This window comes from Panthera onca, chromosome F2 (assembly GCF_046562875.1).
Source record: "Panthera onca isolate mPanOnc1 chromosome F2, mPanOnc1 haplotype 2, whole genome shotgun sequence".
Taxonomy (NCBI): domain Eukaryota; kingdom Metazoa; phylum Chordata; class Mammalia; order Carnivora; family Felidae; genus Panthera; species Panthera onca.
This window is the reverse complement of record NC_138356.1, coordinates 81,845,053-81,912,531: the sequence shown is the minus strand read 5'-3', so window position 1 is coordinate 81,912,531 and position 67,479 is coordinate 81,845,053. Positions and strand designations below refer to the sequence as shown.

The window sequence follows — 67,479 nt, the reverse complement described above, 5'->3', positions numbered from 1 at the left end:
AGGCAAAAGAGCCCTATGAGGGCAAAGGGCCAGTGTCCAGGAGGGCGTGGGGCCATCAGATAGGACGGGGTGGAGTCCGCACGGAGGAGGAGGCCCAGATCCCTTCTGAAGTGCTCTCTTTTCCTCCCTCCCCTGCCCCCACCCCCATGGGCGGCGTGCCTGCAGCCTGACCGACAACCAGTGAGGAGCTGAGGCCTCCTGCCAGCAGCCACATGGGAACTGAGGGCCAGATGTGTCCTGGGTCCCTCCCTCTAATGATGCAGGTAGCCAGCTTCCGGGGGGCCCTAAGCAGAGCCCCGAGGGAGCCCAGGGCCTCCAAGTTCCTGCTCCTTCGACGAGAATACGATGATTGCTCCGGGCAGCTCGTGGATAGCAAACATCCCTAACACGCCCCGTCCCGTGGGCACCCCCAGACCCCTTCGCTCGGGTGGCACCCCTGGCTCCTGTGAACACTGGCCGGGAACAATTCGCAGGGCTCCTTCCTCTGGAGAACAGCCCTTGTCAGTGAGGGACCACCGCTGGGCAGATGGAGGTCACCGACTGGCACAGGGTGACAGGGGGGCAGGGTGGCCCCAGGGAGCCCCAGGGCCCCAGGGAGCCAGGCTCAGCCTCTGGAGCACCAGTGGGGTCGCCGGAGCTGGTCTTCAGCTGAGTACAGCCCTTCCTCAGCGCTGCCCCCCGTCCTGCCTCTCCTGAGAGCCCCCCTCAGCGAACCACTGGAGCGGACGTCTTCACGCTAGGCCCTGCTTCTAGGGAGCTGACTGGGGGTCATGGCCACCCTCAGCCATTGCAAAAGGCTAGCCCTTGGGGTCCAAGCCCGTGGATGATGGGAGGGCCTTGCCTTTGAAGTGCTGTTGGGGGACAACTCACAGCTGGGCACATGGTCAAATTTGTTCTGCCCAGGGCTTGGCTGAACGCCCCCTCACACGGAGGGGAGCAGGGGGCAGGTGAGAAGGAAAAAACTTGGCCAACATGCTTGAAGGCCCCGGTTCAGCCTCCTTTTCCTGCTGGCGCTGGGCCAGGCCTCTCTGGGGAGGAGCTCAGAGAGGGAGAGAGAGAGAGAGAGAGAGAGAGAGAGAGAGCACACACGGGTTGGTGGAGGCAGGGGTTTCGCCCCGCAGCCCAGACTGCAGCTGGGTGCCAGGGCTCGGTGACATCTCTGCGCCGCGGTGATTCAGCAGATGACCACCCCCAAGGCACTCCTCTGTGCTGGCAGCCCCCCTGCGTGGGGAGCACTATGCCAGCACGGGCGGGGCCCACAATTCTGGGTGCTGGAGCTGGCCTGGTAGAGCAGAGTCGCACTGCGGGGGCGCCGTCAGGCCAGGCAGAGGCTGCTCGGGCTGATGGGGGCTCTGCCTGCCTTGGGGCACCTGCCAGACCCAGTCCTCCCTGTGAGGTGGCTGGGGTGGTCTCTACCCAGCCTGGCCTCCCGGAGATCCCTCTTCTTGGATGTGTGCCCTCCCCGGAGCTGAGCCATCTGAACCCCTGGACCTCCACAGCCCTCAGCACCCCCACCCTGAGTGAGAGCCCCCCGTGAATGAGCCCAAACGCCTCCAGGGCAGATATGATGAGTCACTCTTGCACTCCCCCGTGTGGCCAAAGCAAATCACCAATGAAGATTCGCTGAACACGAAGGTGAATCTGTGCCTGCGACTGAGGACGGGGCAAATTAGCTTTTGCCCTGTGAACCTCAACCCTGCAAGGTCCGGGGCTCCCTTCAGAGCCTCTTGACCCTTGTCTGGATGGAGGGGAAGGCCCGGCAGGACGGACGCTCGCAGGCTCACGTAGCTGCCCATGCACGGCCACACTCACCATCTGCCCACTCTTTAGTAGCTGCTCTGGGACCTGTCCCTAGGACACCAGAAGACCAGTGGTTCCTCTTCCAGTCCCTGGAGCCCTGACGCACACTTTTAGAACACTCCGTGGGCTGTGCCTCAGAGGTCTGCCTACGTTCGACTCTGTGAGGGCTGTGGTTTGATCATAATCCATCCTTAGACTCCAAAGCTTGAACGGATGGCTGGGCAGAAACTGGGCGGGGAAGGTCTTGCTAGATGGAAGAATGGAAGGCCAGGTGGGAGAGGGAAACATGGAGAAGGGTGGGAGAAGGATTAACTGTGATTGTGGGGTTCGTGGTTGTACAGACGATAAGGGTGGTCCAAATGGGGATGGCTGTTGGGGATCAAGAGTGTTGATGATGGAAGTGGTGATGGTGTCGGTGGTTATAATAAAGACATCAGCAACAAGGATGGTGTTATTGACCGCAATGATGGGAAAGGTGACCACAGAATGGTGGTGATGATCACATCATCATGATGGGAAGGATGTGGCCAGGGAGGGAAAAAAAGGATGTGACCATAATATGGAAGGGGTATTAGTGATCACGATGAGGTTGCTAGTGTAGGGATGATAGTGATAATCATGATAGTGGTGTTGAAGGCATTAAGGATGATGGTTTTGATGGGATGATGATGATGGAGATGGGGATGGGAATATGATGATGATGCTGGTGATGGTGATGCTGGTGATTATGGTGATGGTGGTGATGATGGAGATGATGACGATGGTGGGATGGTAATGGTGTTGATGGTGATAATAGTGATGGTGGTGATTATGGTGATGGTGGTGATGGAGATGATGACAATGGTGGTGATGGTGATGGTGATGATGGTGATGATGGTGATGGTGGTGATGGTAGTGATGGAGATGATGACAATGGTGATGATGTTGATGGTGATAATAGTGATGATGGTGGTGATTATGGTGATGGTGATGGTGTTGATGGTGATAATAGTGATGATGGTGATTATGGTGATGGTGGTGATGGTGATGGTGGTGATTATGGTGATGGTGGTGATGGAGATGATGACGATGGTAATGGTGTTGATGGTGATAATAGTGATGATGATGGTGATGATGGTGATGGTGGTGATGGTAGTGATGGAGATGATGACGATGGTGATGGCGTTGATGGTGATAATAGTGATGATGATGGTGATGATGGAGATGATGACAATGGTGGTGATGGTGATGGTGATGATGGTGATGATGGTGATGGTGATGGTGGTGATGGAGATGATGACAATGGTAATGGTGTTGATGGTGATAATAGTGATGATGATGGTGATGGTGGTGGTGATGGTGATGATGGTAATCATTGTGGTGTCCAGGGTGATGTGGTGAAGGAGGAGATGACGTTGTTGGTGTCAGTGCTGGAATTGGTGATGGTGGTGATGACGATGGTGGTGATGGTGATGACGGTGATTATGGTGATGGTGGTGATGATGGAGATGATGATGATGGTGATGGTGGTGATTATGGTGATGGAGATGATGACGATGGTGATTATGGTGATTATGGTGATGGTGGTGATGGTGATGATGGTGATGATGGTGATGGTGGTGATGGTAGTGATGGAGATGATGACGATGGTAATGGTGTTGATGGTGATAATAGTGATGATGATGGTGATTATGGTGATTATGGTGATGGTGATGGTGATAGTGGTGATGGAAATGATGACGATGGTGGTGATGACGATGGTGATGATGGTGATGGTGGTGATGGTGATGCTGGTGATTATGGTGATGGAGATGATGACGATGGTGATGGTGGTGATTATGGTGATGATGGTGATGATGGTGATGATGGTGATGGTGGTGGTGATGTGATGATGGTAATCATTGTGGTGTCCAGGGTGATGTGGTGAAGGAGGAGATGACGTTGTTGGTGTCAGTGCTGGAATTGGTGATGGTGGTACTGATAACTGGCACTTGGTTTTGGTGTGAGTGATGAAGACGTTGGCCAGGTGAAGGCCATGGGTGATGATAGGGGTGATAATGGTGGTACCAGGCTCTGAGTGGATTGAGAACTTTTTCCAGGACCGGCTTAGACAGCCGTCCACAGGTTTAACTGCCTGCCGCCCAACCTCCTGCCCCAGATGTGGGCTGGCAGGGGAAGTCACTCTCATTCTCTTACGTTTGTCCTCCAGGGAGGCTGTGGCACGGCCCTGGGCCTCTCCCCAGTGGCAGTGGGTCTTGTGGGAGTGCCTCTTACTGAGGGTGGGATCGGGTCACGGCCACACTGTTCCTAGCACAGGCAGCCTGAGCCTGCAGGTCTATGGGACGGCCCTCCAGACGCCTCCTCCCGCCTCTCGGGGCTCACTCTCAACTTGACACTGAGGCCCTCGTGGGCTCCTGTCACGGCATTTTATTTTTATGGAGAAAAAGGCAGCATCCACTCGGTTCAGGGAACGTGGTTTCATTGTGTGGCGCTTAGGCTATAAATCGAGGGCTCGTTTCCAGCTGGGGCGTGCAGGGGACTGGCGGCTCCCCGAGCAGCTCCTGCTATGGAAACAGGGCCGTGTGCCACGAATCCCTCAGTTGAGGCCTCTGCTCCGGCGATGGGCCCACCTCGGCTGTCTCTGGCCTGGGTGGGGTCCGTGGCTGGGGCCGGTGGGCTGGGTGGCGCCTAGGGAGGGGAACCCCTTGTCTGCCTGGCTCGCAGTGTCATTCTGTCTGCCTCAGGCACGGAAATCTGACTTCCCACGGCTGAGGCCAGTGTCTGGGGGTGTCCCTAGGTTCCCGGGATTCCCAGACCCTGCCCAGACCAGGTCTAAAGGAGCCCAGACTCCAAGCCCCACCTGTGGGGGACCCACAGGGCCCTGGGGATAGCCCGAGGGCTCTGGGGTCAGTGGGTGAATATCCCTTAGTGGAGGTGCGGGCAAGGGCCTGGTTTATACCTCCCATGACCTCAGTGCGCCCCGCCATCACCCCTGGGCAGGAGGAGGCCAAAAGAGCAGGCCCCGGAGGCCGTGGCGTTAGCGGAGATTTTGGAAGTGAAGTGGGGAGGGGGGTGTTCCGGGCCCTTGCAGGAGTGGATCTGGGGGCGTGCCGGGCAGAAGGGCCCCTGTTTCCCAGCTCAGAGCAAGCATGTTTATGGGTGTGGGTGCGGTGAGCTGAAGCTGTGGTAGGCGGGGGGCATCCCCAAGGGGCCCTCCATTCTCACGCTGACCTCCAGGGTTGGGGGTCAGACAACAGCCCCCGGGGCCACAGCCAGGGCCCTCCTCCTGGCCTGCTCTTTCTCTCGCCTAGTGGTTTGGCCCCAGCCCCAGCCCCAGCCCCCACAGGGAGGGCCTGGTCTCCTTCTGGGGTGGACCGAGGGAAGTGGTAACGGTGACTGCCCTCTGCAGGGAGGTCTGAGGGGTCAGGCCAGTAGGCATCAGGCCTGCAGCCGAGAAACTGGAGCGCAGCAGAGGGAGAGGGCATGGTGGGGAGAGGGGAGGAGGGGAGGAGGGGAGGAGGGGAGGCCAGAGAGCGTGCTAGGCAGGCACGCAGCCGGCAGGTGGCGCCCAGGACTTGGATGGGCCTTGGATGCAGGCTGCCGGGTCAGGGACACAGGAGGACGGAGCAGAGGCAGGGGCGGCCGTGGGGCTGGGAGAGTGGGCTGCGTGGGAAGACCCTGGAACCCGCCCCGCCTCCACTCAAGGCCCCAGAGCCTCCCCACCCCCAGGTAAGGGACAAGCACAGCACCTCCCAGGGGGACCCCTGCCCACAGGGCGGTCTTCAGGGGGCGCTGACCCCGCCCCCGATGGCTGGCTCCGCCTCTTCCTCACTCTGTGGCCCAACCCAGCCTGAGCCCGCAGGCAGCCTGCCCTCCGCGCCCTGGCCCTTGTCTTAGGGGCCGGGGCCCCCCCTCTGAAATGCTGCCCTTCCAACACCCCCACTCTGGCCAGGGCTCCGCAAGTGTGCCTGCGGGCCGGCGCTCTGTGCTGGGGAGAGATCTAAACGAACCCATGAAGGGGAAGAGACTCGGGCAGCGGTTGGGGGTGTGGACATCCATCGTGGTCTGTGCTGTGCACCAATTTCTCAGCAACCTTGGACATTTCCTGACTCCCGGGACACTGGACGGCAGCCTGGAGCTGGGCCAGGGAGAGGAAGGAAGGGACAGAGGCCGGGTCCTGTCCGGCAAGGGTGGGAGAAGCCCACTGGCCCCACCCGGCCTTCCCAATCAAGCTCCGCAGCCCACAGTGGCCTGCAGCGAACAGACAGGTGGCCCGAAGCCAGGAGGGGGCACGGTGCCCGCAGACGTTAGAGGGGTCATCTCCCACCTCAGAGCACCCCCCCCCCAGCCCCTCTGTACGGCGTCCCCCCGACCCTAGGGGTGGCTCCAGAGGTTGCTGCCACCCTTCCCAACCCCCCCCCCCCCCCTCCCCCGCTCAGGCACCTGTCCGGGACATGGAGCTTAAGACCAAGAACAAGAACTTAGATCAGGGCTGTGGGTTGTGAACCAGACGTGCCGGCCAGGTGTCCTGACCCACCTTGGGGTCGGTCACCACCATGAGCCTCTGCAGAGTGACACCACCTTCGGCTAAGGAGGCCGAGGCTCAGAGGGCATCTGGGGTTGCTCAGTCCACCTGCACAGTGACAGATGGGCAGCGACGAGTCGTACGGGGGCCGCTGGCTCCCCGGCAGGGTCCCCGGGGCCCCACCCCACACCGCCACCCATCCCAAGGCTGCGTGAGACGCTCAGCGTGCGGCGTGGGTCCCCTTCTCCCACGTGATCTCTGCCGACCATCTTTCCAGAGAGATTGCAGAACAGTGGACCCCCACCCCCAGGATGGCGGGTGGGGCTGGCCACATAATTGGCCACATAATTGGTGGGGGCCACAGCCAGATGGAAATTAGGGACTTTTGCTCCAAGTTAGTAGGAGCTGCAAGACAGCTACGGCAGAGCACGGCCTGGGGCCGAGAGACAGGTGCCGTCAAGGCACCCCTGTGCGGCAGCCCCTCGCAGCTGGGGACACAACAAGTTCGCATCTGGGAGCCCAGGAGGCTTTGGCCCGGCAGACACTGGGCCCCCGAAGGCCAAGGATCATCACGGCCCACGCCTGGCACCCACAGGCCTGCGGCAGACGGGGAGGGGCCCACGCCCACAAAGTGAGAACGGGGGAAGGCGCCGGCGTGACGCAGCAGTGGGGCCTACAGCCGAGCAGGGTGGCCAGGCCGGCGACTGGGGGACATCCAGATCAGGACCCCCGGAGAGAGGCCTCACCTGGACAAGGTGTGCCCGGGGAGAGGTGACAGCTGTGAAGGGCAGGGGCCCAGGCCCCAGCCGCAAGGAAGGAGAGTGAGTAGCTTGCAGACAGAAGGCAGAAGGGGACCCCAAGCCACTGTCCCATTTCCGGCAGGGGGGTGGCGCCGGGCAGGGGTCCCTCCAGGGCGGCCCCTCTGTGGCGCGGAGCCTGCCTGCGTGGGGAAGCTCCTCGCTGCGTCACGCTGAGCTATTCTCAGCCCGTCTCCTTCTATGGCTCCGGAAGTGTGCTTGGAGGCCGGTGCTCTATGCTGGGGAGAAATCTAAATGGAGACGCAGGGAACGGCAGGAAAGTTGGCCACCACCCCCTCCCTGGCCATCCTGAACCCCCAGCTCCGGGGGCGTCTGGCCAGGACCAGCTGGCAGCACTACCCCCCATCCTGGCTGGGCCGGCCACGCTCGGGACTCCTGCCGCATGATCCGGTCTGAGTTCCCTGGGCGTCCACGGGGGCGGTGCGGGAGGCACAGCCTGGCTGGGGGCCCAGTAGGGCAGAGAGGAGGGGGCGGCCGCGGGCTCCAACCCCCACAGCTGGGCCCCCAGCTGCTCCTGCCGAGTCCCCACAGGGCTTCCACCCCGGACTGCCAGGACACCGGGCCCCTGGCTCTCCCCATCCCTGAGACCCTCCTAACAGCCCTCAAACAGTCCCTGCCCACCCATAGCTTGGCTCTCCAGCACCTGCCCCTGCTCGGCCTGACGTCCCCCCTGCGGGCCACAGACTCAGGTCGGCGGCCTTGGTCCCCACCTTCACCCACGGCCCATCTAGTCCCGCTCTCCTCCAGCTCTGCCCCTGGAGAGGGACAGAACCCAGCAGGGCCCCCTGCTCCCCCCTGCCCTGCCGGCGCACCTGTACCCGGCCCACCCCTGCTCACCCTCCGGCTCTCCCCACCCTCCAGGGCGCCTCTGGGCTGCTGGCCCCAAAACATCTGGGGTGCTGGGGAACTTGACCGGAGTCTCCTCAGGGTGGGACCCAGGTGGGTCTCGTCCACCCATGTGCCCAGAGCAAGCTGAGAGCCTGATGCAGTCAGCGAGCAAGAACATGGCTTCGTTGGACAGAAGACCAGGAAGGCGCAGTCGCACACACGTACACACTTACACGCCGCACACAAATGTGCACGCGCGCACACACGCGCACACACATTCAACTGACACACCTCGAGGACGACATTGTGCTCGGGGGCTCTGAGGCGGGCATGAACAAGGCGGGGCAAGGTCACAAAAGACTCCGTTAACACAGCGCTAAGAGGCCAGGAAGACTTCCTGGAGGCGGTGACAGTGGGCTCAGAAGTAGACAACACGTAAAACCATGATGAGTTTTTATGCTTAGGTTTTAAAACCCGAGAGGCCTCTGTCATTTGAACCGGGGGTGATGTGTGCTCGGCTGGATGGGGCACTCCCGGTGGAGGGGACAGACTGGCCACAGGTCCAGCCTCCTCCCTGCCACCCACCCTTGCCGTCAGCCTCCGAGCCGCCCAAGCCGAGAACCTCGGCCACCGTTTAGTACGGTCTGCCTGTTGTGTGACGAGGACACCGCTGGGGCCAGAGGGGTTGAGTGATGCGCAGGAAGCCACACAGCGCCCCCAGGAGAAGTGGTGCGAGGAGGCAGGTGGCCCGTGGAATCTCAGACCCAGCCAGAGGCACCTGCTGGGCCAAGGGGACATTTTAGATCCAGACACCGCGTGGGTGGCCCCACGGTGGGCAGCGTGTATGGAGTGTGTTCTGGGCCCAGCTCCCTGTCCGGGGCTCCCACCCCGCACGCCTGCCTCCTGGAGTGGGGACGCCGAGGACCCCCCACCCTCGATGCCACAATGGCCTCCCTCCTGTCCTGTCGTGGGTCACGGTGGGGGGCCAGCCGGACTCCCTGGAGGCCACGGGCTGCTCCTTGAAGGGCAGAGTCATGACCTACGGTGCCTGCAGTTCGCACGGGCCACACGCAGCCCGTGTCCTCCGGGGCCTGTGGGGGTCGTGACGACACCCCGTTTTAGGGGCAATCTGCACCTCCTGTGCCCCACCTTGCTTGGCGCCTCCCTTGTCGGGCTCAGGAACTGTTCTGAATGGATTACTGACTCGCCCCATGGCTGGAAGGGCAAAGGTTCTTTGCAGGGGAGAGTACTGATGCCAGGAAGGGGCAGGGCCGGGAGGACTTCAGAGGACTTACCCGCGGTTGCACAGGGCGCAGACTGAGCTCGCAGACGCCTCCAGGAGCCTGCAGCCTGTCCTCGCACGCCCTCACCACGGTGCCCTGGCTCTGCCTCCCTCGCTGTGGAGCTTGGACAAGTCCCTGGCCTTCTCTGGGCCTCGTCTTCCCCGTTCTGGAGGGCGGTGGTGAGGCGGGCCGCGGGCTCTGGGGCCTGACCTCCTGGCCCGGAGGGGATGCCTGCAGGACCCGAGGTGCGGCTGGCTGAGCCACCTCGGTGCCAGCATCTTGGAAAAATACAAAACTTTCCTTGGAGGCTGGATGGGGAGGGAGGCGCGAGGCAGGAGGCAGGAAGGAGGGAGGGGGGAGAGGGTCTGGTGTGTGGGGGCCCAGAACGAACAGGCTGCCTGTTCCAGGGACAGGACGCAGCACACACACCCTGCCAAACCGCAGGGAAGAGGAAGTTTGGAAGGGGAGGATCGGAAGGAAAATGTTCCCTGGGCTCTGAGTGCTCGCTCACATACCTCTGCCTCCCGTGGGCCACCCCCCACCCCTGCCAGCGCTCGGCCCCCCAGCTCAGGTCTCTCAACAAGACGCGTGCCTGCACTGCGGGGTCTCCTGACACCCCTGCCCCCAGCCGCCCTGGCCTCCCGGGGTCTCTCGGAGGCTGCTCTGGCTGTGGCAGGTGCATCAGGCAGGTGTGCCTGAGGGACCCCCCCCACTCTCATTAGCAGGTCCCCCCACCTCTTGAAACCTCTGTGAAAACAGGGCAAGAAAGTCTTGAGAAGTGAAACGGAGCCCTTGTCTCTTCCGCTATCCTGGCGCCCCCAGCTCTCTGCCCCTCCACCCACCACCCTTTCTTCCTCTTTGACCTTGGCCCAATCTCACCTCTAACATGCTGTGTCGCCCCCCCCCCCCCGCCCCCGGCCTCTGCCTCTCCAGGCCTCCTCTGTGCCCCTGCTCCCTGTGCCCAGGTGTTGGGCTCAGACCCCAGGCCTTTCTTCCAGCTGCTCCCCCACCCCCCATGCCGCCCCACATCACTGGGGCCTGTGCAGCCGCCCCAGTGCCGCCTCCGAAGCAAGGAAGCAGCGAGGCGGAGCGCCCCCTCCCGAGGAGATGATGGAGGCGCTGGGCCGCCAGAGGGCCCAGGGGAACCAAGATGGGCCTCGCCCTTCCCTCCAGGCTCCACTGGCTGCGGCTGTGGCGGCAAGTGCAATGAGGCCACGCGAGCCAGGAGGGACCACAGGCCAAGGCTGGGCGGGAAGGGCCAGGGGACCCCGGGCAGCCCAGCTCCCCCTTTCTCCTGCACAAGGATGGGGCCACAGAGCTGGCGGCTGGAGTGAGAGCGGGTGCGGGAGTGTCCCAAAGGAGCCTGTGCTCATAGCCTGGGTGCTAAGTGGTGTTAGCGGCTGTCGCCCCAGGAGATCAGCTGGGAGGGCCCGGTGCAAACACGGGAAAGCCTGAGGCCTGTGAGTCCCCGGGGCACAGGCAGCCTGGCGCCTGGATGAGGATTACCCGCCGGGCCAGCACAGCGGGGGCAGGGGACCTGCACTCAGGGGTCCCTAGAGGAGAGGACTGGGTCACAGAGCAGCCAGAGGAAGGCAGGTCCAGCGGAGGCCACAGGCTCTGCTTGGGGTGCAGTGGGGGATATGGCTCCCCGAGGCCGTGACTTTGGGAGGGAGACCTCACCGTGAAATAGGCATCTTAGCATCACAGACCAGCACCCGGGGTCTGGGAGCCTCGAGCCCCAGCGGAAGACCGGACCCCAGAGGGGACTGAATGGGGGGCGGGGTGGGGGGTGTTGCTGCCTGGATCCAGTGTTGGGCAGACCCCCCTGGCCCACGGAGCCCCTCCTTCTAAAGTAGGTTCAAGGAGCAGCTGGCCACCTTGGGTCCGGCGGTGGGGGTGGGGTTCCCCAGGCCCTCCCTCCCTCCCTCCCCGTGCAGCTTACCCCTCCCCCCTCCCTGTCCCCAACCCGCAGCCCCCGAGCGGTCCTGCTCTGGGTGAGGCCCAGGGCTGGAGGCCCTCACTCTGTGCCTTCACCCCTGCTTGAGGGGGAGAGGGGCACCGCGGAGCAGGGCAGGGCAGACCCCCCATCCCACTCCCCTCGCGGCAGCGGGGAGCCAGCAGCGAAGAATGGAGCCCAGGGCCCCAGTGCGGGGGTTTGCTGAGGGCTTCTGGGGCGATAATTGGGCGGCGATTAAGTGTTCCGAGCAGAGGCTGTCGCCTGTCACCTGTGCTGGCCAGCACTGCGCAGCCTCCCTGCAGGTCCCTGGCCGTCTCCACGTGACCCGCCAGCACCCCCTTCCCTGGACTGTGCCTCCTCACGCCCACGGCAGGCCGGTGTGACCGCGGCAGAGGGGGCACCGAGAGACCCCCCCCCCCCGACACAGAGGTGGTGCTCGCCCAGCCCCTGGCCCCCCACCCTCTGGGCCCTGACTGAGCTCCCCTCTCCCGGGAGCCCTGCTGCTGTGTTGTGGGGTGCAGCCGGGGCTGGAGGTCACTGTGGGGCTGAGACCCAGAGAGCTGTGCCTGGCCGGGGCCACCCAGCTGGTCGGGAGACCTGGGCCCGAGTGTCACAGGGGCCACACGCGGTCTTTGTGGGCCGCTGGCCATTCAGGTGCTGGCTCTCTGGCACTCCCACGGGCACACGCGGCGGGCACACACACACGTGTGAGTGTGGCCTCTGCCCAGCTGGCTCATCAGGTGTCCCCCTGACAACGGCCCTGAGACACAAGCCCCGGCTCACCCCAGACACGCACAGACTCACGGCTACATGCGGCCCCCGTGGTGACCAGCCAGCCACACGTGTGGGCCGGGCCACACTCCCCACCACCGCACAGACACCTCACACAAGGCCACACGCAGGCCTGCGGCCTCCTGCCGCTCCCAGGAACCCAGCCGCCAGGGCTGCGCCGCCAGGGCTGGGCAGCTCGGGGATTCCTGTTCTCACAGCTTCTCTGCCCGGCTTCCCCTCCCTACTCTGCGCTGCCCCGCCACCCTCCCTCTCTGCCCACCCACTCGCCTTTAATTAGAAATGCCAGGAGAGCGATTTTGGGCAAGCTTTTGCCAGAAAGACATCCCCCCCCCCCCCCAACCAGGGGTGGGAGCTCAGAAGGGGAAAGGAGACAGATTGGCTGGGGTGGGGGGAGGGCTTCCAGGAGAGCAGGGGGAAGGGGCTGGGGGGGCAGGAGTGGGGATTCCAGAGAGTGTGTGAGTCAGATGAGGGGACAGGTGGGGGTATGAGTGTGTCTGTGGGGAGGTGGGTGGGGGTATGAGTGTGACTGGGGGGCGAGTGGGGGGTATGAGTGTGACTGGGGTGGGTGGGGGTATGAGTGTGACTGGGGGGCGAGTGGGGGGTATGAGTGTGACTGGGGTGGGTGGGGGTATGAGTGTGTCTGGGGGATGGGTGAATAGTGGGTATGGGTGTGTGTGAGGGGTGGGCGGGCGGGGGCATGCGCCAGTGTGCGCCCTGTGTCTGAGGGAGGGTGGGAAGCTGGCCGCAAGGGGCTACGGTCTCTTGACTCCCTGGCCGTGTGTCTGCGGGCCTCTGGCCGTGAGCAACGAGTGCTACCTGTGCCCGCAGAACATCGCAGGGCCTGGGACCCGGAACCATCCATCCTGGGGTAACCCAGAAAGGGTGTCCCTCCCCCACCACTGTTGCCAGGGAGGCAGAAGGGGCCTCCCTCCCGAGGGAATCTCAGCTTCCGGAGCCCCATTCCTTATATGGTGTTTACTTCTCTCTGCCTCTCCTGACTGCTAGGCTGCCGGCACCCCTTCTCCTCCACCCCCGCCTCCTCCTTCCTTCCCTCCCCTCCTTCTCCTCCTTCCTTCCCCCTCCTCCCTCTCCCTCCTCCTTCTCCCTTCCCCCTCCTCCTTCTCCCTTCCCTCCTCCCCCTCCTCCCTTCCTTCCTCCTTCTCCTCCCTTCCCTCCTCCCCCTCCTCCTTCTCCTCCCTTCCCTCCTTTCCTTCCCCTCCTTCCTTCCCCTCCCCCCCTCCTCCTTCTCCTCCCTTCCCTCCTTTCCTTCCCCTCCTTCCTTCCCCCTCCCCCCCTCCTCCTTCTCCTCCCTTCCCTCCTCCCCCTAACCCCTTCCATCCTCTCAGAAGTCTTGGAGCTTCTGACCAGGTTCCCTCTGTGTCTTGGGGGCTTCAGGGAGCAGTACCCCTTCATCTCCTCCACTGCCCTCACAACCCCCCCCCCCCAGCCCCCCTCCCGCCTCCCCGCAGGGATTGGCGTCCAGACTTCCCCCGGAGGCACCACAGGGACAAGTCTTGGGCCTCCCCAAAGGCGTGGGAGTGGGGGCAGCGGGCGGTCCAGTCCAGCCATTGCCACGCTGGTGTCACACATCCACACCACTGTCAGGGGCCCGGGCAGCGCCCAGGCCTGGGTGCGCGACCCTCCCACGTGGGATGCAGGACCAGCCCAGCCCCCCCCCTCCCGCCCCCCGCCCTCCGCCCCCGGACTCGACAGCACCCCAGGGAACGGATAGGCAGGAGCTGGAGGCCACACCAGGGAACTCACCCCTGGCGCCTGGGAGCGCGTCCAGGAAAGCTAGGAGCCTTGGGCTCCAGCAAAGGAGGGGGGTCTGGGTGTCTGTCGGGGTCGCTGCCGGGACTCATCCGCGGCTCAGCACCCCGCGACCCCGGGCCGGGCCGAGGCAGGGGTGGGGGCGCTGAGGCCCCGGGAGAGCGGAGTCGAGCACCACCCCGCCCCCCTAGGAAGGACCGACACCAGAGAGGGGGCGGCGGACCCTGAATCCCTGGGGGAGGGGCTTCCTCCTAACCTTTGGGCGCGTGGGGGCAGCAACCGACCCGCCCCGAGCCCCCTGGGGGCACACACCTGCGCTTCCCCGCCGGTCGCGGGCAGGGGCGTGTCGCCGGGTCCGGCCACCTTCCCTCGCCCCGCAGGCTGAATGAGCCGGGGAGGGGGCGCAGGGAGCCAGCCGGCGGATTAGTCACCCCGGCCGATGGCGCGTGCAGGGGGTGGGTGCTCCCTCGGCGCCGGGAGCGCGGGCGGGCGTGGGGGGCGGGGCGCGCGGGGCGGGGCGCCTCGCCGGGGCCAATGGGAGCGGGGGCTCGGCGACGGGGCCGCCCACGGCCGCGCCAGCCGCATAAAGAGCCCGCGCCGGCGGCCGGCCGCAGAGCTCGGCGCCGCCGCTCCGGCCGCTCTCCGCCGCTCTCCCTGCGCTGCCCGCGCGCTCCCCGCCGCTCTCCCTGCGCTCCGCCGCGCCCGCGCCGAGGACGCCGAGGACCCGGCTCCACCGCGCCGCCGGCCCAGGGGCACTTCGCAGCCCGCCGCCTCCCGCCCGTCCGAGCGCCGCGGCCACCTGCTCACTCCCTCCGATGGAGCTGGACCACATGACGAGCGGCGGCCTCCACGCCTACCCCGGGCCGCGGGGCGGGCCGGCCGCCAAGCCCAACGTGATCCTGCAGATCGGTAAGTGCCGGGCCGAGATGCTGGAGCACGTGCGGAGGACCCACCGGCACCTGCTGACCGAGGTGTCCAAGCAGGTGGAGCGGGAGCTGAAGGGGCTGCACAGGTCGGTGGGCAAGCTGGAGAGCAACCTGGACGGCTACGTGCCCACCGGCGACTCGCAGCGCTGGAAGAAGTCCATCAAGGCCTGCCTGTGCCGCTGCCAGGAGACCATCGCCAACCTGGAGCGCTGGGTCAAGCGCGAGATGCACGTGTGGCGGGAGGTCTTCTACCGGCTGGAGAGGTGGGCCGACCGCCTGGAGTCCATGGGCGGCAAGTACCCCGTGGGCGGCGAGCCGGCCCGCCGCACCGTGTCCGTGGGCGTCGGGGGTCCCGAGACCTACTGCCACGACGCGGATGGGTACGACTACACGGTCAGCCCCTACGCCATCACCCCGCCCCCCGCCGCCGGCGAGCTGCCCGGGCAGGAGCCCGCCGAGGCCCAGCAGTACCCGCCCTGGGCGCCCGGCGAGGACGGGCAGCCCGGCCCCGGCGTGGACACGCAGATCTTCGAGGACCCGAGGGAGTTCCTCAGCCACCTGGAGGAGTACCTGCGGCAGGTGGGCGGCTCCGAGGAGTACTGGCTGTCCCAAATCCAGAACCACATGAACGGGCCGGCCAAGAAGTGGTGGGAGTTCAAGCAGGGCTCCGTGAAGAACTGGGTGGAGTTCAAGAAGGAATTCCTGCAGTACAGCGAGGGCACGCTGTCCCGCGAGGCCATCCAGCGCGAGCTGGACCTGCCGCAGAAGCAGGGCGAGCCGCTGGACCAGTTCCTGTGGCGCAAGCGGGACCTGTACCAGACGCTGTACGTGGACGCCGACGAGGAGGAGATCATCCAGTACGTGGTGGGCACCCTGCAGCCCAAGCTGAAGCGCTTCCTGCGGCACCCGCTGCCCAAGACCCTGGAGCAGCTCATCCAGAGGGGCAAGGAGGTGCAGGATGGCCTGGAGCAGGCCTCCGAGCCCGCCGGCCCCCAGCGGCCCGCCGAGGAGGAGGCCGAGGCCCTCACGCCGGCCCTCACCAGCGAGTCTGTGGCCAGCGACCGGACCCAGCCCGAATAGAGGGCGGCCCAGGCCGCAGCCGGCCCGCCACCCCCCCGCCCGTGGCCTTTGCCGACCAGGACTGTCCGAGCCAGGCCGAGCCCCGTGCGGGGGAGCCCTCGTCCCCCCGCCCGCTGGCCACCCCACCTCCGCCTCCCGGCCGGACTCGCACAAACACGCGTCATCCAGACGTGGACACTCTCCCCCCACCCCCCCAGCAGCAAAGGAGCCCCCCCCCCCCCCCCCGTCCTGCGGGGCCCCTGCCTCGTCACCTGCCTTTCTCCCGTCTGTCTTTCCCGGCCCCCATCCGCACCCTGCACACTCTCAGGCCGTGACCCGACTTCCAGGCTCCCTTATTCCGCCCCGCGCCTGGGCCCTCCGGGCATTCAGAGGTCAAGTGTCCGGGCGGCACAGGCCAGTGCGCACCAAGCTCAAGGGACACCCCGGAACGGACGCGAAGACAGACCGGCGCCACCGGAACCCTGGCTTCGGCGCGCTGCCTTCTCCTGGCAGTCGCTGCGCGGCCGGCTGGCACTCTTGTCGCCGCCTCGGGCGGCCGGCCAGCCTCGGGCCACGCGGCCCCTCCTCCTGGAGGAGAGCTGAAGCGTAAGACGCAGCGGCGGCAGCAGCAGACCTGGCGTCCTGGTGCCTCCTGGCCCCTCAGGTGAGCCCCTGCCCCCACGGCACCACCCCCGGGGGGGGGGGGGTTGGCGCTGTAGAGTAGGGAGGACCCAGGGCCGTCCATTTTCTGGGTGAGCCCACTGAGGCTCAGAGGCAGCCCCAGCTAGTTAGCTGCAGGGGTGGGGTGTTGGGGGGAGCGGTGGGGAAGGAGCAGAGAGCCCAGGGATCGGGGAGGAGGGCTGGGGGGTGCCGAGCCAGCTCTCACACGACCCGACCCGGCGCTTTCTCCTCAGCATGAGCGATTCACACCAGCCTGGAAAAGGATCGGCTGGGCTCGATGACTCACCCACGGCGGGCGGAGGGTCCCACAGGGCCCGAGTCCTCACACTCAGCTGAGGAGCCGGGAGAGTGACGACAGGTAAGGGGCCCCATCTCTCCCACCGAGACCCTATCCCTCAGCTGTCCTTCCCGGGGCCCGGGGCCCCGGGCCCGGCGGCCCCCAGCGGCGCTCTGGGCAAGCCGGGGGGCCGCCCCATAACGTCCACCCACACCCTTCCTGCGGAGCTCCTCCCAGCGTCTGGCCTGTCCCTGAGGCCCCCGTGTCTTTCTTTCAGGTCCCAAGGCTCCCACAGAGCCTTTGCTGCTTGCCTGGCACTTCCCCTCCCTCTCCTCCTGCAAGCTGCCTGCACACGAGGAGACGTTGAGGTCGGCGAGAGGGGCTGCAGAGAGGACAGGCCCGGCGGAGAGCTGGTGGTGAAGACGGGCCAGCGTGAGGGCCAGGGCCTGCCGCCAGGCCTGCCCCGCTGGCCGCCAGCCCTCCCGCCCCCAGGTCCGCTGTGGCTGGAGTCGGCGTCTGCCACCTTGGGCCCTGCCTCGCTCCAGCCCGGGAACCCCCGGCCACGGCCACGGCGGCCGTCCTCTCCTACCAGAGCTTTCCGGGAGCTCTGACGCCGAGGCCACAGCCCCTGCTCCCGCCCGCAGCCCCAGCAGTGTCCAGAAGCCTTTGCCCCTGGGGCTTAAGCGGGCTCTCTGCCAGGCCCCGCCATTGCCAGGGTCCGGACCCCCACCTCTCCAAACACCAGCACCCCGGTGCAGACTGGCCACTCACGTCTGTAGTCCCAGCAGGCCCTGGCTGGGGGTCCTCCTTTCCACCTGGCCAGTGGGGGTTCCCAGGTTCAGAAGACTGGTGTCTGCAGAAGATTCTGTCAGCCCCGACATCATGCACTCCTGCCAGCACCCCCAGATTTTATTTTTGCACATAAGCCATAACCCACACTCACAAGCTGGCACGGGCTGCAGGGAGGCCCCAGGGTCCTCGAGAGGGTGTGGCCAGCCCTCCCCGTCCCCAGTGGATCAGGCCTTGATGTCAGGCCAAGCTGTGTGCAGCCCCCCGTCACCTTCCCTGAAGACAGACTTTTTAAGTTTTTGTTAATAAAACACTGAAACTTCTCGGTGCGCGCGGTCATTTCTCTGTGGACTGGGGTTGGCGGGCATGGCGTGCGGAGGGAGGCGGCTCGGGGTGGCGGGTCCCCGGAGCCCCCACGGGTGCAGACTGAAGGGTCTCTGGGGACCTAGGGAGCGCAGGCCCATCACCCCACAGGCCAGTTGGTCAGGGTCCTGGATCCTCAGGGTAGAAGGGCCTTAGGGGCTCCCCCCACGGAAGCGAACGCCTGAGGCGGCCGGCAGTGGGAGAGACCGGGCGGAGCCCTCGTTGTAGCTGAGCTGAGCAGTGTGCCCCCGAATCCTCTGCCCGCTGCCTGCTGGGGTGTGTGTGGTGGGGGTGTCCTAAGAAGTCTGCTGCCAGGGCTCAGCCCACACGGAGGCCTAGGGCTGGAAGCCGAGGGGTCTTCTCGGGCATCGAGCCCCGGGGACCCAGGCGAGGCAAGATCCCCGCTGGGAGGCGACCCTGACAAGTCCCGGGTCATAAACTTGGTCTCTCCAAGCCTGTTCCCTCATCTGCAAAATGGGCATACCGTCACTAATCTAATCCACGCGTGGGTTCGAGAACTGAGACACGAGGGCCATTCGATGCCCCGTGGGCGGTTGGCCTCACCTGCCTCTGTGGGGTCACCAGGCCCCCAAGACAGAGGGAGAGATAGCCTGGTGGGGGCTCAAACCCCTGTTCCAGCCAGCGTTCAAGGAGAAGCAGGCCCAGTGGGGGCGGATGGTGAGCGGTTGGTTGTGAGCAGTTTTCTTGCTCAGTTGTGGGCCCGGCTAGGCCAGTGCATAGGCCGTAGGGCAGGCTGGAATCCTCCCCCCTCCCCCCCCCCCCCCCCCGCCACGCTCAGGCTGAGCTACTGTGGGACAGCTTCTTCCTAGGTGATGGCTCAGCTCTGCTCTTAAGACCCATCAACGGATTGAGCCAGGCCCACCCAGATTGCCTTGGTGATGATCTCCCTTACTTAAAGTCAACTGATGATAGGCTTCAGTCACACCTGCAAAAGGCCTTCATGAGAGTTTGATTGGATGCCCGGGGACAGTTCCCTAGCTAGGCTGACGTGTACAAGTGACCAGCCCCAGTGCCACAGTCATGGACAGGGGCTTGTCAGGTACCCAGCACAGGTCCTGCCCCTCCAAAGGGGCTGCTCTGCTCCGGGGGCGGGGGGGGGGGGTCCTGGGCCAGGCGGCGGGGGCAGGGGCGGGGGCAGGGAGTGTGAGCCCCGCCCAGCCTGAGGAGGGCTGCCCCTGCTAGAGCTTCGATGCAGCATCGTGGTGGAGGACACGGCCTGCTGGGCACACAGGGGAGACCCGGGGCGGGCAGGAAATGAGCCGGAGCAGAAAGCACCACCTGCCACAAGGAAATGTCGTCACCCTCCGCGTGGAGAGGGCTGGCGGCCCCGAGCACGGTGCTCCCGAGGTGAAAAGGCAGCCTCTTCCCTATTCTTCCCTCGTATTTCTTTTAAATAATGGCACCTCTGACAAGAATGGGGAGAGGAAATTGACGGGAACAGGAGGCAGGGGCACCATGGTGATGCCTGGGAGGCAGGGATTTCTGCCGGAGACAGGCTACAGCACACATCAAAGGCTAGAAACTGCAGGGGCCTTTTCTTTTCAATAAGAAGTTACTTCCGGTAATCGGTAATCGGGTGATTGTCAAACAGGCTCTCAGAGCACTTGCAGTAAGTAAGGGAGATGTGGCTGAGTCCCTGTGTCTTCAGAGCCGGGCCGAAGGCGGAGCAGGGGGGGCCATGGGGTGGAGGGGCCCACCCCCAGCGACTCTGGGCATAGGATGTTCCCCATAAAGGCCCGCCTCACCCCTCCCCGGTCCCGCCCATCCATTGTCACAGACCACCCAGCCTCCTCTCCTGACTAGGGGGTGGGGGAGACTGAGGCACGGGGAGGGGCTGTGCTTGCCTCCTTTTGGGGATCAGTGCTGGGACTGGAGGCAGGGCATCCAGGAGCCCTGGGGGGCTCACCCTGCCGACCCAGTTTGGTGGGGGGCTTCTGAGCCACGTGGAGGTGAGCTCAAGTTCCCAGGGATGCCTTTTCTAGAAAATCAAGTCTGCCCATAGCGCTGGTGTGAGGGTCCGTGGGCAGGGTGCCCAGGCCGCAGTGGGTGCTCAGTGGGTGCCCTGCTGCCCCTGCAGAGCTCAGTGGGGACTTGAGCCTTGCATATCCCCTGAGGTGCTGTTGGGGATGGGCCGCTGGCCGCAGCAGTTAGGAAACTGCCTCAAAGGGGCACCTGGGGGACTCAGTTAGTTAAGTGTCCGACTTCGGCTCAGGTCATGGTCTCACAGTTTGTGGGTTCAAGCCCCGCGTCGGGCTCTGTGCTGACGGATCGGGGCCTGGAGCCTGCTTCGGATTCTGTGTCTCCCTCCCTCTCTGCCCCTCCCCCGTTCGTGCTCTGTCTCTGTCTCTGTCTCGCTCTCTTTCAGAATAAATAGACATAAAACAATTGTTTTTTAAAAAAGGAAACTGCAGGAAGAAAGGGGCTGGGGAAAGTGTAGCAGTCAGAGGGAGGTCAAGCTGCTGTAACAAAGAGGCCCGACAAACAAAACAGCTTATTTTCTGCCACATAAACATGTGGCTGGCAGCTGGGCTCTATCTGCTTACTCAGGACCTTCCGAGGGCTCTGCCGCCCCCAGGCCACTGTCTCCGTCTGCTGGTGAAGGCCAGAGGAAGGGCCCAGGGACAGGAAAGGCATACCTTAGTGTTTAGGCCCAGGGAGGCCCAGGAGGAGGCCCATCGCTGCCAGCCACAGCCAGCACAGGGGATGCTGTCTCGGGTCCACAGGCAGCTGCAAAGGGCCCACACGCGTGCAGGAGGGAGGGAGAGGTCTCGGTGGACAGCCGGAGGACAGAAGGCCACGTGGAGGACTGTTTGGGGTGATGTGAACTCCACCCTGCCCAACGAAGGTCTGGCCTCTGGCCTCGGCTGCTGGGAGGTCACCGCCAAGCCCGGGGACATCCAGAGTCTAGCATCCTTGTTTCCCCGGGGCTCTGGGCCACGCGGGGTCGGCTTGGCCTCCCGAGGGGCCGGAGACTGAGGTCAGCCACGCGGGCAGTGAACGGAAGCCAGATAAAGGCCTCGCACGCCGGAGGCTGCCGGAAGGTTGCCGCGCCGCCGGAAGCCGGGGGCTTCCCGGTTGGCGACGCTGGTGCGTGCCATCACGTCACTGCCCACGGCCCCGCGGGGAGAGGGCGGTTTGCACCCTCCTGGGCCCTGCCCGGTGCGCCCCAACCCCTGGCTGATGGTGGTGTGTGTCCTTTCCCCGTGATAAACCGTGACTGCGAGCGTGCCGCCCCCCGGGGGTGCTGGGAGTCCTCCTGGAGGACGATCCCGGGGACCCCAGAGTCTACAGCTGGCGTCAGAAGTGAGGGTGGTCCGGAGGACTGCTCTAGGTGACATTTCACAGGTGATGTGACTCTAGTCCATAGGGACTTTTAGCTCCAAGAGGATTTAGAATTAACGTAGACACTTAAAAGAGAGATGGGCGCCGTGGTTCAGTCGGACTTCGGCTCAGGTCACGATCTCACGGCTCACGGGTTCAAGCCCTGCCTCCGGCTCTGTGCTGACAGCGCGGAGCCTGCTTCGTATCCTCTGTCTCCCTCTCTCTCTCTCTCCCCCACTCGTGTTCCCTCTCTCAAAAATAAATAAACTAAAAAAGAAATTTAAAAGAGAATCAACCTCAAAACGTTACCACCTTTGCCAAGAATTTGTATGTGCTTCATATTTTAAGCATTTTCACACTGCAGACAATTTGGCTGATAGAAGCGATGCCGACGCGGACTGTCTCACTGGGCCCCTGGTTACGCTCGCGGCTTTGGGTAGAAACCATATACGATTTTATGTACAGTGTTGGAACATTGGGAAGAGCTTAAGAACCACCATACCGTTCGGCATCATTTACCGAGTTTATAATAATTAAGTTTTCGGAAACTTAACAACGTCTGACAAGGTAGATTCCATGTAGAATATGTTAATCTTACGGATGTAGCTTAAAAGGCTTGAAGACAGGGGCCCCCGCGTGGCTCAGTCAGTTGAACGTTGGACTTGGGCTCAGGTCACCATCTCACGGTTCGGTTCATGGGTTCGAGCCCCGCATCTGGCTCTGCACTGAGAGTATAGAGCCCGCTTGGGACACTCTCTGCCCCTCCTCTCCCCCTGCCCCTCTCCCCCTCCCTCTGCCCTTCCCCCCCTCCTTTCCTCTCCACCTCTCTCTGCCCCTCTCCCCACCCTCCCTGCTCCTCTCCCCTCTGCCCTTCCCCCTCTCTCTGTCCCTTCCCAGAGTGCTGGCCTGCCGCAGGCAAGGTCTCTCTCTCTCTCTCAAAAAGAAAAGGCTTGAAGACATAAATGGGACCAAACGTTACTTTGAAGTGCCCTCAAGTGGCTCTGAGCAGTGGGGACTGCAAGTGTAACTTGCAATCTGAAGGGAAAGCTTGGTTGGGGGTCTGTAATCGGCCTGTTCCAGCACTAGTTTAAAGAACAAAGTGGCCTCTGAGCCCTCGGCCCAGCACAGGAGCGCTCCCTCGCGGGGGACTGCCGTCCCCGTGCCCCTTGAGTGACTGGTGGCCACGGTCCAGCTGACCTGTCCTGCCCCCGATGCCCCCGCTCCCCATCTCGTCCCCTGCTCTGCTCCCCGGGCTCCTGCTTTTCCTCCTTCTTCCCTCCTCTTCCTTTCGGTTGGGTCTCTTTGGGGTCTCCGGGTCCCTGTTGTCTCTGTCTCCATCTCTCTCTGTCCCTCTCCCTTATGACAGAATTCCCATGATAGGGTCCTCTAAGATGGGCTCCCTAGAAGAGGATCCCTTAGGACAGGATCCCCTAGGACGGGCTCCTCTAGGACAGGGTATCCAAGGACAGGATCCCCTAGGACAGGCTCCCCTGGGACAGGATCCCTAAGGACAGGATCCCCTAGGACAGGCTCCTCTGGGACAGGCTCCTCTAGGACAGGATCCCCTAGGACAGGATCCCCTAGGACAGGCTCCCCTAGGACAGGCTCCTCTGGGACAGGCTCCCCTAGGACAGGCTCCTCTGGGACAGGCTCCTCTAGGACAGGCTCCCCTAGGACGGGCTCCTCTAGGACGGGATCCCCTAGGACAGGATCCCCTAGGACGGGCTCCCCTAGGACAGGTTCCTCTGGGACAGGCTCCTCTAGGACAGGCTCCCCTAGGACAGGATCCCCTAGGACAGGCTCCTCTAGGACAGGATCCCCTAGGATGGGGTCCCCTTCGACAGCCCCATATTCTGGAAACTGAGGCACAAGGAGGTACAGGGACAAGACCAAGATTGCCATGAACCGGCTAGACTCCTGCTCCCCATGCCTCCTGCCTGGAAGATGCTGGCAACAATGTCCTCACCGGAGGGATGTTTCTGAGCCCACACCCTCCCCCACTCCGCCTGGCACACGCTCTCCCTCCCGGAGGCGAAGGAGCAGGTGGTCCTGTGTCTACAGGAGAGCACTCTGCTTCGGGCCCTGCCTTTGCCCCCACCGACCCCTGGTTCCAGATCCAGCCCGGACCATGAAGCTCCCCGTGCTTCTTCCTCCCCTGGGCTCTTCCACCAAAGTCCCCGCAGACCCGCCGCCCAGGGGGTCCCCCCAGGGACTCCCCCACGCTGCTGCGCTCCCAGCCTCTGCCCTACTTTCCGGGCAGTAGCCGTCGCCTGTTTCCTCCAGGAGGGAGGCCAGGCGGACGCAGCCCCGCGGCCCTGGGCTCCGGCGGCCCCAGCATGGGGCCAGGAGCTGCAAGGGGGTCCTCTGGCCCGCAGCCCCCATTCCCCTCTCCGATGGAGCCTCAGAGCCGGACCGGCCACCGTATGGACCGGGAGGCGGAGGCCCCGGCGGGGCAGGGAGTCGCCAGGTGAACCAGATGGCCCCCTTCGAACCTCTGTCCGCTTCAGGCTGAGTCTTTGGGGCGGCGTGAAAGCCAGACATCCGGCGGCAAGCTTTCCTTCCTGGGCCTCGTCCTCTCTCGTCCCCCCTCCCCTCCCTCTGCAGCCCCACCCGGGCACCTCTGCGGGCACGCCGCTCCCCTCCCTCAGCCACGCCAAAGCCGCCCTGCCCAGATGACCAGACGACCCCAGCGCCGACCCCGGGCCACCCTGGGGGACGCGGGTGAGGGCAGCGTGGCCTGAGCCGGGAGCTGAAGCCAGACCGCGTGTCACCGCCAGGGGCACCCCAGACCCTTCATTGCGGCTGACCAGTCCCACTCTCGACTCTGCACCCGAATCTGCACCCTTTGCCCCAGGCCTCGAGATGCCCCCAGTCCCGGCTGGATCCTGTTTGTCCTCCCGCAGTCTCAGACTGCGTCTGCAGGGAGCCCCAATTCCAGACCCCTGCTCCCAGCCGCCGCCCCGCTGTGCTGGGGGGGGTGACACCTCACGGGCCAGAAGCCCCTTCGGCAGGCCTCCCTGGCCTCCTCGTCCCCCTCCTTCCCTGGCCCCCCCCCGTCTCTACCTCTGCCCCCTTCTCTCTGTGCAGCCTCCTCTGGCCCCTCCCGTCCTGCCAGCCACTTTGTCCTTCCAGAATCCCTTAGAAGCAAACCTCCTCCTGCCACCCCCACCGCCCCGTTCCCTCCCGTAGGCTCCCGCCCTCTGCCTGGCTCTCCCCAGCTATTTCCTGCCGCCCACCTCTGTGTGCACTGCTCCAGAACGCCTCCTCCCTCGGACCTGCCCTCTGCAGGAGCCCTGGACCTTGGGCACAGCCCCACCTGAATGACTTCTGAGCACAGCGTCCTCGGCTCAGGCCCAGAAAGGGCCGGGGGGCCCGGCGTCCCTCTCCGAGTCCCTTCCCCCGTCCACGGCTGGGCCCCAAGCTTGGCTCTGACCCACGGGAGGACATGTGCCAGCCGCGCCCCCCCTCTGCCCCGCCTCTGAGCCTTGGTGCCACACAGAGCGTGCCAGGCTCCGGCCCAGGCGCCCGGAAGAGGGGCGTCTTGTTTAGAGGCTGCTCCCCAAAGACAGCAGCTACTTGATGAGGGAGCGAGCACCCCGCCCCAAGGGTAACCGGCTGGCTCTAGAAGGAGGGTCAGACCGGGGACTTCTGAGGCCCTCTGACGCCTCGCTTGCTCAGTCCTCTGGATGGCGCACCGGGAGCCACAACGCTGCCTCCACCCCCTCGCAGGGACCGGCCACCATCCGCCAGACTTCTATTCATCCTCCAAAGCCCTGCTCTCTGTCGTTCTCTCCTCCGTGTCTGGCGTCTTCCATGCCAGGAGTCTGGGCTGTGAAGGAGGCTATTTTTAGCCTCTGTTATCCCCGTAATTATCTTGTCTCTGTTTTGCCCTGTACTTGGTAGAGTTCTGCCAGAAAATGTCAGTCTGTCTCCACACTCGGGAAATGGGGGCGAGGGAGACCCTCACCGTGGAATAGGAGGGCGCCCCCCGCGGCGCTCAGAGAGCCCCCCGGGGAGCTCTGCTCTGTGCACGACTCGCCAGAGACGTTGGCCCCACCTAACCGAGGCCAGGAGGACTTTACAGGAAACCGTGACCCCTCCAGCCACAGGGAGCTGGGGATCCCAGGCCGTGGGGCTGGGGAGGGCCCCCCACAGCCCTGGAAGTAGGGCCTGGCCTGGATGAGGCGCCCTGAAACCACGTCCATAATGAATTCTTGTCGGTGAGCGTTCAGACCTGGCCCTGGAGAGCAGGAGAGTTGCTTTCCCCCGATCCCCGGCTGAAGCAAGAGCTGGCGGTCCACTCAGACCCCCACATCTCCCGGAGCCCGTCGCGGTCAAGAAGGAACCCGTGTGCTTCCGCTGCTCCTCGAAGCCTCCGAGGAGACCCTAACTGGGGCGTGCTCCTGTGCGCAGGTGAATCTCCGCTGTGCGGGGCTCCGGGTCAAGAAGAGATAGGGTGGGGGCCTGTGCGCTGCTGTCTGGGGCTGTGGGGTTCCGAGTCCGGCCGTGGGCTGGAGATAGGCGCCCGTGGGGACAGAGGCACGGGACGAGGCTGCTCGGCCGACGGTGGGGGGTGGGGGGGTGGGTGGTGACGTGGCCCGGGGTCTGGGGCTGGGACGCCCCCTAGGACTCCAGTTCCTGGGCCCCGGACCTCAACACCTCCCCGAAATCTGACGTGTGAAGCCATCGGGCATCTCTGCGTCCAAGCTTCCCTTGGCTCCCGCTGGCCTGGCCTTAAAGGCCCTTCCAGGACCATCCCTCCGTGGTTATTTCTCCCTGGATGCTCGTTTTTGGAAGTTGTTGTTCCTTATTTAGTGTGTTCCTGCATTTCTCCCCTGCCCCATCATCCAGGTGTTGCCATGGGAACCAGGCTGTGGTACCCATGGCATCCTTGATGGATGAGTTTCAGGCACCTGTGTGTGTGTGTGTGTGTGTGCGTGTGTGTAGTAGGGGGTGTGTGTGGAGGGTGGTAGGGGTGTGTGTGGAGGGAGGGTGTAGGCGTGTATGGGGGGCAGCGGGGGCAGGGGCTGACAAGGGCCATCAGGAGGTGCAAGGGGGTGGTGATCAGAAATCTCCATTCGTGGTCCCATCACTGCCACTGTCCTGTTCCTCACGGTGGCCCCTCCTGCTGTCACCATCCCAGCCGGGCTGACATCAGTGTCCAGAAAGGCCCCCGGTGGCCTCACGTCATCCCCCGTGCCCTCACAGCTGCCCCCTCCCTCCGCCTCTCCCTTGACGACCAGGACCAGCGGCACAGCTGAGCCCCCTCCTCTTGTGGCTTGGGCAGCTGTGGCCTCCGCGCTGGCCACGGGCCCCCAGGAGTGACACGGGTCAGAGTGCCTGCCTCCCGCAGACTCACTGGGCTCCCTTCCTCCCCCTCAGTCTCCCCATCTCTGCGGTGGCAGCCGTGAGGTCACCGTCACACCTGCAGAGTCCTCCCCTGGTATCCGCTCCTGGGACCCAGACCACGGAGGGTGGGGGGCGGAGGGGAGCGAGGCTGCCGTGGTGAGGGGTGGGGGCTGCAGCGCTAAGAGCAGCTCCGCGCTGTCTCGGTGCCAGCGTCCCGATGAGCTGCGTGGGAGGGAGAGGAGAGCCAGGAGCCCGCAGGGCCTCAGCCTCCTCCCTCCTCCTGCTCTGCCTCCCCCCTGCCTGCCCCCTCGCCTGCCCCCACGCCAATGCGTGGGCCGTTGGGGAGGGGATGGGGGCGGTCTCTGGAGAGCCAGAAAGAGGCAGGGGTGTCTCATCCCAGGGCAGAGCCGGCCCCCAAACCACGCTCTGCTCCAAGCCCTGCAGACCCCACAAAGGACGGTTGGGGCCGCGTGTCCCCTGACGCTGACCACTTCCTCACTGGCAATGCTGTGCATTTACCGGGTTAAATAAAATGCGTGATTTAAATGAATTTCTCTGGTTGCCAGAACGTTGTAAGTCACATTCGCGGCTCGCTCTCTGTTGCCGGGTGCTGGGCGCCTCACCCAGGGGACATCCCCGGGAGGGGCAGGGGCTGGTCGGCTGGGCCTGACCACCGGGTGAAGGGGCCGGGTCCCAGGGTTGCGGGAGCTCTGGCTTCCCCGGCTGTCAGCCGGGGAGCCCTAGGGGCCCCAGAGGCTGTGCGGGGTCTCTGGGAAGAGGCCAGAGCCACCGCAGGGGTGTGGTTCCAGAGCCCCGAGGCTGCAGGGAATTGTTGCCAGGAGAGATCCCAGGGGAGCCAGCCTGCTTCCCACGCAGGGCCAATTGGGTGCTTATCCAACCGCAGGAAGGGATCCCTCCCACAAAACCCACACCAGCTGAGATGCGGGGCTGGGGCCGAGCCTGCAGCCACCCTGCCCCCACAGTGGCACGCCAGCCCCGCTCCAGGGCAGGCCCTTCCTCTTGCCTTCTGCCCTCCCTCCCTGGGCCTCAGCCCCCCTGGGGGCAGCTGACCCACCCCCCCAACCCAGGGGCTCCCGTCATGGTCACCCCAGCCCTCGGGGACCTGGGTTAAAGACTCCTGCGCCTGAGGCCTGCCCTGTGGACTCTTCTGAGGGAAGGAGTGGAAACTGAATTTCTAACGGGCCTTCCAAATGTTGTCATGGTGATGCGGATCAAAGCCCCTGGGGGGGGCCTCCCTGTCCCCTCCCCACATAGGAGGCCACACTTCCCTTGCCTTCAGTGCGGGCACCTGAAGGACAGCCCGGTCAGTCTCAGGGGAATGGCCCAGGGGGCTGTGGATGGATGCCTGTAGCCCCCCCCCCCCAACTAGCTGGTGACGCCTTTGTCCAAGAGGTGCCACCTGCCTGTGAACACGGCGGTCCAGAAAGGGGCTGGGGACCGGCGGGGCCTCTGGGCCTGGCCCACAGACTGAACCCTTGCTCATGGCCTCCTCTGTCCCCTGGCCTTGGACGTGGGGCTGGGTGGTGCCGGTGCCCGGATGTGTGTGTGGGGGGACTCGGGGCCTGCCCCCCAAGATGCCAGCCCGTCTCTGCCCTGGACTCGGCTGTTCAGAGAGCCCAGACTTGTGCTGCCAGGCCCTCTGCACCCGGGTCTCCCAGCGGGGGGTGCGACTGCCCTCCTGGGAGACCTCCGACTTCCACCGACGGGCAGCTCTGTGGCCGTGGGACACCCATCAAAATGCACATAATTCTTGTCTATGGAAACCCCACTAAGTCTGGTAGCAGGCAGGTGACCACTGCCCCATCCACCTGCAGGTTCATTTCCACATTCCTTCTTCCCTGTGTCCGTGTGGGGCTCTGGTCAGAACATCTTACGGGTTTTGACAGGGAGTCAACCTTTACCTGGCACGAGCTCTGGCTCACGTGCGTTTCTTCACCTTTGGCCAGAAAACCGGAATATGTGCTTCCCTTCACCTGCAGCGACCCAGGCCCCATTGAACCTCAAGCCTTCCTGGAGCCCCAACCTCAGACCTCCCTAGAGGTTTTCCTGGGGGATCCTCAGCCTGTCTGGCTCCTGCTACCCCTCCTCTCTCCTCCTGGACCCGCCTGCAGCCTCCGCCTTGGCCCTGTTTCCTGCTGTCCTCACAGCTCTGCGATGGCAGGTGGGCTCCCCAAGGGGGGCGGGGCTTAGGTATGCTAGAATGATCCCACCCCCCCTTACTTCTGGAAGGAAGGAAGGAAGGAAGGAAGGAACAAGGAAAGAAAGAAACAAGGAAAGAAGAAAGAAAGAAACAAGGAAAGAAAGAAAGAAAGAAAGAAAGAAAGAAAGAAAGAAAGAAACAAGGAAAGGAAGGAAGGAAGAAACAAGGAAAGAGAAATAAAGAAAGAAACAAGGAAAGAAAGAAACAAGGAAAGAAAGAAACAAGGAAAGAAAGAAAGAAAGAAAGAAAGAAAGAAAGAAACAAGGAAAGGAAGGAAAGAAGGAAGGAAGGAACAAGGAAAGAAAGAAAGGAACAAGCAAAGAAAGAAAGAAAGAAACAAGAAAGAAAGAAAGAAAGAAAGAAACAAGGAAAGGAAGGAAGGAAGAAACAAGGAAAGAAAGAAAGAAACAAGCAAAGAAGGAAAGAAACAAGGAAAGGAAGAAACAAGGAAAGAAAGAAAGAAGAAAGAAAGAAAGAGGGGAAAACATAGATCAGTGTCTCTCATAAATATAGGTACAAAGATCCCTAACAAAATAGAAGCAAATAGAATGTCACAGTGTATAAAAATAATCATGTACTGTGACCGAGAGGCTTGTTCCTGGGGTGCAAGGCTGGCTCAGCATTTGAAAATAAGCAATGTAATTCACCATATTAGTGGGCCAAGACGATAAATCACATGATCATGTCTCTTAATACTGAAAGAGTAGTTGAGAAAATGTAACACTTTGGTCACGATAAAAACTTGCAGAAAAATAGGAATCGAGAGGAGTTCTCTCGACCTGATAGTCTACAAGAAACTTACACCTAACATCACACCAGTGGTAAAAGACCAAACGTTTTCCTCCTAAGATCAGGAATACTGGAAGTTCTAGCCACTGCAATAAAGCAAGAAAAATACATAAAAGGCGTACAGATAGAAAGGAGGAGATAACACTATCCTCATTTACAGATGACACAATCGTCTGTGTAGAAAATCCCAAGGAATTTACCAAAAAAAACCTTTCGAGCTAATAAGTGGGTTCAATAAGGTCACAAATGAGATCAACACACAAAAATCAGGTGTGTGGGGCGCCCGGGTGGCTCAGTCGGTTAAGCATCTGCCTTCAGCTCAGGTCATGATCTCACGGTTCGTGGGTTCCAGCCCCACGTCGGGCTCTGTGCTGACAGCTCAGAGCCTGGAGCCTGTTTCAGATTCTGTGTCTTCCTCTCTCTCTCTACCCCACCTCTGTTCATGCTCTGTCTCTCTCTGTCTCAAAAATAAATAAACATTAAAAAATTAAAAAAAAAATCAGTTGTGTATTTCTATGTACCAGCAATGAACACGTGGAAACAGAAATAGAAATATCATTTACAGTTGCTGGGGAAAAAATGAAATACTTAGGTGTAAATTTAATAGAACATGTTCAGGCCTTGTCTGCTGGAAGTACAAAAGATTGATGAAATTCAAGAGGCTCTAAATAAAAGGGGCAACATACCATATTCATGGATTAGAAGAGTCAACAGGGTGAAGATGTCAATTCTCCACAAATTTATGTAAGTTTTAAGGCAACTCCTGTCAAAATTCCACAAGGACTTTTTGTAGCTAGGGACAAGATTCTTCCAAAATTCTAAAATTTACAGGAAAAGGCCAAGGAACCAGAATAGGTCCTAGACTAGCTGAAATCGTTTTCAAAAAAGAAGACTCAGGCGTGAGGGATCGATCTACCCACCTCTGAGGCTTATCACGACGTCGCTGCAGTGATCAAGACCGTGCAGAACCGGGGGCAGGAGGGGAGCACAGGTCGGTGGAACAGGACGCAGGACGCAGCACCCAGGCGGGGACCCCCGTGCGGCCCGGCCGGTCTGCCTGCCTTGCAGGGAGGACACGTGTGAACACCCAGCGCAGCTGGAAACCTCCCCCTCCCTCACCCCGTGGCTCCCACGACCCCACGACCCCCACAACCCCCCACCACTGTGTAGGCAGCCCCTCCTGGAGGCCCCCCATCCCTGACTGCACGCCTTGGGGAAGGGAGGGGAGAATGGGGATGGGACAGGCCCTGGCTGGGCTAATGGGGGCGTGGCCTGTGGTTGGCCTCTTCCCACCACCGCTGCACTGGGATTTGAACACAGCTCCCGTCAAGTTCCTCCATCGGGCCAACTTGCCTGGTTATTTCCCTTTGCTGAGCACACCTTCCCTCCTCTGTGCCAGTGGCTCACTTCTTCTCTGGAGACGGGCAGGGCCGCCCATGCCCACCAACTCTATGCAGGGAAAGGTCTCGTAAAGGGGTCTCTTCAAAACCTCTATGGCTTTGGGGAGACTGGGGGGTTCTGCATTACCATTGCCCTCGATGGGTTATCTGGGGTCTTAGATGACCCCTATCTTGCCTCCCTCCCTGCTTCATTTACATGTTTGGAGAGATAGTGAGTTCCCCAGCCTTGGAGGTAACCAACCAGAACCCGGAATGCCAGGGACGCTGTGGAAGGGACTTGTGTCAAGGAGGCAGGAGACTGGTCACGAAAGTCCTCTCTGGGCCCGAGAGAGCTTCTCCCAAAGCGAGCTGGTCCTTTGGAAGGAGCCTGCTGACGGGGTGGGGGGTAATTTCAGCCTTGGGGAGATGGCCAAGGAAAAAGTGAAGGAATCGTCAAGTGACTGTCAAACCCTGGGAGGTGGAGGGACATCACCCTCGTGGCTCGGCAGCTGTCACCTCACGCTGTCACCAAGGTGGTCCTTGAAGAAGCAACACTTTGTGATCAGAGCTGCTGGTTATTCACGACAGAGCAGTGAAGCATGACCGCCCCAATAACTTGTTGGTGATGGTGGGTCCCCTCCGCTTGGTGTCTGGGAGACCCGGCTGAGCCGGAGAGAAGCTGGTGACAGGCTCCGGGAAGACTGAGGGTCTGACCTCAGGGCCCACGCTCCTGGGGGGTGCCCGGCCCGCAGGAAGCCCTTGGAGGTGACGGTCTATTGTCCCGCGCATCATCTGGTCCCTGAGTGCCACTGACGTCGCTGCGGGGTGCCGGGGGCCGGAGGTGATTTCGGGGCTTCACGGTCCAGTGAGGGGACAGACCCCAACCGGCAAACACAGTGCGAAGGAGGTGTCCTGGCAGTGATGAGGACGTGGTGTCCGTGGAGCCAGTGACGACGGGGTCAGGCAGTGAGGTGGGAGAGGAAGGGGGTCCCCACGGAATCCCCAGGAACAATAACATCGACTCTGCAGGTCCCGCCGGCTTCCCGCTCTCAGCCACACGAGGCAGGAGGGGCACGGACTGTCTACACGGGCTCTGGGCTGCCCGCTCCGACCTCTGATGCTGTGAGAGAAAGACGCTCTCATCCGGGCAGGCTTGGGCCGCGTCGGCTGACCGCACTTCTGGCTGGGCCCTCCTTGGCTAGTTCAGGGACTCCTGACCAGGTGGGGGCGCTGCTGAGTGCCAGCCTCTCCAGGGGCCCCCAGGCCTGGACCCACACCTCTGCTCCCGGTCATACCGGCGGCCCCAGCAGGGAACCGTCTCAACAGCAACAGGCACAGAGGCCCTTGCCATGTCCCAGGCCATCGCTGGTGAGGCGGGGGGGCCAGAGGGGGGTGACAGCAGCAGCATTCGGAGCCAACACGCTCCGCCTCCCCCTGGTGGGGGGGTCTCCTTCTGATGGGGTTCCGTCAGCAGGGGAGGGGCCCGAGGGGATGGGCACAAGAGTGTCTCCACCTGATATGGGGACGCGGCTGACCGCCGGAGGGGCGAGCCCTGGCCTGGGGTTGCTTGGCTGCAGACATCTTGAAGCACCCCCCCCCCCCCCCGGCCCCCCTCCGCCGGGAAGACTCCCCCTCCTGGCCTTCCCTCCCTCTCCATCTGCGGGCAGAGCAGGACCCAGAGCCGGGACCCGGGAGGAGAGTGTCGGGAAGGGCCTCTGAGGCCTCTTGCCTCGTCTCAAGTGCGGCGTGAAGCCCGAGTCTGATGGCGACCGGGCACCGCCTCCCTGTGGCCGATACCCTGCTCCTTCCTGCTGCTTTGAAGCCCCAGAAGCCTCCCTTCTGCCAAAAGGCAAAACCCGAATCCAAAGCCTTGCGTTTGCAAAGGATACTCGCCCCCTGCCCCCGCCGTGGGGGCCACATGCGGCCCCCCAAGCACCCCCTTCTCCGGGCTCCACCCTTGCACTCCGGCCCGGGACCGGCTTCCCCTGCTGTATGCCTTTGCACGCTGTTCCGTCCCGTCGCGTGCCGCAGTCTGGCAAGCTCCTCCCTCTGCTTCAGGCCCCAGCTCCAACGCCCCTTCCTCCAGGAAGCCCGCCCTGATTCTCCCCGGCAGACCTGGACGGTTTCCACCGGGCGCTTTTGAATGACTGTTGGTTTAGGAGTCTGCCTCCCTGGCAGGCTGAGCCCCCCCTTTCTTCCTTTCCCGAGCTGACGGGGGACAGTACATTCTGGGTGTTCAATCATCATATGTGGAATAAGTGAGTAAGATGGTGGCAGCCTGTCGCGGGGAGCCGTGGGCTGTGACGGGACTCAGCGGGGCCCGTGTCTTTCCCATCCCACCTCTTCCCCACAGGGAGGGGTCCGTCCATCTGAAGCCGTGAGGCCCCCACACCCTGCCTCCCCAGCTCCACGCGGACCTTGGGCGGCAGGGAGAAAGTCAGCCTGGTAAGGCTCACAGAGTCACCAACCGCAGGTGCAGAGGCGGCCCCTCCGTGGCCCACGCTTGGGTTCCCGGGCTCCCCAGTGTGACCCCAGGGCTCCTGCGGTTCAGGGCCTCCCTCCGCCCAGGGGTCCCTCCGGGTGGGGGTGCCGGAGCCCCCTCACTGCTCCGTCTGCCGTCTCCATCTCTGTGCACCTGATTCCGGGTTTTCAAACTCCGGCAGTGACGGGTGCATGCTGAGGAACTGACACCGGGTTCAGGGGCCGTGAGGACGTGCGGCAGGCAGGGGCCTTGTCAGCTGCAGCCCTGAGAGCGGATCCCCTCCGAGGGGCTGGAGGGTGGGCGGCCCTTGGACGGCTGCCTGGGAGGCCCCGTGAGCCGAGCCTTCTCCGAGCACTCTGTCCACTCCATGCCGCGACTCGGGACCCCTCTGCCCCGGGCTGCCTTCCCCCAGTACCCTGCAGTCACTCACATGCAGCTCGACCTTGGCCACCACGGGGCTTGTCCCCACCTCTCAGATTGCTTGTCCTGCCCCCTTCGCCCCGCCCCTGCCACCCAGCAGCCACACAGCCCACCTGTCTCCAAAAGCCTCGCGGTTACGGTGTCGAGGTGGGATTCCTTCCCCCCAGCCCCACCCCGTGCCCCTCCCCTGCTCCCCACCGCTGCCATTGTCAAACCCCCCATGACCCCCCCCAACCTCGGCCTGCCCATGCTCGCCCCTCCTCTCACAGTGGTCCCCCCCAAGAGCACCCAGGGTCCTCTGTCCCTCTCTTGCCTCCTCCAAGAAGCCTTCCCAGGCTGCTCCTGATTCCACACCCACTCCAGGGTGAGGGCCATCCTCCTGCTTCCTCAGATTTTTGGCCCCCAGCCGCAGGGCGATGGCCACACCACGGGCCCTGCACTCTCCTGTCTAGAAATTGGCACTTTGAGTCCTGGCCGCTGCTTGACTTCTGATGCGGGCTGTCACCGGCCTCGCCGGCTCCTGGGCAAATGCACCCTGGCCACCCTGCAGCCCTCCTTCTCCAGCCGAACTCAGGCCTGTTTCCCCTAGCCCCTTGCCTCCTCCAGGACGCCCCTTCCTGAGAGCAGGATGCCTCCCAGCCCCCATGCCGTGCTCCCAGCCTCGGGAGGGGCACCCACTGAGCACGGGGCCTGGGGGCACCAAGCCCCTGGGCTGGGCAGGCGCCTGCCAGTGGGGTGCTTCCTGGTGCCCCGGCGCCACCCACTTCCGCTCAGAGCCACCACTGGGCGGCTTTCTCTACCCTCCAGGTGGCTGCCCGCCCAGTCCCGGCGCGCCTGCGGCCCCTGCCTGTGGCCTTTCTGCTCAGAGCTCTGAAGCAGAGGCCAGCCACTGCCCAGTCCCTCCCCCCTGACCAGCCACTCTTCCCCAGACAGCCCTCGTCACCACAGAGACGGCACGTGCCACCAGAGGCCCAGGAACTGAGGTCCCCGTTCAGATGTGGGGCCCTCGAGGGCCACGTGCCCACAGTGTGGCCTGAAAGTTCGGTTCTACCTGACTGCGATCTGGAGGCGTTGAGGGTCTTTAGCGAGTCCCCCCCGCCCCCGCCCCGACACATCTCAGGGCCACTCTGGCCCCTCTTCTCGTGGCAAATGGTCCAAAGGGCTTGTGGGGGTTGGGAAAGCCCTTTATGTGTCCCTACAGTGCCTCAGAGCCTGGACAGGGCTTCATCAGGGTCCCCCACCGCACCCCGCCCTCCCCACCAACACCCTCCAGAGCTAAGAGCTGTGGGCCTTGACCAGGGAGCGGGGGGGCACAAGTGGGGAGACAAGTGCCCTCCCGGCAGAAGGTTCCTCGGGCCACAGCTTTCAAACTGCCCAACAAAGTGGCCGCTGCCTGTCCTGGGGGAAGCCTCATTCTGGGGCTTTCTCTCTACACCGGGCTCCCAGCCTCCCGATGGCCTCACAGATGGAGGCCTCAGGCCAGCCGCCCGCAGGGCCCCCGTTCTGAGCCCAGGACCCACCTCTCCCACGGCACTCATGGCAGGAACCCCCCCATTGGACCGCTTGTGGGGTCACCCCCAGCTTCCTTGGGGCCCCATCCCTGGTCAGCCCCTGCTGGTGGCTACGGTGGCCTCAAGGAGCCGGTTCGCATTGTACTTGCCCGCCTGCCTCTCCACCAGGGCAGCGGCGCCTTCTGGGGCCTCACCCCGAGCTCATCTGAGCGGAGGGGGCCTCTTTCTAACTCAGCGGTCTGCAGCCCTGGGATTTTCTCTGCCTGGGGAATTGGAGAGCCCCACTGTTGATCAGGGATGCCCTCGAGAGCGTCCCAGAGACAGTGACGGACCTACAGCACTCTCAAGGGGACCTCTTCCAGCTGCCCCCAGGGGTGGCTGGCGGGGGCGTCTCTGGAGGAGAAAGTTCTTACAATAAAAACTCTTAACAGGTCAAGGCTCCTCAGGGGAGTTACACGGCACGCTGTTCTCGGGAAGGCTCAGGAGTGCACCTGCTGGTGGGGCTGGGGGGGGGGGGGCGGGGGGAGTCCCGGGCGGAGGGCGCGGCCGAGGCCCCGTGTGGCAGTTGCCAGGGAGGGGACCCCTGGTCTGTCTCGGCCGGAGGCTGCTTTCAGTCACTGAGCAGCCCTGGGGGATGGTGAGGTGGGTGGGCGGGTGGGGGGGAGAGGATCCCTTGGGGAGCACTGCCAGGGAGGGGCTCGGCTTCCCCCGGGGGCAGGGGGTGTGGCTGCACCTCTGAGTGCCCCTCAAGGGGAGGCCATCACGGAATGCGCCCGTGGGCAGGTGGGAGCAAGTCTGCACCCGTTTTGTATTCTCGGGGCTTTTGGGGGCCTGGCCCCGGGCGGCATCCGGATGGTGGTGCCGGGGACACACGCCCTCGAGGGCCTGCATGGTGCTGGTCAGAAGCAGGCAGGGGTCTCTCCAAAGAGGGGCCCCTCGAGCGAGGCCTGACTGCCGCTTCCCGGCTGCGACAAGGCAGGGTGGGCACCGCCGTCTCAGGCCTGTCTGTCCGGGTCAGCGTCCAGACCTGCCCAGGTCCAGACCAGCCACGCGCGCCCGGAAGGCCCTCAACTGCCCACGATGTCAGTTGGGGATGGAATTCTCAGGACAGGGTGGCTGTTTGGGAAACAGGGTCAGCCAGGGAAACGCGGTTTCTGGACCCACTTTCTCAGGAGACGTGTCCCCACTGAGCCCTGGGATCAGAGACTCGAAGACTCACGGAAGGAAGGCCGCCTGGAGGTATCCACCCCGACCTGAGGCACAGCTGAGCCGCCCGTAAATGCACAGCTGGAGCCACACCCACAGGCCTTTTGACATTTTTTGTTTATGTTTATTTCTTTTTGAGAGAGAGACAGAGACAGAGACAGAGAGGCAGAGCAGGAGCAGGGGAGGGGCAGAGAGAGAGGGAGACACAGAATCCGAAGCAGGCTCCAGGCTCCGAGCTGTCAGCGCAGAGCCCGACACGGGGCTGGAACTCACGAACTGCGAGATCATGACCTGAGTGACCTGAGCCGAAGTCAGATGCTTAACCGACTGAGCCACCCAGGTGCCCCCGCCACAGGCCTTTCTAGATGCCCCCCAGCACTCAGGGCACCACACTCACAATCACAGACGATTTTGACAGGGGCCTCCAGTCTGCATGACGTCCACGGGGCCTCTGCTGACCTCCAAACGGCAGTGGGGAAAGCCAGACACACAGCTGCTCCTGCCCCCGGCTGCGGGGTCTCCCTGGGTCACTGGAGGAAGGCCCTTCTGGGTCACCTCCGCCTGGCTTGGCTCCCAGCCCCGTGAATCCATAAATGTCCTCCAAGTCTCCCCCAGGCTTTCTCGGAGAATAAACCCTTTGCCATCTGGTGGCGGCCTGTCAGGGCCTCTAGGGCTGGGTGACCTCGAGCCGTCACTGCCTCCCAGCCGCTCAGATGTCTGCAAGACGCTGCTGGTTTGTGCAGGGGCTGGGGATGGGCTGGCGTCCTGCCCCCCTGTGAACCTCTCCCAACACCGGCCTCTCCCAGGCCTGAGCAGAGCCCCACCCTCGAGGCCGGGGCCTGACCCCTCCCTGTCTCCTCAGGGTCCCCGGACCTCGGAACACAGGTTGCAAATTGTTGCAAAGGGTACAGGAAACAGAATCCCCTGGAAGCCCGACACCCCGAGATGACTTTTGACTGTAAATCTGAGTCATCGAATTTTTTTATTCCCTGTGGGCTCCTAAGCATTTCCCCACGTCGTTGAACAGTCTTTAGAAACCCGACTTTTGATCACTGCCCCTCCTTCCTCTACTTTGGAACATAGCTTTTTAAATCCATGAAGCACCCTCGAGTAGGTAGATTTTTCATGCATTTCTCTTTTTCCAGAGATTAAATTCCCAGAAATGTGCACCTGTGTGCACTCTGGGGGTCTTAGCTGAGATTCCCTCTCTTGGGGGCTGTTATCTTTCACAACCTTTTAAACAGTCTTTACTTGTGAATAACATCTTTTACACGAGATTTCGTGGATTAGCCTGAAGCTCGCCTCTGAGTTGATTCCCAGCGTCCCCGAAGCGTGTGTTTAGCAAGGCAGGCTCCCCGTTGGGACCTTATGGCCCGGGGAGGGAGGCATTAAGGGAACCCCGGGGAGGAGTGGGTGGGGGCCAGAGCAGAGGGCCAGCAGGTTAAGGGAGCACGGAGTGGAGGGGTATGCAGGCGACAGGGAAGGCGTGCTCCGGGCAAAAGTAGCTTGTGCAAAGGTACAGGTAGGGTTCTGAGTGTGGACCCTGGGGACCAGGCAGGGAGCAGCAGTTGACAGGGTCCTGGGGGCCTGGGGTGGTTCCTTCCTTTGAGAGCAGTGGGCAACTCGGAGGGTGGGTCACTGCACCTGGTGGTGGTGGCGGGAGAGGAAGGGCCCTGCAGGTGGGGGGCCACCCCTGTTGGGGGAGATCAGCGAGCAGCGGGGGAGCCCATGCTCTCCCCTCCCCCAGCTGCTTTCCTACCTAGCTGACCTCTGCCGTCTCTGGCCGAATCATCCTCTTTGGGATTTGATTACTTCGGGGCCCCTGAACATTACTTCCTGGGGTCCGCTGTCCCCTTCACGGACTTTGGGGTCTCACCTCACCCACTCCAGGAAGCCTCCCAGGCCTGCTCCCACTATCACTGCCAACAACCTGGCCCCCACCCCAGGCTGGGAATGGGTGACAGTGGCCCTTGTCTCACCCCTGGAAAGGGCTTTGGGGACCAGTTCAACCTGGGGTTCAACCTCCAGGAAGAACTCTCTCCCCCAAACACCAACATCCTCCCGGCCAGAACCCATAGCCAGAGTGCAGGTCACAAGGGCCTTGGAGGAGGTGAGCGCCTGTGCATGGGGTGTTGAGGGCGCCCTCAGGAGTGTATCACCAAGAGTCAGGCGGGAGCAGAAGCGGGGCCTGCTGGGGTCAGGAAGGAGTCTCGGGGACCCTAGATGAGGGAGCAGCCAGCTCAGACCAGGGTGGGGAGGGAGGGGGCTGACGCGGGCCCCGAAGCGACAGGGTGCTGAGGGTCTGGGCGAACAGGGGGGTCAGATGTTGGGATCTGGGGTGCCGGCTGCAGGTGGCCCCGGGACGGAGGGCAGGGCTGGGCTGTGGCTGTCGGTTGTCACCTACTCCAGGCCTGTGCACGGGACACCGGACATCTGTTGAGTGAGGGAAGGAGGAGCGGGGGTACTCGGGAAGCACAGGAGGCTCCCCCGAGAGCCGACTGGCACCCCTGTTCCCTGGCGCTGTGCCGGTGGGTGTAAGAGCCCAGACGGACGGGGCCCCTGCCCCTGCTTGGGGAGAGGCTTTCTCTGGCTCACCCTCAGGAGCACCTGCTAGAGGGCACGGACTCACGGGTTCACCTGCCTTCACGTATTCCTGTACACACTGGGGACTTGGGGTGCGGACACCCCTGCCTCCGGTGGGGAGGGACCCAGAGCGGGGCCCCAGCTCTCCGGGAGACTGGAGCAGAGGCCGGGAAGAGAGACTTGGGCTCAGGAGATGCGCGAGGCTCCTTTTGGGGCCCAGGGAGAGAGGGGGCAGTGGGCGGAGGAGAGGACAGTTTTGGGGAGTCACCAGGAGTTAAGGTGGAGGTGGGAGGGGTCAAAGGGCCGCCAGAGCCCTAGTGTGGCTGATGGTCTTGGAGGCGCTCTCTCCCGGAGGAGGAGCCCCTGGGCCAGGGTCCTGGGGGAGAGCACTTGCCGGGGGCCCAGCCCAGAGAGGGGTGGCCCGGAGCCCAGACTGGCAGCATCGGGGTCCCCTGGAGGCTTCTTAGAAATGCACATTCTGGCCTGTCCCGGGCCCTCTGAACCAGAAGGTGCCCTGGAAGCGGGCCCCTCGCCATCCCCTCATGCTGGGGAGCCTGGTGGAAGGGTGGGTGGGTGTGGACGGCCCAGGGAGACGTGACGGCAGAGGAGGGCCCCCGGCTGCCATGAGGCTGCAAGGCCGGTCAGAGCACATGACTCTTCCACACAGGCCCAGCTCAGAGGGGGCGGTGGGTGCCTGGGCTCTGGTCCCCCTGCATCCTGGGAAGGCTCTGGTGAAGCTCCTTTGACCCTCCACGATGCCCCTGGGCTGTGGGTGTCTGGACAGTGGGAGGCCCGATTCGGGATGTGGAACCCGAGCCTCTGGGAGGGGGAGCCTGGGGCTGGTGAGGACCCGATGGCCTTGAATGTCAGCTCATCCTTCCTCCTTCCCTAGGTCCCCAGAGCTCACGGAGCTGCATGACTGAGGGGGCCCTGGTAGGTTGGGGTGACTGACTGGGGTAGGGTCCTGATAAGGTTGGGGCAACTGAGGCGGGGGCCCCAGTGTGGTGTGGCCTCTCTTCGGCAAGTCTGACTGGTCCTGCCCTCTGTCCCCGCGCCAGAACCTGCTCTCCAGGGAGGTGACGCTGTCCATGGTGGCCATACCCAGCGAGGGTTTCTCCTGTCCCCACTGGAGGTCCAACTGCCTGTCGCCCGAAGGGGAGCAGAAGCTGGATATTGGTGAGCAGGTGGGCTGGGGGCTGTGGGGATCGGGGGCCCAGTGGGCGGTCTCTGGACAACACTGTCCTGGTCCCCTCCAGGCTCGGAGCACGTCCCTTCCCCCGGCCGTTTGTTTCAGGTCACTTGGCTTCCATTTGCCAAGTGTCCGCTCTGTGCAGGGTGTGCGTGCAGAGCCAAGGGCGGCACGGAGGGTGCCGTGGTCTCGTGTCTGCCGGGTGCTGAGGGCCGCCTCCATGCACACCTGACAGAAACTTCTGGAAGGGCTTTGTCTCTGGAGTCTGACAAAGCAGGTGAGGCTTGCTCTGGAGGCCTTGCTCTCCCTGCCGGCCTGCAGCACCACGGAGGATCACAGCCGCCCAGGCCACCCCCAAGAAGAGACCAGGGTCCACAGCTGCTCGGGGGCAGGTCCGGGGGGGAAGGGCACTGCCTCTGTGCCACCGGCTTCCTGTGGCCCTGACAGGGAGGGGCAGGGTGGTCCCCCACCTGCTCTGGGGGCACAGGCCCCTCGAGAGTGCTGTAAACACGAGCATTTGTTGTTTATTTGCGGTTCTCGTGCTGGGCACGAGATTCCCAAATCTAATAGATTCCCAACAAGCTCTCATTGAATGAATGAATGAATGAATGAATGAATGAAAGAAACAGCAGATGGACCCAGACGGCAGCGGGTCAGCACCACGAGTGAGGCCACCTCACAAGCCGCCTTAAGCCTGGGCCCGGCGCTGGCTTCGAGCGGTGGCCCTGGCTGTGGGTGTCAGCCAGGGCTGGGGGGGGTCCTGAAGCGGGGTGTGCTTGGGCCCACCAGCAGCCCCGAGACCGTGGGCCACCGGGCGATGCTGGCTCCTGGCCCGCGGTGGGGAGCGGCAGCGCGGGACCCACCCTGCGGCTGACCCCGGGCCTGACTTTGTTTCCATTCCCAGGGGGGCGCTGGCCTCGCACCCCCCACCCCCGCTTTCTCCTGATCAAAGCGGCACTGATCACCTCTGTAAACCGTGTTGAAGGATTTGGTTCTCAGAAGGCTCCCAGGCTGTGCCTCGTGAGCCGGGAAGCTGGTTGTCCGAGTGGCTCGGAACACGGTTTTGACGTACGCTCGAGAAAGGAGTGCTGTCATCTTTCAAAGAGGACGGGTCCCTGCGTCCACCCCCAGTACTGGGACGGCGTCTCCACCCCTCGCTCCTCCGCACCTGTGCCTCGACAACCTGGCGGGAAAAGTCCTGTCTCCTTGTGGTTTTAATTTGCTTTCCTTGTATCGCTGCTGAACGGCCTTCTCGTCTCTTTACTGGTCACCAGGGTCTCTTCTGGGCGCCTCTCCACCCCTTCCCCCGCGGTGGCTCAATGCTCTCCTGACCTAGAAGGGTCTGGAGCATCGATACTGGCCTTCTGTCGTAGACGTCCCGTGAAGACGTCTCCTCAGTTTACCGTTCCGTGGGCTGTAACGATGGCTTGGGCCCTAAGCCGACGTCGCTGACTCTAAAAGCGTTTTCCCTTTTGCCTCTTTGTGTCGTATTCAGAACCTCTACTCTGGGGTTTCCAGGTAACAAAGCCACGTCTGCTCGGCATGTTCACAGCTGCCATTCGGAAATTCAAGCTTCGTAACTGCCTGCTATTTATTCTGGTGTGAGAAGTAGGGCAGGGACGTAGGTTACTTTTTTACTCCAAACGATGAGCGACTCCTTTGGGACCGCGTTCTCCTGGGCTGGCGTTTTGTGCGTTCCCGTCACGAGGCGTGTTCTCTTCGCCTGGCTGGCTGGGCTCTGCGGGGGGCTGTGCCCTGGCACCCGGGGCGGCGTCTGCCCTCTGTGTTTTGCCTCCTGGCTGCGCTCACACCGGTTTCCCTGCAGACGCGTTGTCAAGAAAGTCCTTTGGGCCATGTGACCGAAGGGCCCGGCCGGAGCCAGAACTGGGGGGTCTAGGCTTCCGTCTGGTGCCCCGGCACCAGACGGCTCTTCTGTCCTCTGCAGAGCACCTAGGCAGGGCGAGCACGAGCAAGCCCCCCAGTGACGGACCCCTCTGGGAGGAAGCGCTCATCGGCAAAATCAGGACCATGTCGGCCTTGCAGAAGAGCCAGGCGTTGGAGGCCATCCAGCGCCACATCCGGGAGCACACCCAGGTGGGACCCCAGGAGCCCTGCTCGTCCGTGCGGGACGCTACCTTCTGCCACTCCAGGGCTCACAGGGGGTGAGCCCCGAGGCCCGCACTGCCGCTTGGCTCCCGCCGGCCTCGGCAGCCCCCGAAGCCTCTGACCTTCAGGGACGTGTGGCAGAAGGTGCCGGGATGTAGGAAGGTGTTGGGCCACAAGCGGAGGGGCAGGTGGGGCACAGAGGCCCTGCCAGCTGGTGCTCAGACGTTGTCACTGGGGCCTGGCGGCAGGTACGGGCCAGGGAGCCACATGGAGCCAGCCAGCCTGCCCCCGGCTCTAGGCCCCGGGGACTGGAGAGGACCGGGTGGTGTCTGGCCCACCTCTGTGCCAGGGGACCTCCCAACCTGTGGGCCGCAGGAGGCTCCCCAGCTCAGGCAGGACTCCTGCCATCGTGGGGGGCCAGGCCCTGCTTTTCCCTGACGCCCCACACACTCTGGCCTGTTCAGCGTGAAGGCCTGAGCCACCACTGGCGGTGGCTGAGCTCCCAGGTTGGGTAGGGCCCCCTCGGCCCCTGTCCTCCACCTTCTTGCTGCAGAGTCTTCAGGAGTTCGGGGCCGACAGACAGAATTGAGTAGCAGGGACAGCAGCACGGACGTGTGCCTAGAGGGAGACGGGCTCTAAGCACACACACAGCTTGGCTTCGGGCCCCTGGAACCTGGCTGATGGCCAGGTTCCTGCTCTGCTTCAGAGCAGGGGAGGGAGGGACGTCCGGCCAGTGGGAAGAGCCCGTGCAAAGGCCCTGAGGTCAGCAAGATGGCAGCATGAGAGGGCTGGGGGACACTGGCAGGGCCAGAGTGTCACGGGGTCCCCAGCCAGCTTAAGGGGTGCAGGGGTGTCCCGCAGGTGGGGGGCTGCCAGGGACCAAGCAGAGGTGGGCACAGCCCTCTGGCAAATATCTCCTTACCCTTTTGGGGAGTGGTTTGTCTTCTCTGCTCACCCACAGGTGCCCACCCCGAGTTTTCATCCCTGGGGTTTCCCAGCGGATGCAGGGGTCCAGCTTCCCCCGGAGGGTCGGGTGGGGCCTGAACACTGTGTCCTGCCCACAGCTCATCAGGAAAGAGGTGCCCAACGCTGGCCTCCAGGAGCTCCTGGCGGCCTTGAACCTAGAACTCAAGCAGCCTTTGGAGAAGGTCAGTGCCTGGGGTGGGGCTTCCCGGGGTCTCCTACGTGTGTGCTCAGAGCCCCCGGGAGGCTGTGACTGCAGAGAGCCCGCGGCCGCTCAGGCCCCTTCCCTGCTTCCCAAGTGATTGTCGCCATCTGAAGCTCTGCGCACACGGACCACGCCGGGAAGGCACGAGGGGTGCTGTTGCAAGGGGACGGCGGCCTCGGGGCCACTTCGTGTTCGCTGAGCCCTGGCTCCCAGCCGGCCAGGCCCTCTTCCGGGCCCCAGGGACGCGGCCAGGGCAAGGATGGCAGGCTTGCGCTCTAGTGAGGGAGCCACGCTCGACAGTGGGGTCATCGGTGACAATCAGGAGTGCACTCTGTTCAAGTCGTGTTGCCCGATGTAGAAACTACACATTTTCATCGGGAGAAAGATAAAGGGGAATTCCGGAACACCCTGAACGCAGCCTCCGGCGTCCGCAGGAAGTGAGGCTGGGGGGCAGGGGGGTGCAGCTCTGCCCGGGACACCTGAGGTGGGCGGGAGGGGAGGTCTGCTGTGACCCTTCGGCCCTGCACAGGACGGCGCTCAGGCTCGGCTTGGGTGTGCCCGGGGCGGGGTGGGGGGGGTGGGAACCGCGGGAGCCTCCGGGGAAACCGAGGCACCGCAGCCCACACGGCGTCTGGGTACCGCCCTGCAGGACCCACGAAACTTGGCGCTCAGGGTCTGGCTGCAGCCCCAGGCGCGGTGAAGAAGCCGTTCGAGGTGGGCGGGGAGGGGGTGCTGCGGTGGCCCCCGCGCCTCCTGCGGCCTCAAGCAGACAGTGGGCGCAGCAGCCTGAGGCAGGAGCCGCGCAGCTCGGGAAGGTGCTCAGGACAAGCTCCGCGAATTCATTCGCCCCTCGCCCTGCGGTGGCGGCGCCCCTGTCCCCGTCCCACACCCCCTCCTCCCTCCCCCCAGACCTTCCTCTTCCACTTTTACGGGCTGATCCTCCGAGAGTGCGCCTGTGCGGACCTGGTGAGGAGGCACCTGGCCGGCCTCCTGGAGCTGTCCCACCAGTCGTCCGGCCAGCGGGAGGTGGGTGGCAGCCCTCGGCACCCCCGCCCCTCCGCCCCGCCCCCCGTGCCGCCCCACCCCCCGCGCGGACGTAGCTGCTTGACGGCAGATGGGCACCCCACCCTTCACGCCACGACCTGGTGGGGCTCCCGCGGCCCCCGGCGCTGTGCCGAGCGACAAGGGGCTGCGGTGCGGGTGCCGCCTGGAGGTGACCTCGGGCACCTGTCCGCGGCCGAGTCCTGGTTCCATCCCGCCCCGGCGGCCCCAGTGGGACACACGCCCTTCGGGGCAGGGGTGGGGCTCGCCCACCTTCCTTTGCGGGGCCCCCGGGAGGGTGGGGAGGAGACGGCGGGCCGCGTCCAGCACTGCCGCGTGGGGACGAGCTCACTGCGTCTCTGGCCCACAGGGCATTGCCGTGGCGGTCGGCATCGTGTCCTCCACGCACATGCAGGAGGTATGGGCCGCGCTGGAGCACGTGGGCCGCACCAGGTTCCTGAGGACTGTCTTCATGTCCTCAGACAGCCAGGTAGAGAGGGCAGTGTGGGGGCGGCAGGGGCCAGAGGGCCGGGATTGGTGCAGGCGTGCTCTGAGCCTCAGTTTGCTCGTTGGAAACGTGGGGGTGACCCCTGCCCTGCCCACCTTCCCGAGGGGCTGGTGTGTGGGTGTCAGACCTCCGTTCTTGCTGCGGCCGGGGAGTTTTGAGCCTTGTCCTTGGGGCCCCACACGGGATCCAGAGCCTCCGCCGGGTCTGACGGTCGGGAGCCGTGTGGCCTTGCCTTGATTTTCAGGTGGGGCGTGTGGCCTGGGTCCTGTGTGTCCACGTGTGCACCCACCCTGGGGGTTTACGTGGAGCATCTGTGCTTTGCTAGTCCTGGGCACCCCGCTGGGAAGAGACATGAGCGACAGAGACCCCTGGACGAGAAGCAGTACCTCCAGCCAGAGGGCGGGGAGCCCGGGGCCCGGGGCCACGGTCCCGAGGCGCACGCGGGGAGGGCCCTCCCGCGGAGGGCGGCGGGTAGAGAGCCGATTCCCCAGGGGCCACCACTCTGTCCGCAGCAGCCGGAGCCGGACACGCACTGGAGATGGGCCGGCAGCACCTCCCTGCTCTGCTACGGGCAGATGGCCGCGCACGCCGGGGCGCAGATCCTGCCCTGGGTGGACAACATCGTGTCCAGGATGGTGTACTACTTCTCCTGCAGCCACTATGTGAGCGCGGCCGTGCCCGGGGCGGCGGAGGGGGGGGGGGGTGGGTGGGCCGCGTGTCCTCTGCCGGGGCCGGCCCACTGACCCTCCCCGGACTCCGCACGGACAGGACAACATCCTGAAGACGAGCTTCCTTTCGGCGACCATCATGCTTTTGAAGGCTCTCAGGCAGAACAGCACCCCGAGCTACAAATTCTCTCAGATCCCAGAGCTCATCCAGTGCCTCCTGGTGAGCGATGCCTGCGGGGGCTCCCGGGGGCTCCCAGGGCCGCCAGCGGGACCAGGAGGCTGAACCGACCGGGCACTCTGACTCGCCCCCCCACCCCCCCCCTCCCAGCGCATCCTTCAGAAGGAGCCCAACTTCCTGGCCACCCTCTTCCGGGAGAAGATCATATTGGTCATCGTGGGACTGAGGTAACTCTCCTCGGGGTCCAGAACGAAGACAGGCCAAGGCATTGCGTGGGGGTGGGGGTCCACATGTGAGGAGACGGGATGTGAATAGGGGACCAGGAACACGGGGCTGGCCCTGCTGAGGCCACTCACCGTCAGCCTCGTCTCCTATCCAAGACGGGTCGTTCATGTTGACACAGACCGATGCCCAACCTGGTCACACACCAAATCCAGGCCTCAGTCACAACCTGAGCCTGACCCTGGGCCACACGCTGAACCTCGACCTTGACCCCGGTCACATTCTGGGCCCTGATCCTGGTGACACCCACTCGTAAATCTTAAGTTGTGTAGGCCTCTCCCCGCTGGGAATCCATTTCAGCCTGGTGTCTCATTCCTGAACCGTGGGCTCTTGTGAAAAAGTCCAGAATCTTCTCCGTGTTTCTTCCAGCAACCTGCGGCCCAGTCTCAAACCCATGGTCAAGTCCCAGATCCTGCACACCTGCCTGAAGAGCCTGTACACGCTCCCACCCACGGAGACGCTCAGGAGCAGTTTACCTCCGTTGGACGTGGCCCCGGACGTCACGGTGACTGCCTGTTCCTGTCTCTGGGTGCTGGGTTCCGGGTGCCGGGCCGGCCTGCCAAGCCCTGGCCGCGTGTGTGAGCGAGGGGAGCACCGGAGAGAGCTCGCCCGGCCTGGGTTTCTTCCCGGCTTCGCCACAGGCTGGTCTTGACCTTGGAGCCCGAGTCTTGAGTTCTGCCCTCAAGTGGGGCTCTGGTGTCCATGCCGCCCCCTGAGGTGCTGTGATTCAGATGGGACAAGGAAGTGACAGCACTCCACAGACGTGTGCCGCTTCCGGCTGCCTATTCAGCAGCTTCTGCTGCCCGAACAGGGCTAGCGTTTCTTCCTCGGGTGGGGCAGACAGAGCAGCTCGGATCCCCACCACTGGCAGGCCCAGCGTGGGGTCTCCTCCCAAGACCCTGCTCCCTACCTGGAACCCCCCGGTGGCCGGGGACACACACATGCACCCACATGCCACCGGCCAAGCTCCTGGGAGTCCCCCGTCAGCAAGAAACAGCAGGCCGGCGTGGAGACGAGCCACGGCAGGGACCTGAGCTGTGGCCAGGCTGGGCTCCCAGGGAGCAGACCGTGGGCCCAGAGTTGGGGGTACACTCTCAGGAGAGGCCCGGTGGGGAGCTGAGAGGGTGGGGTGGGGTCACAGGAGAAGCATACTCTGGTGCGGCTCGGGGAGGGCTCAGCCGATCCCCTGGGAAGCTCTGGTACCGAGGGAGCTCAATCGTGACATCAGCCGGCCCATCGCTGGCCCGTGGACAGCCCGCTTCGAGGGAGCGTGAGCTTGGAGGTCAAGTCCTGAGCGTCCAGCAGCCGGGAGTGGGTGCCTGGCCCCCGACTCTAACATCTAATTGGAGCCCTGTCCCAGGAAGGAGGGGCCAGGGCACCAGAGGGGAGGCCACGGGTCGTGACACATGACACGGGCGGGAGCTGGGTCTGGGTGACAGATTTAACAACCGAAGTGTCACTGCCACGCAAAACATGGCACTTTTCCAAGTGAGTGGTTCTACACGTTTTGACCTGGATTTGTGAAACTATCCTCAAAGCCAAGATGAACACGTTTATCACCCCCAAAGCCTCTGTGTGCCACCACGGGACTCCTCTTTGCTATTGTCATCATAGTTGGTATCTTGTAGAATTTCACGCAAGTGGGATTATGGGGGTTCTGCTTAGCTTTGCCTGGACGCTTCCCGATCAGACGACCTGGAGATTCGTCTACACTGCAGCCTGACGGACGGCTCATTCCTGGTTCCCGTGGCACGGTATCTGACTTTTCGGATGCCCACCGGGTGTCGATGTGCTCGCCGCACGAGGGGCACTGCTAGTCAGGCTGCTGTGCACACTTGTGTGCGGGTCTCTCTACAGGCCTGGATTCTGTTTTTTGGGTAAACACCCAGGACCGGACGTCTGGGCCATAAGGCAGGTGTGCGTTTAACTTGCCAAACTGCCTTCTAACCGGCTGTGCTGATTTGACTGCCACCAGCACGGACAAGAGCCCTGCTCCTCCCACATCCTTGTCAACACACGGTGTAGTCGGTCGTAAGCGCTGGCCATTCTCCTGGGTGTGCACTGGTGAGTGGTGGTTTCGGTGTTCGTGTCTCTACTGAGAGGAGCATCCCCTCGTGTGCTTTTGACCATCTTTGTATCTTTTTTTGGTGAGCTGTCTGTTCAAATCTTATGCCTCTTTAAAAAAAATTTTTTTTAATGTTTATTTTTGAGAGAGAGACAGAGCACGAGTGGGGGAGGGGCAGAGAGAGAGGGAGACACAGAATCCCAAGCAGGCTCCGAGCTGTCAGCACAGAGCCCGACGCGGGGCTCAAACCCACGGACGCAGGATCGTGACCTGAGCCGAAGTCGGACGCTTAACCGACTGAGCCACCCACGTGCCCCTCTCGTGTCCAATTTTTAAGTTGCATTATTTATTAGTTTCTAGAGTCCCTTTTAGAGTTGCTATGGGGGTCCTTTATCACACAGGTAGTCTGAACGTATTTTCTCCCGGTCCCCAGGCTTTCTTTTTGTCTTAATGGTCTTTTCCGAAGAGCGGAAGCTCTCGATTTTGAGGTTGTTCAATGTATCTGTTCTTTCCTTCGTGGGTTGTGATTTTGCTGTTGTATCCAGGAATTCTTTCCTTAGGCCAAGGCCGCAAGGATTTTTCTCTGCTTTCTTCTGGAAGTTTTACGGTCTTAGGTTTCACACTGAGGTCCGCGATAGGTTCTGAGCCAACTCTTATCTGCTGTAAGGAACGGCCTGAAGCTTAGCTCGTTGCGCATATACGGACACCTTGGTTGTTCAGGACCCATCCAGGTCCCAAGTTCGCCTCTGTCGAAAGCCGGCTGACTGCGTGTCTGTTTCCGTTTCTGCCTGTTTATTCTGTTCTGAGCCGTGTCTGCTGATGCCACAGTGATGTTGGTCCTGGTAGCTCCACAGGAAGGGGTGAAGGCCCCCAACTTGGGTCATCTTTTTCAAAGCTGTTTTCTGCTCTCCCGGGTTCTGTGTACCTCTGCGCAAATCGCAGAATGAGTGGCTCAACCTCGAGTGAACGGCACCCTGGGGTTTCGATTGGAGTTGCACCCAATCTACAGACCGACTTGGGGAAGACTGACACGTTAACACCGGTTTGTGTTGCGAGCTGGGCGCTGGCGCACCTCTCCGTTTAATTAGGTCGTCTTCAAACCCCCCAGCAGCGTTGGCCGGTTTTCCGTGTGCTCACCTCGGACGTCTTTTGTCAGAGCCTTTCCTCTATTTTCTTCTGATATTGCCAATGATATTTAAATTTTTAGCTTTCAGTTGCTCGTTGCTGGTTTATAGGAACACAATCGACTTTTTTCGTATGTTGACTTTGTGCCCGAACCCCCGCTACACCGCGTGTTAGCTTTTCAGAGCCTTCTGTAGATTCCACAGGGTTTTATACGTGACTTGTGTGAACAGTCTCCTTCTTTCTTGTCAACGGGGATGGTGCTGTGCTGTCGCCCTCCTACCCCACCGCCCTTGCCAGGACCCGCCGGTGGTGGGAACAGACACCGCGTTGTTCCTGATGTGATCAGGAATGCATCCGTCTTCGCCATCGAGTCTGCTGTTGCCGTGACTTGCTGTGGGTTCTCTGATGCTCTTAGTTAGGTGGAGAAAGTTCTCTGCTAGTCCTGCTTTTCGGACAGTGCTCATCGGGACGGATGTTGCATTTTGCCCACTGCTTTTGCTGGGTCTATGCAGATGATCAATTTTGATATGCTGTTTTCATTTTCACTCAGTTCAACGTACTTCCTGGTTTCAGCTTCAGTGCTGGGGGAATACGCCCAGGGGCGCCGTCTGAGGAGCCCTGGGCTGGGCAGCGTGCCCACAGCAGCATCGGGAGCTCACTGAACTCTGCCCCTGTTCTGGGAAATTAGGGGCAGATTCAACACCCTCAGCGGTTAGGACCTGAGGCCCGGCAGCCGGGAGGGCACTGTGTGTCCCCACCAGGGACCGAGTGGGGACCGGGCCTGGAGTGGACATTATAATCATTTCCGCAGGCCCCGCAGGGAAGGGTGACCGAGCCCTCACGGAGGCGAGTCCCAGGGCACCAGGGGAGAGATGGGCGAGGGTGTCGGCCAGGGAGGGCCACGGTGCTGGCGGGTCGCCCCCCGGGGAGTGACACCAGGCCAGCGGCCCCGCCAGGCGCTGTACCGGAAGTCGATGCAGGCACTGGACCTGCTGTTGCAGAGCCTCATCTCCGAGAACAAGAGTGTGGACGAGCTACGCTTCATCCTGCAGGTGAGGCTTGGGCTGGCGGGGGGCGGGGGGGGGGGGGGCGCACGACTGGGGCTCCGCCCACCCAGGGTGTGTCCCTCGGACACAAAGGCGGCCAGGTCGGCAGGTGTGCCCCAGGCCACTGACCCGGGGGCTCTCGTCAAGACAGGGGTGGGCGTTTCAGAACAGCCGAGGGCCCTGCGAGGAGAAGGTGACCCTGGCTCATCTCCGGGCACCGCCGTGGGCAGGGAGGAAGTCCCGGGGATGGTCCGCGGGCTCCCGCACAGCCGTGCAGACGTATGCCCTCAAACACCCTGGCTTCCCTCTGGGCGCAGACCCGGCCTCGCCCCGGGGAGCTGAGCCGGTGGCCGGGCACGGACGGGCGAGCCATCTGGTGGGCACGCCTGGCTGCGGCCGGCCCGCCATCGCTCCGCGTCCCAGCGGCCACGTCCGGGAGGGGAGGGTGGTTCCGTGCGCTGAGCCGGCCTCGGGCTCTCCTCTCCCATCGCAGCACATGGAGCTGTGGCTGAAGTCAGACAGCAGCCACGAGCGCCAGCGGGCGGTGCAGACCATCTTCCTGTTCCTCAAGTACGTGGTGGGCTACGTGGGGCTCACTGTGAGTCACCTCGCCCGGCACCCTCGGGAGGGCAGCCAGGAAGGTGGGCCTGAGCCCAGAGAGGGGCCGGGAGCCCCCGTGGCGCGGCTGCCTCCGTGCTGGGCACCCCGGCCCTCGTTCCTGATTCTCGCGGCCGTATTCACGGAGCGTCTCGGCTGCTAGGCACGGGGCTGGGGGGCAAGACGCAGGCCCCGGGGTGCCCCCGGTCCCGGGGCAGGGGTCACAGTTCAAAGAGGGCGGCGGGGGGAGCTCGATGGCCAGGCCGCCTCAGAGCAAAGACTTGAAGGAAGCGGGGAAGGGAGACCGGGTGGCGGGGGAGGCGGTCCCGCCGTGGGACGAGGGCCTGGGGGCGCCCTGCCCACGAGACACCTGGTGGCCGGGCCTGGCCTCGCTCACTGCCCGCCCCTCCCAGGAGGAGGCCACCCCCTCCATGCTGGGCCACCAGATAGGCCTGCTCATGCTGCTGTGGAGGGACGAGGAGCCCGTCACCCAGAGCCACGCCCACCAGTGCGTCTACCTCCTCCTGCAGCTTCTGACCCAGCAGAAGGGTGAGCTGGGAGCCCCCCACCTCAGGGGCGCTGGCCGCTTGGCCGCCCCAGGCCCCCTGACTCGGTGCCCCTCGCCAGGCAGCACGTCGAAGTTCATGTATTTGAATAAAATGAAGAACTTTGAAGCAAATGCCAGGAGGGAAACAGAAATGAAGTTCTACGACCTGGTGAAGGTGGGGCCCGAGCCACGCGCAGACCCAGGCTGTCCGGGAGTGGGGGCCTCTCCGGCCTCCACCTCCCTGCCCATTCTGCAACCTGCGCAGGGGAGCTGGGGGGCGGGTCAGGCGTAGCCGGGACGTGGATGCTCTCTTGCAGGGAAAGCACCCCATCACTCTGCCCCTTGAAATCTCGGCCTGCACCCTCCCGCCCGTGACTTGGAGGTGCGGCAGGGCCCCTCTGGAGCCCGGTCCTGAGGCTCTTGCTGACCTCTCCCTTCTCGGCCCCCACTCCTCTTGCGGCGTCACCCCTGGGGCCCCTCACTAGGGCGACAGCTGGGTTTGCCTGAGGCTGTCCCGCGCTCACTACTCGTGCACAGTCCCGGGCAAGCAGCATGCTGTCTGTCTCCCTCGTCCATCGCCTCTGCCCTCCCTCCCTGTGTGCGTCCTTCCCGGGCCGGCCCTCCCCTCAAGACGGACGGGGCATCAAAGCTTTGGGTTTGAGTCCAAGCTCTGCCTCAAACTGCGGGGCGGTCATTCAACCCTTCCGTGCCTCAGTTTCCCCACCTTCCAAGTGAGAGTCCCTCAGCCTGACCCCCTGCCTGCTCTCAGGACAGGCTGGGACAGGAGCAGCAAGGCCTCAACACCTCCGTGCAAAGGGTCGTCCCCTGGGAACCCCTCCTAGGGAGTTGGCCGCCTAGAAGCCTGTGGTCCTGGTGGGTTCCCTAGAAACAGAGCCTGGGACAGGAATTTCAGTGCAGTTTAGGGGACAGAGACTCACGCTCAGGAGGAAGGAGGAAGGGAAGCAAGCTGGGGATGGGAGGAGCCAAGAGGGGGGTGGTCTGTCTGACCCAGGGGAGCGTGGCAGCTTAAAGTGTCCCCCACCTCGAGGCAGGGGCTGGACCCTGTACCCCGAGTCAGTGACTGGCTGCGGGCTGCAGGGTGGAGGGGCACCTGACTGCCTGGGCACGACTGCTTGCTCCCACCATCCCCGGAGTGATCCTTCAGCCCTCGGCGGCCACACCACCCACCACTGAGGCAGGAGGGGCGGGGCCCCAGCAGCCTGGTGCGGGGGAGGGGACAAGTCTGCTCGCCTGGCATTTTTTCCACCTCTGAGTACGAGGAGCGCCCCCACCCCGGCCCTGTCTCCAACCCCGAAGCAGGAGGGGCTGGAGGGCTGAGGACCACCAGGGAGGGTGCCGCCTCGGCCTCTCACCGCAGCGCCCCCGGCCCAGGTGCTGGATGGGAACCTGACCATGGGCCAGCACACGCAGCTCGTCCTCACTCTCCTGCGAGGGCTCTGCAGCCACAACCACCTGCGCTGTGACCTGGCCTCGCAGTTGCCACCGTCTGCGGACCTCCCCACGGGAGTCGGGGGACCCGCTAAGGAAGGACTGGGGTGGGGGAGGCCGGCTGGCCCCGCGTGCACGCGGACGCACCCGTGTCTGTGCACACACGTCTTCACAGAGAGCGCCCGGGCCTGGAGGCCGTGGGTCCCGAGCTCAGTCCTAGCCATCCGCAGTCCACGGCCCGCCTCCCGCTCCCTGAAATAGCACAGCCCTGTTAGCAGGGCTGAGACCCAGCGATGCCCCAGGGCCCCTGGTTCACCCCTCCCGGCCGGTCGGGACCCTCAAGGTCCCAGAGCCCTGATAGCAACACCCTGCCTTGTTCATTCAACCCTAGTCAGGAGAGAAAAATTCCCTGCCCCCACCCCCTCCCCCACCTCCCTGGGGATTTAACTGCCTTTCGTGGGGCAAGGGGGCGTGGCCAACCTAGTTCACAGCCCACACAGGCAGGACCGTCTCTCAGGGGCTGCCAGGCCCATCAACCCTCCTGGCCGCTGGGGGTTGATCCTCACTTTTTCACAGGCACACAGGGAGATGGGGTGAGGCCGCGGGGACGGCGGGGCCACACCAGCTGTGAGCCACGGTGCCGCTTCCACCGCCGACCCCACCGGGTCCTGCACGTGTCCAGATGCCTCATCGTGGGGCAGGGATCACGTAGCGGTCAGGCTACCGGCTGAAGGCTGGCGAGGCCATCGGGATGCCTCACGGGGGAGGCAGACCCCGGCCCCAGCAGCGGACGGAGGCGGGAGCTGGGGGTGGCTCTGACGCCCCCTCCCGGTCTGCCCCTCCCTGCTCAGGTGGCTGAGATCCTGCAGGGCTTGTTCCAGGAGCTGCCCTCTATCATCTTCAAGAACACCCTGCAGACCGTGATGCAGGCCGTGTCAGTGTTGGGGACTCAGCACGCCCAGGAGACAGTCGAGGTGATACTGTCCCTGTGTCACCCCTCTGAGAGGTATGGCACCGGCACCCACGACCCAGAGGTGAACACCCATCCTTCCCCCGTGGTCTCCCCTCCCAGGCCACAGAATCCCTGGGCAGGCAGCGGCATGCACGACACTGGCCCTTCCAGTGAGAGAGACTCCACTCTCCTTCCCAGACTCCCGAACCACGGCCAGGGGGTCCCCGGAGGTGTTCCAGGCTGAGGGGTTAAGGTGGAGGCTCCATCAGTCCCCAGAGGGGGCTTTTGGCATGGGAGCGTCCCTCAGACCGGGAGAACCCCGAGAGACCAGCTGGCAGAGGGGCCAGAGGTCAGCTGGCCCCCAAACAGCCCCCTCCAGCTGCCCAGGGCCCCAGCACACACACGGGCCCCCTGCCCTTCCGGGGCCAATATTGGGTTTCCAGGCTGCACCGTGTGGACGTCATGAGCTCCAGCACCGTGATGCTGGGCCTGGCCTGTGAGTAGAGACCGTGTTCTAAGCAGCCTGAATGGTGTGTGTGTGTGTGTGTGTGTGTGTGTGTGTGTCCCCTGAAGTCTGAGGGCCACTGGAGCACCAGGGTGTCTCCACAGCGTCTCAGGGAGCACCGGCTTGTCACAGGCCCACAGCACCTTGGACAGGGAACAGAGCTCTGGGGGATGCAGGTCTGTGAGCCCCAGGGAGACACGCCCAGTGCAGACCCACTTTGCCCGCTTTGCCTGAGGGGTGAGCCCCCACCCCCACAAGCTAGGGGGAAGACGGGGGCTCTGTTTGGGGTCACGTGGCAAAGGAGTGCGGGAAAGCGGGAATCAGCACCGACATCAGGGAAAGCTAGCCTGTCCTGTGCTCGGGGCTTCGAGCGGGGGCCCCATCCGCATACAGCCTCCTGGACCCCGCGGATGGAAGGGCTCACCGTCCCTGGGGGGCCGGGCCATCTCAGGCCATCCTGCTGTCCCGAGGGTCACGTCCCGCCCACCCCTCCACCCTGCATGGCCAGCCACCTGGAGGCACTGGGCCCCCTGCCTCCCCAGACAGGTCATACCCCTGTGGAAGGCCCTAGCCAGCAACACCCAGCTGGCCCGCAAGGTCCTCACCCTGCTCTACATGAAGCTGAGGCTGCGACCCCCCAAAGAGCTCGTCAGGTTCACCCAGCAGGCGGAGCTCATCTCCCTGCTGGTGAGCAGGACCCCCCCGCATGCCCACCCGGGCCCCCCGCCCCCACAACCGCGCTGTCATCCAGGGGCCCTGCGGGATGCCTGGCTGAGCCGGCAGGTAGAGGGTCTCGGCAGGAGTAGCCGAGGCCTCTTGACTGCTGAGTGGCCAGCAGAGCGGGGCCAGCGCCCCCGGGAGTGTCCCGGCCCGAGGCAGGCATAGGCGGCAGGGGCCTGGGCCCGGTGGGGGGGGGGGGGCGCCCTTGCTTGTGACTCCCCACTCCTCTGCTCACTGGAGCCGGCCCTGGAGAGTCGCCCATCTGAGTCCCGCTCTGTCGCCCGCCGCAGGCCCTGGGTACCATTTATGAGCTCCTGTACACCCAGGAGTACAAGGCCACGGTGCGCTGGGCCTTCGCAGGGGTCCTCGTGGGCCTGCTCACGCAGCTCCATTACCTGTTTGAGCTGGATGTGGTGGACGGCATCTCAGACTACCAGGAGGATGTCCTAGACGGGAAGCCCCTCAGCCCCTGCAGGTGACATTTGTGATGGGCCTCGGCGCCCAGCCCCCTGGGGAACCCCAACCGTGCCCTCTTTGGGGTTCCTTCCACATACCCACGGAACCCCTGGCGGGCACCAGGCCCTGGGCTAAGTGCTAGGGACCCGGAAAGGAATGCACTCTGGCCCCACCTGGAGGCTTTCAGTCCCGAGTAGGGAGCAGGGGGCACAGCCACCAAAAGCCAGCGGGAGTGAGAATCCTGGGGCAGAGCAGGCTTAGAAGGTGACAGCTCACCGGGGCCCAGATGGGAGAGGAGGTCGCCGATGACCTTACGGTCCAGGCAGAGAGCCCAGCCCCGAGCCCCGACTCACCTCTCCGCACACCCCCACCTGCCCCTAGGACATGCCTGGAGGCCCTGAAGGGTCTCTTCTGGACCACCAACTACTGGGAGGTGTTTGCCTACCTCAAGCTGCTGAGAGGCTGGGAGCTCTTTGAGCACATGGAAACCTACACCGAGGGGGTGACCCTCTTGGCTAGGTGCGCACAGCCTGGTGGGGGGGGAGGGTGGTGCTGGCCCCAGAGAGCATTCCTCATGGGAAGGCTACACCCCATACTGGGAGCTGGGCTCCAGACTCAGTTGCCTGGGCCACCTCCCCGAGTGAGCAGGGGGTTATGGGGGCCAAGGATGGAGACCTCAGGGCCCCCGTGCCTGCCTCTCTCATCTGACAGGGCCATGGCCCACTATGACTGTGAGGTCAAGGCCGTCTTGGGACAGGCGGTCATCTCCCTGAAGAGCTCTGAGGAACGGGACAACATCGTGGCCATCCTCATCATCGCGGAGGTCAGCCCCTCCCCGGCCCCGCCCTGCCCCTGCCCCTGCCCCTCACCAGCGTCCTCGGGCCCTTAGGAAGCTCCGAGAATTGGACTTCCGCTCCAACCCTCCCACGTAAAGGTATCCTAACTTCTGCCTTCCGTGTCAGACCTGCTTGCTCTCTGGAAGTGCTTCCTTACGTCTAACCCCACTATCTCATGCTGCGCCACAGGCCCATTTTCCCTGGTAGCTGACTGTGCCAACACTACTCAGTTTCTCAACAGCCACGAGCTCACCAAGACATGTCTCGGAGAACCGTGGACAACTTCCTGAGCCTGGGCCTGAACAACCCCAACCAGCTGGTGCGGGCCATGAGCCTGAAGGGCCTCAGCAGTGCCCTGAGGCATCCTGAGAAGGTGAGAGCAGGGGCTGCTCGCTCCTATCCCAGGAAGACTTCAGGGAGGAGGAGGCATGTGAGAAGAGCCTCCACGGCAGGTCAGATTGGAAGGGGTGGGTGGGGAAGGCAGGGCAGGCCAAGGCAGGAGAGGGGGGGAACGTTTGGGGAACGTTTGGGGAACGGTGCTGCGTTGCATGTGGTGGGGATCCTAGAATTTCAGGGCTGGAGGGGGCTCTGAGGTCTGCGACTTTGGCCTCCTTTCTAGTAGGGGTCTCTTACCCGACAGCACACCTGCTAGGTGGTCCCGTTCATGCGCCACCCGTCACATAGAGGACGGGCACCTGGCTGGGTGTGGATGCACGTCCTCCTTCTGCCCTTTAGGCCTTCCAGAACAAGTCCATGCCGCACGGTGCAGGCCGGGGGCGGGGGGGCTGGGGCTGAGGCCCCTGCGGATTGTTAAAGGAGGCAGTGCGGGCAGGGAGCGGCAGCCACGGCCCCGCCGAGTTGCCGACACCCCTAGAATAGAAACGGTGGTGAAGTCGGGAAGGGCACTTTCCAGGGAGCGGGGCAGGCCCGGGAGTGGCTGCGTCCGCCCGCAGGTGATGCTGCTCCGGAACCGGCTGGCCGGGCTGCTGGACGGCTTCGTGGGGCCCGAGCCCAAGGACGTCATGGGCCTGATGGAAATCCTGGGCGACATCCTGCACCGCCTGGGGACCCAGGGCGTCGGCGCCACCAGCCTCAGGATAGCCCAGCACCTGCTGCAGCTGTTCGACGATGTGAGGCGCGCGGCGGCGGCGCAGCTCCTCGCTTGAGCCCGCCAATCCCTGCAGCCGCGGCTGCCACCCCAGCCAATCCGAGCAGCCGAGGCCGCTTCCTCCCCCCCCACCCCTTCCCACCCCCGGGGCTTGTGGGTAAAGTCCTGTGGACCTGGGCGGGAGCCTGGCCCCAAGGAAGGTAGGTTCTGGGAGACCCCTGGGCCGCCTCAGAAATGACCTTGCCCAAGCCTCGTGCTCCCCCACGCGGAGGGCGCGGGCCGCGGCCAGGAGAGCAAGGATGGGCGGGGGGCGGCAAGGCGGCGCAGGCCCGTGGTGCAGATGCAGGGGCTGGTTCGCAGCCTCGAGGCGTCTTCATCGCCCCCCTCCCCCCCGCCCCCCAGCACAAAGCCCGAGGCCTCTTGCTGGGTCTCAGAGCTCAAAGTGACCGGTCTGGCCGCAGGGTGCGCCTGGTCCGCCCGGGAGAGGGGGTGAGGTCGCTGTGGCCGAGAAAGGGGTTGGCCGCAGCCACCGGAGGGGGTGGCAGGAGGAGAAGGCGCCCCAGCTGCCCAGAAGGCTGGGTTGTGCGTGCCAGTGGGCGGCCCGGGCAGCAAGGTGGGTGCGGTGGAGGGGCGCAGCGGACGGTCCCAGAGCTGGAGAGGGCGGGGGTCGGCGTCAGGGCGCATTGGCCACCGCAGGTCCCTGGGCCGGAAGAAGGGTGAGAGATGGGCGGTGGCTGGCAGATTGGGGGGCGGCGGGGGGCCGCCCTGCGGCTGAGGGCTCTACCTGCCGGCAGGAACAGGCCGACGTGCGCGGAGGGGCCATCCTCCTGTACGGAGACGTGCTCTACAGCGGCGGCAAGAAGTACCAGCAGGCACTCAAGAATCACGCTTTCCAGGCCCTGGTGCCACTGCTTTTCCACCTGGCCGACTCCTGCCCCAACGTGGTCATGGTGAGTGGCCCCCCCGCCTTGCAGGCGACAGGCGCAGGGAAGGAGAGGGCCCGTCCCAGGTGGCACGGCCCTCACCTCTACGTTCTCCCCCCAGTCTAGGAGCCCGCGAAGCACCCCCCACCCGACACACACACACACACACACACACACACACACACACACACACGCAGTCAGCCTCAGGAGCCTGGAGTTTGGGGCCCTTCTCGCTCCCCGCTCTCCCCAGGGCCTAGTGCAGACCGTGCCCCCCTCAAGGGCACTGCCCCCAGGGAGGCACCGTGTCTGACTCCCACAGAGGACCCATAGGGTGACCCTGGAGCTCCCAGCCATTTCAAGGCCCCAGGTTTCCCAGATCATCCGTTTGAGCGGCCCCTCTGGTCTCGGGGAATGCCCCTTCCGCCCTCTACACTGGGAACGCCTGCTTCTCGCCTGAGACCCCATCCAAGTGCCCCTCTCCCCCACTCAGGGAAGCTTTCCTGGCCTCCACCCCTCAGCAGCGTTCTGCTGGCCCTGGGTCCCCATCCCTGGGTCTCAGCTCTCACTGTGGTCACCTAACAGCCTGGCCCGGCCAAGTAGGCCCTGCCTGCTGCCCTCTTGATCGTGGCCACCTCCTTCTCTCCAGCCCCTCCTGGGGCCCTTGGGAAACTGCCTGAATTCCTGCTTCCTTCTCACAAAGGGACTTCCTTCAGTCCCAGGGCTTCTCTCTGCCCCTGCCCCAGACCCACCAGACCCCGGAGCCCTCCGGACCCATCACTGGTGGTGTGATGGGCTGGGAACCCCTCAAGCCTGGGAGAGGGTCCGCATCAGGTCTGGGTCTGCACAGCCAGACAGCAGCCCGGAGCCTGGCACGGGGCAGCTGCTAAGTGAATGTGCAGCTAAATGAAGGGGTGAACGGAAGGGTGGATGGGAGACCAGTAGAAGGCAGGGGTGTCGCCAGGTTGGGGGGGGGGGCTAGAGGGGTGCAGCTGGAAGTTCAGAGGAGAGTGTCAAAGAAACCAGGAGAGGCTGCCTGGGGGAGGCCGGCCTACTCAGTCTCACAAGCTGTAGTCTTAGGATAAGTGGCCCAGAGGCCAGGGGCCTCTGAGTGAGGGGGGCGGTGCATTCTGTGAGCTAATGGGAACACAGGAAGTTGAGGGCAGGCCTGGGCCTGGGGTTGGGTCGGAGGGTCCTCCTGTGATCAGGGTCTCGTCCTAGATGCTGAAAAACAGGTGCTCCCCCCCTCTGGAGCACAGTCTCCTGGGGACAGAGGCGTGGTCGACTCAGGAGGAGGTTGAGGGCTTTGGAGTGAAAACCAGGTGGGCCGATCCCCCCTCAACTCAGCAAGGGAGGGAGAGGTCAGCTCGGGGACCGGCCCGTCTCGGCTCAGGTCACCGCCACCAAGTGCCGCGGACAGGGCTGCTGGTCAAGGGTGTGGCAGGCTGGTCCCCTCTGGCCTTTCTCCTGGGCACATGGATGGCGTCTTCTCCCCGTGTCCTCACGTGGTCGTCCCCCTGTCTGTGTGTCCAGATTCCCCTCCTGGTAAGGACACCAGACAGCTTGCCCTAGGGCCACCCAGGGACCTGATTACCTCACCTCTGTTGAGACCGTGTCTCTGGACAGTCACAGCCTGAGGTCCTGGGGGTGATTTCCGCTCATTGTGGGTGGTACAGGGACCCTTTAAAGGAGTTCTGAGACTAGAGGCGGGGCTGTTGGGTACTGGTGAGTGAGGGACCGGCCTTCCTCCCCTGGGTGCCTGTCCCCCGGCCCTTGAGAGACTCCCTCATCAGGAAGGAAGCCTGGGTGGCCAGGGTGACCACTGGCCTCTCGAGTTTTCGTGTGAATTAGAGCACGGCACCCACGGGGCTTGCGGGGGTGAAGACACGCCCCCTCCGGGGTGTGAGCAGGCTACACGGCCAGGGCGTGGCTGTGAGCAGCGTCCTTGCCGGGCGGGGCTGGGGCCCTCGGTGCCTCCGGGCCACTTGTCCTGCGGTCTCTGCCCGGGAGGGTGTGGATGCGGAGGGAGGTGACCCGTCTGTCTTTGCGTGGCGCCCACAGAAAACAAAGCTGACCTTCCTGCGGTGTGCCATCCTGCTGAAATGGGAGTTCCGGAAGGAGCTGTTTGAGAAGCTGGCATGGGGTCGTGGCCTCAGCGCCGAGAACGACGTTTTCATCTACACGGTAAGGTGTCAGCACCCTCCCGGATGAGGGGCAGGGAGGCCGGGGAGGTGGACGGGGGCCGTGCGCAGTGAGGGTCCTCACCCCCAGCACCCAGAGGGGGACGGGCTTGATATAGGAACCCTCTTGGGTGGCATCTGACTCGGTCCTGCGGGTGTTGGTTAGAGGCCCGCTCCGTGCTGGGCTGGCCCCTTCAGCCTCCCTCAGTGGGCCCCCTCTGTCAGTAACCGAGCTGGGGGCCTCCAGGGCCACGTGGGGACCACCCCACCTGGACGGGGAAGCCCTACCTGGAGGCAGTTCCCATGGCCGCTGCGGAGGGGCCTTTGGGGAGCGTAGCGCCCACTGATGTCCCAGTGCAGACATGGGGAGGGCCCCGTAGCTCTGGGAACCCGGGAGTGGCCACACCGGGACCCCACGGACGTTCTTGGGCCCACACGCCTTGCTGAGGATTCGTGTGAGGAGACGCGTGTGCGTGGGGCGGGTGAGCAAGAAACCACAGCTCTGATTTCTGGTGATCCGTTTATTTCTGAGTCCAGACCCTCAGAGCCCGGCTGGGACCCCTCCCCAGCGCTCGGGGACCGCGGTCCCCATCCCGGGCTTTTCTCCAGCTGGTGGCAGGCAGGCTGGCGCCCCGGGCCACACTGATCTGGTCGAGGTGGGCGGGGCTTGGGGGTCCCCGCCGCGGCTGGGAGACGGCAGACGTTTCCTGAGAAGCGGGGAAGGCTACGGTCTGGGGGTGAAGGTGCCCGGAGAAAGGGAGGGGGGCTTCTCAGGGTCCGGAGGGCAGTGACTTCGGTAGGCGCCACCTTGCTGGGGAGCCGGCGGGGCCTCCGTGCCGAGCGCTTTGCCCGCCGCGTGCCGGTGGTGTTTTTTGTGCGAACGAGGAATTCTCCGCAGGCTCCAGCCGTGGGTCCTTGGCCAGTTGTTTGTACCGTAATTGCTGTTGCCCAGTCTGTGACTTCTTGCACTTTGCTTACTGTGTCTCTGCTGGTGCGGAAGTTTCGTGGCCGGGCGTGTTACTTTCCCACGGTCTGTGCTCGGGTCTGAGGAGAAACCCCTCCCCGCCCTGGAGCCGCACTGGTGCCGGGAGGGGCGCGGTGTGGCTGTGACCTTCCACCAGCTGCAATGCCCAGCTCCCTGCCCGCGGGAAACTGCGTGCAGCGCTTCTGGGCATTAGGCTGTCCCCCGTGGTTGATGACGGTGACGCGTCACCCAAGGCACAGGCCGCGGGCACCCGCGGGGCTGCCGCACTTGACCCTCGTGGCTGTGATCGGGGCTCAGCATCTGTGTCCCTAGGATGCGTTCAGGAGACAGACGTCACAGCGATTTGAGCAGGGGAGGTTAACGTGAGGGGTGGTTAACCAACCGCTGCAGGGCCTGGGGGCTGCGGGGGGCTGGCCGGTTTGCGGGGGAGCCAACTCTGAAGGCCGCGGGACCGCAGGGACGGCGCGTGGACGGGAGTACGTGATGTCGCATGTCCCAGCGTAGTGGAGGAGAGCCCCTGCCCCAGGCCAGGAGGACCCCCATCCCCAGAGCCGAGGGCATGGCTACGCCCCTGCGTGGCAGAGAAGCTGGTGTGGCACAGAGCCGAGCCTGCCGAGATGCCGGGACAGGTGCCACACGGGGAGGGGGTCACAGGAGACCGGCTGTGAAACGGCCCGGGGGGTGGGGGAGGAGTCCCGGGGGTGCCCGTGGGATCGAGGGCAGGAGCCCCTCCTGTGTCCCCACGCTGCCCCCGTGCCCTCGTGCCAGCTGGCGAGGGTGACACTGGGGCCCAGGTCCGCTTTTACAGAGTGCACAGCAGGGGTGAATTTGGAGCTGGGAGGGGAGAGAACGTTCCAGTGGGCGCCAGGGCCTCCGCCTCGGGTGTGTGGCCCGGGCTGGGCTTCCTGCTCTTGTCATTTTGGGTTGCGGGTCTCTCTCTGTGTACATCTGTCAGAGACCTTTGTGCCGCCGCGGGGCGGATGTTACAGTGACATCCCGTCTCTGAGGTGTCGTGGGTGCGGGCGGCCCGAGTCCGGCCCCAGGGCCTCGTGCGGCTCCAGGCCGTAGCTGAGGCTTTTCAAGGAACTCGTCTTTTCTCTTGCTCCTAAATCAGGCCCGGGGTGGGGGAGGGAGAGACTCCCTTTTGGTGTCCCTGTGCCTTCCCTTGGGGTCCTTCCGGTCTGGTTCCCGAGGTGCGTGGGTGATGTCAGGTCCCCCCCTGCCTCTGGCATCCTGGGCGTGAGGTTGGTCTTTCCTTCCACGGAGACATCTCGGGCGCCCGGACTCGATGCCCACCTCAGCCCGTGTGCAGGCACAGCGGGGCCACCTGTCACGTGCTTGTGGTTCCGGTCTTGTCCTGCCTGCTTTTGCCCTTGGGGACTTGTGTTTAGCTCGTTGCTGAGGAGAGCGCGTCGAGAGGTCTGTGCTTGCCACCGGTGTCTCAGTACCTAGTTGACCGATCTGACCAATTTATTTTTTTTAACGTTTACTTAATTTTGGGAGAGAGAGAGTGCGATCAGGGGAGGGGCAGAGAGAGAGGGAGACAGAATCGGAAGCAGGCTCCAGGCTCCCGGCTGTCAGCACAGAGCCCGACACGGGGCTCGAACTCAAGAACGGTAGGATCATTACCTGAGCTGAAGTCAGACGTTTAACCGACCGGGCCACCCGGGTTCCCCTGATTTTACCAATTTCTTAAACACTCCGTCTGTTAGAGTATGAGACCGTCAACTTTATTGAGTTACACTCACAGGTTTAACCAAGTACGTTTCCCTCAAACATTTATTTTTCTGTGGGTTTCAGACCCATTGAAATGGCTCTGAGCCCCCACTAGCAGCCTCGCTGTGACAGGGGTCCCGGGGACGGCTCAGGCGCCGGGGGAGCGCGGAGACCGTGGGCACGTGCGTCCTCCCCGCCTTCCGTTCTGGGCCCCCCTCCCGCTCTTCTCACGTGGACTTTCCTGGCTTTGCACATTTTTCCCGTTTTCCCACCTTCCAGGAGTTGGAGTTTTAGGAAGCAGTTGCCGCCTCGGCTGGCAGGGGCTCAGGACGCCCCTAGTCGGGCAGCGCGGCTGGGCTTGCTGGTGGCAGGGGCTCCTCCCGCAGTGACTGTCCTCTGCCCCGGCCTGCTGCCTTTGGGCCGCTCGCTGCCCCGTATGGTTTCCTTTCCACGTGGCAGCTTGGTTCCCGGAAGCCTCACGTGAGGTCGCTCACGGCTGGCGCTCCTTCCCGTCATCCCGATACTTCCAGTCCGTCAGCTTTGCTAGGAGCCCCTTCTTCTGGAATTTTCTAAGAGTTGAGACGTGTGGATTAGGGCTTCTCCAGTCCCGATGCTCCCAGCCCTCCCCGGGGACGTCTTCGTGCCCCATTGTGGGGTGTGCCATTGAGCCCTGCCCACCCCCACCCCCGCCAGCTGACCTCGGCCACCGGTCGCCTTGAGCCCCGGGCCCCCTGGGCCACGTGGGCCACGTGATGTGCTCATAGCTCTGCCTTCCCTCCATCCCGATTCCCCGTATGGGCCCAGGCTCACGGCCAGGCCTTCTTTTCAGCAATCGCAGAGAAAAGAAACAAAACGCCGGTATTTAAGTGCTCCCTCGCTTTTCAACACCGAAGTTAAATCTATTATAGTTTCCTTTCTTTTACAGAAACCTCCTTCCTGTTTTCTTTTTGCTGACTCCTGCCTCTGGAGTAGTGCCGCGAGTTGATGGCCTGCTGGGTCCCCCAAGGCCCCCGTGCCACGGTTCCGCGAGCCTCACCCACAGACGTTGCTGTCTCCCGGCTCTGCAAGCCAGCGGCCTGTGGCACGGTGCTGGCCAGGCCACGGCCCCTCCCAGGCCCCTCTCCCGGGCCCCGCGCTGCCCTGGCTTCGAGTGTCACTGCGCCCGAGGTGCTCTCTCTGCACGCTGGCACCTCCCCTCCTAAGGCACCACCTGTAACGCGTCAGGGCCACTGGGGGACCCCATTTCACCGCATTGCCTCCAGAGGCCCCATCTCCGAGTGTTGTCCCATCCTGAGGTCTGGGGCGTTAGGAATCAACATATCTTTTTTGGGAGAGGCGGTCCAGCCGGTCCCTCAGCTCACGAAGGACCCCGCTCCTTCCAGGGAGGCACCGTTACCACTGCTGGTGTCATTGCTTTTATTGTTCAGACTGTCACACCTGGCCTGTCTTGAACTTGAATCCTGTTTCCTGTGAGCTCTGTCCCTGGACTCTCTGTCCATAGGCATCCTTGTTTCTGACAGCATTAGAATGTTCCAGGCCCTTCCTAGTGCCTGTTCTCTCCAGGGATCAGCCGCCTCCAGGAAGTCCTGGTGTCTGAGTGGAAAAGGGTGTGAGAGCCCAGAGTGCGTCTCAGGGGGCTCGGAGCTCTGGAGGTGGTCCCAGAACAGGCACAGAGCAGGAAGGCGGTTGTCTTTTTAAGGTCACGAGCTGACGGCCAAAACCCCAGAATGTGGGTTTGCGACAAGAAGGCACAGGCGATCACGGTGGTTGGGGATGGCGGGGGTGAGGGGCTGGGACCTCAGGCCGCCCGGTGCCTGAACCTGGACCTCCCACCTGCAGTGTTGGTCTGACGTTTGTGGAGGGAAGCTGGTGTGGGCGGAAACGCAGCTCCGAGGGTCAGCCCGGCCAGGGCGCAGCCAGAGAGAGGACGGCCAGGCCGGGCAGGGGTGACCTGAAGCGGGCGCCCCTCGGGGGAGCACGGCCTGGCGCCACAGTGGCCAAGGGTCCCTGCGGGAAGTGGGGGCACCAGGGTGGCCTGGGGGCTGAGGCGAGGGGGCCGACGTTCTTGTCATGCAGGTGGCAGAAAAGCCGGTTCCAGCAGGCTTAGACGGTAAAATAAACCGGTTTATAATCCTGCAAAGGCCCAGAGGGTGCTGCCACAAAGCAGCTTGGGCCAGCAGTGGAGACGAGCAGCCCGGGCTACGTCCGTCCCCTGCCCCACGTCCTTAGATTGGTCTTATCCTCGGTCCAGGGGCCGTCCCGTCCTGAGCCCGCTGTCCCCTCCTAGAGCAGCCGCACACCCCGCGTGTCCACAGCACAAGCCCAGGGGAGCGAGCGAGGGCGGCAAGAGAGGCTGGGCTCCAGTCCTGGTGCAGAAGAGCCCAGCAGACCTCCCTGCCTCCTCTTGGCTCTGACTGGCCCTGGGTCTGTTGCTGAAGCTGGGGAGGGTGGGGGGGGGGAGGGGCCGGGGAGGCCTCCCGGAGGACGTGCCGGGGAGACGTGACAGAGTGCAGGGTCCCAGGTGCCTTGACACAGGCCCCAGTGCGAGGTGGGATGGGGGGGCGTCATGGGTCTTGGGACTGCAGGGCTGGCAGGGGGCCTCGGGCGGAGCGGCGTTACAGGGAGCCGGGGGGCCCGTCTCTTCCCCCTCCCCAGGTGGAGAGCAACCTTGGCAACTACCACCAGTTTCTCATGCAGGCGTTGACTTACCTGAGCAGCCCCGACAGGAACCTGAAGCAGGCGGCCATGAAGTTCATCGGTGGGTGCTGGCCCCTGGTCTTGTGCTCCGCCCACCGTGCCCACCCAGCCCCCACCACTCAGAGCCCAGAGCTGCCCCCGGGAGGGCCGGGCTCCCGTGTCCGGGGGTCGGTGGGCCGGTCTCCTGTCGGGGCCAAGCTGGCCTCCCCCAGGGGCCAGGGAGGCGCCCGGGCCCACCGCCCTCCGTCCCTGGTGCAGGGGGGATGCTGCAGGACTACTTTCCCGACCTCTGCATCTGTCTGAGGAAGGCCGACGTGAGGACCCTCAGGAAACGTGAGCCCTGGCCCAGCACAGGGGCCTCTTTGTTCCCCAGCTCTTCAGAAGGCCCCTTAGCCGGCCTGTCCCCAGAACAGGGCATCGTCTCCTCCTTGAGACTCGGTTCCAGGACAGGGCTGTGCCCCCCTCCCCACATACACCCCACGGGGCTCCTGGGACGGCTGTGCACCTCCCCCTGGACCCCCCTCCTTCAGCTCCCGCAGCAGACTGCCCCCTGCCCTCCCCTGCCCCGGGGCGGGGGGGGGGGGCGTGTGTCAGACCCGGGGGGTCTCTGTGCAGACTTGGAGATCCTGAAGCAGGACCCGGACTCCATGAGCCGCAGATTCTACAGCAGCTTCCTGGAGGACATCTGGGAGCTGTCCCAGTACGTGATCCACTGAACCGTGGCTCGATGTCGTGCTGGTTCCCGGCGTGTGTTTGACGTTCTCTATTAAATGTGACAGAGTTCCCTTTGGCCTCCCTGGGCTCTCCCTGCCTTGCACCCCCCTCAGTAGGGCTGCATGGCCTCCCCTCCAGACGCAGATGCTCAGGATGTGGGGTCCTCAGCAGCTCTGCTGGTACTCGGCCCGGAGCCCTGGGGGTCAGCCTTGACACCTCTCCCAGCCCTCCCCAGGTCCGGCGATCCTCAGCATCTAGAATCTTCCCGCTGCCCTGCCGTGGTCCAAGCCCCCCCAGCCTCCCCTCCTGCACCACGCGTGGCCCCGAGACCCTTGGGGCCTCGTGTCCACCTTCCTGTGCTGCCCTGTTGGTGCCTGGTCTCGCTGGCCTCCCTGCCTGCCCCGCCCCCTCTCCCTAGCCCAAGTGGGCAGGGCAAAGCCTTCCCTCCTGCTCCGGGCCACGGCGAGGGGCCCTTCAGTTGTGTCCAACGGCCCCCTTGCCCACTGTGGCTGTTCTGGGGATGGCATGTGAGCACGTGGTAATCGCCTGGTAAACGTGAGTCAAACCAGCGAGTTAAGACCATGCCTGGGAC

General features: G+C 63.7%; 3 protein-coding genes across 4 annotated transcripts; all 3 read left to right on the top strand.

Annotated features, from left to right (window-relative positions):
- Window positions 1-14,378: 14,378 nt before the first annotated feature.
- On the top strand, window positions 14,379-17,801 carry ARC (activity regulated cytoskeleton associated protein). Its single transcript, XM_078441763.2, has 3 exons — window positions 14,379-16,401; window positions 16,652-16,776; window positions 16,973-17,801. Exon 1 carries the CDS (start codon window positions 14,568-14,570, stop codon window positions 15,756-15,758), a length of 1,191 nt encoding a protein of 396 aa, XP_078297889.1. The 5' UTR covers window positions 14,379-14,567; the 3' UTR covers window positions 15,759-16,401; window positions 16,652-16,776; window positions 16,973-17,801.
- An 18,692-nt stretch (window positions 17,802-36,493) lies between these two features.
- LOC145712415 (maestro heat-like repeat family member 5) lies at window positions 36,494-56,663 on the top strand. The gene is made up of 22 exons (XM_081792195.1): window positions 36,494-36,579; window positions 40,022-40,062; window positions 40,188-40,305; window positions 42,264-42,412; window positions 43,489-43,572; window positions 44,502-44,618; window positions 45,004-45,123; window positions 45,654-45,803; window positions 45,910-46,029; window positions 46,138-46,214; window positions 46,639-46,774; window positions 50,416-50,511; window positions 50,999-51,103; window positions 51,516-51,651; window positions 51,730-51,824; window positions 53,042-53,176; window positions 53,950-54,104; window positions 55,098-55,242; window positions 55,566-55,750; window positions 56,113-56,250; window positions 56,443-56,554; window positions 56,604-56,663. The coding sequence occupies exons 2-22, from the start codon at window positions 40,045-40,047 to the stop codon at window positions 56,661-56,663; spliced, it is 2,451 nt and encodes an 816-aa protein (XP_081648321.1). The 5' UTR covers window positions 36,494-36,579; window positions 40,022-40,044.
- LOC132664694 (maestro heat-like repeat family member 5) lies at window positions 56,466-66,958 on the top strand. Of its 2 annotated transcripts, none has more exons than XM_081792029.1 (8): window positions 56,466-56,554; window positions 56,798-56,940; window positions 57,521-57,697; window positions 58,470-58,625; window positions 60,657-60,779; window positions 66,174-66,234; window positions 66,432-66,506; window positions 66,789-66,958. In XM_081792029.1, exons 2-8 carry the CDS (start codon window positions 56,827-56,829, stop codon window positions 66,887-66,889), a joined length of 807 nt encoding a protein of 268 aa, XP_081648155.1. In that variant the 5' UTR covers window positions 56,466-56,554; window positions 56,798-56,826; the 3' UTR covers window positions 66,890-66,958. The 2 variants fall into 2 exon arrangements, with proteins under 2 accessions (XP_081648155.1, XP_078297682.2); XM_078441556.2 differs by having other exon boundaries at window positions 66,132-66,234.
- Window positions 66,959-67,479: the final 521 nt, after the last annotated feature.

Coding starts and splice junctions, on each gene's coding strand:
- LOC145712415 (XM_081792195.1), top strand. Junction 46,775..50,415: donor ACGTGGCCCCGGACGTCACG/GTGACTGCCTGT, acceptor CGGCCCCGCCAG/GCGCTGTACCGGAAGTCGAT. Junction 56,555..56,603: donor CCATCCTCATCATCGCGGAG/GTCAGCCCCTCC, acceptor GCCCCTCACCAG/CGTCCTCGGGCCCTTAGGAA.
- LOC132664694 (XM_078441556.2), top strand. CDS start 56,827: ATGTCTCGGAGAACCGTGGACAACTTCCTGAGCCTGGGCCTGAACAAC. Junction 58,626..60,656: donor CCTGCCCCAACGTGGTCATG/GTGAGTGGCCCC, acceptor TGGCGCCCACAG/AAAACAAAGCTGACCTTCCT. Junction 60,780..66,131: donor ACGACGTTTTCATCTACACG/GTAAGGTGTCAG, acceptor CCCCCTCCCCAG/GTGGAGAGCAACCTTGGCAA.
- ARC (XM_078441763.2), top strand. CDS start 14,568: ATGGAGCTGGACCACATGACGAGCGGCGGCCTCCACGCCTACCCCGGG.